The sequence below is a fragment of the Anomalospiza imberbis genome, chromosome 1 (assembly GCF_031753505.1).
Source record: "Anomalospiza imberbis isolate Cuckoo-Finch-1a 21T00152 chromosome 1, ASM3175350v1, whole genome shotgun sequence".
Lineage (NCBI taxonomy): Eukaryota > Metazoa > Chordata > Aves > Passeriformes > Viduidae > Anomalospiza > Anomalospiza imberbis.
The window spans coordinates 125,965,349-126,037,437 of record NC_089681.1 but is presented as its reverse complement, the minus strand read 5'-3'; positions in this window follow the sequence as shown (position 1 = coordinate 126,037,437).

Below are 72,089 nucleotides of genomic sequence, written 5' to 3'. Positions count from 1 at the left end.
TTTTATTATACATTTGTTTCAACATTTTTATTATACTTTGGTATCAATGTTCTATATGAATACATGACAAGTTTGTTGTTGTTTTTTTTTTCAATTTAAACCAAATAAATGATGTAATGTGTGTTTGTGATCATAAGATCATAAGCAGGTTAAATAAAAAATGCTTATAGCTAGGGTATATAAATTCATTCCCAAATCTAGACAAGTTAAAGAGCAGTTATAGAAGAAAAGCAACAAAGAAATATAAGCCTGAAAATTTCATTGTTAGTCTTGCAGGTTCTGTATTAATTCTGTTCCACTTCATTTAGTGTATGACATCTGCAATGGAAAATTTCCCTAAAGGATGTCTCTGACAAAGGCAAGCATTGATCAAGCATCATGTACTCGCTTGATGCTGTCAGCTCACTTGCAGCTTCCTCTTTATTCTTTTCCCTTTGCCTAAGAGAGCTATCATCCTTCAAAACACCCTTCTCTGCAGGTAGAGACTGGGATTTGCTACTTGCTTTAATCTTTAGGGGAAAAGGGAGTTGTGGAAGGAGAATTATTTTGGGAATAGGTATTACAGCAGTGATTATGTTAGACTGGTTTGATGGAAACACATACTGCTATTAGACTACAGGCAATTTCTGAAATGTATTGACTTTAATGAAAGTGATGTTTAAAAACAAGTCACAATGTGTGTTTCAGAGTGCACCCAAATTATTAAATACCTATTTACTGTTTTTTTGGTATAGTCTCCATTTTGAAACAAACCTTACTCTCTGTGAGCATTGCAAATTCAGTTATCCTCTTCACCCTGCTAAACCAGAGTAGTGTTATGAAAAGATGATATGGCATGTGCTTGGAAATTCCAGTACAGCATATTTTGTATGTAAGTTGTTTCCTCATGTGTAAATACATTAAGAGTGTCAGAATGACAGGCCCTCAGTTATTTTTGGTTAATACCCATATTTTTTCTACTTCTGTGTTACTTTTGCTTCTATGGCATCATGAAAATGTCCATCCAACTAACAGCACTATCCCTTACTAATCTCTTCCTGCTTTCATTGAAACATATTTTTCTTCCATGCGTAAAACCTAACTGTTCAGATCAACTTTTCCCTATAGCCTTGAGCATGTAACAGATTTCCTTCACTTTTAGTTTCAAGATTCAACACAACTCTTGTCTCTCTAGTTTTATACTGGTGGAATTTTCCTTTGCATAAATTTTCCTTGGCATGCCTTCCTTGAACAAAGGGACATTCTTATTTTCTTGTGAAGGTTTTTTTTTTCCAATTCCCATAGAAAATCAGCCAAATATCAATATTGGCTGAATCAAGCAGAATGTGGGCTTTTATGGTGCCTTAAAACTCATTCCTTTGCAATACATCAATGTTTTGAATCCACATACGCATTATTTTTACATGCATATGATACCAGTTTTATCCTTGTAGACCTTCCATCACTGATGTCTTGGTTTTGGTTGATTCACTCTTATATATATAAAACCATCACTCATATAAAATTCTTGAAGTCTGTAGCATCTCTCTCTCCATGAGGGGGGTGGCAGAGCACTGGAATGGGCTGCCCAGGCTCTCTCTCTGGGGACATTCAAAATCCACCTGGATGCATTCCTGTGTCACCTGCTCTAGGTGACTGAATTGGCAGAGGGCTTGGACTGGATGATCTCCAGAGGTCCTTTCCAACACTAAGAATTCTGTGATCCTGTGGTTACTGCTCTTTGATAGCAGGGGTCTTACACACCTAGGGTTTTAGAAACAGTTATCGCTGTGATTATTAACATACCCCAAAATAAAACATGGACTGCAATATAACCTAAATGTATACAATATGTTGTCTGTAAATTTAAGGGGAAATAAAATGCTTTCAGTTTTTCTTTATTACACTTGTTCTGACTTCCAGAAATGCTCATGCCTGTGAAAGGTACATCCCTTCACTGAAATCATGCCAGCAATTGGGTGGGAAAGTTGCATGTGGTTTGGGTTGTGTTTTTGGATTGGACACTGTGAACTGAATGGAGACAATAAATTCATTTTGTAGAGATGATCAAAACTTTGTATAGTTATAACTTCAGTTTCTTCTGATTTGATCATGAGATGAATTGCTAGTTTTGAGGTGACATGCTACAAATGTCCCATTACTACTACCTTCTTTGACTTGAACTCTAGCAAAGGACCTACTTTTTTGCAAACCTTTGAAAATTAGGATCTGTAACAAGTATAAACGGTTAGATTGCAGAAAAATCGTGCATAAACTAAGTTAGAAATAAATTATGATTTATCAAGATGTCAGATGTTGTGTGATGATAGATGAACCACAAAGATATAATAGTACAGTTTGCATGCTCATTTAAGTGCTGCATCTTCCTCAGCAATATATTCCTACAGGTTTTGAAAATTAGCCAAAAACCTTAGAAGAAACAACCACCACTTTGCATGCTCCACAGTGTCATAATGCTGAAACTTTCTGATGCAGCTTCTCTCTTGCAAGTTTTCTGAAATGTCATGCAGTGGTGGTTTTATCTCCAGTGCTGACTGCAGTGAAATCTGGAAAAAGTTGTATGAACTTTTTTAGGTGTCCATGCACAAACAGCATAAGAGATTCATCATCACTGCAGCCTTTATGTACTTTTACAGCTTAAGATTTAATAATGAACATAATAGTGATTTTTATAAATTTGAAAGTGAATCTTTCTCCTAATATCCTGATATGGCTTCTTTTACAGCATATTTTCACAGTGGTCAGATTACAAGTGCTACATGAGACATGGACATTCCATCTCAGGACAGTGGAAGACTGTATTGAAATAGTATAAAATTACACTTAGGAAAAAAAAAAAGCATCACTGGCCTCAACACTGGTAAAAACAGCTATATAAATTCTCTGCAGATTGAATTTCCTCTGTTTAACTACAAAACCTCTTCACCTAAGACAAAAGCAATTGTTTTCATAAAATTGATCAGTCCCACAAGTGATGGTCCTGAAAGACAGAGTACAAATTATTTTGCATTACAATTTAATTCTATATATGATTTTATGAATCAAGCCAGAAAAGTTTACAGTGTTATGCAAGCAATGATCCGTGAGGAGTGGAAGAACTAATCAGAATATCAGAATATGATCACATAAGATTTCACAATCAGCACACGATAACATCTCAAGACTGCTGACTTCAAAGGAGGAAAAATTATTTCAAATGACAATGCTAAACTTCCCTGAAATATGCCTAGTTTTTGAGATTACACTTCAGCTTTTTTTTCCTCTCCTTCTCTATCATTGTTAGTCTTACTTTTAAAATATATTTTATATATAGAATTAAAGATAGTTTCTGAGCCTGTGGTTCCATGAGAAAAATATTTTTAACATCATTTATAACAAATGTCCTCCTACTATATAATCTCCAACTTATTTTTGGGGAGAGAAATTTGTGGCCAACATTTTCAAAAAAATGATGAATCATAAATGTATTTTACTAATTAAATGTAACTCTAAATAAATTAAGTTCATTTAGCTTTGGTGGATGTTGAGAATTAGTTTTGTAAGAGTAGGATACCCCAGTACAATAGAAACCCTTATTATATGATCCATTTTCAGTGTTATTTGATACACTTTTTAAGGTTTACAATACAGCTCCCTACATATACACAGCTCCATAAAATGCCAAGTGTAGAGAAAAGAAAACAAAACTGAACCAAACCATTGAAACTGAACCAAACTTTTTCAGAAACTTCACCACACTTACTAAATTTCCAGGACTTTATACTATTGAATCTGTGCACTAAGTCTAGACAAGTAGTGCTATCATAGCACCTCATGTCTGGTTCATGTTAAATCTTTAGTAAGATCTAAACAATATTTTCAACTGATTTCCAGGCAACTGCAAAGACTACAAAAGGCTTGAATCTCTTACCAGAAGATGTCAGGTTATGTGGTATAACCCTCTTCTCTTTCTGACCCAGTTTGATTAGGCTAATTAATGCCAGGATTTGCTCCCAGCAGTTTTCACAGTCTTAATAACTGCTCAGTATGGCAATGCTGCTGCAAGGCAAGTGCAGAGAGGCATGACTTTTTGTGTCCTTTTCCTTTCCTTACACACAAGCACAGAGCTAGTCTCAATAAATCTGTGTGATATATTTTATCATCCTTGACACAAGAACTGGGGGAGCAAGAGTTTCCCTGGAAAACACTATTTAGTTCCTAGTGGAAATGCATGTTTTTTTATTCTGGGAGGTCTGGTCTGCACATTTTAGTCCTCATGGCTGGTAATGTGTTTTATTTCAGGGGGTGTGAGTAAAGTTTTCCTAATTTTCTGCTGCAGTGCATCATCTTCTTTCCATGACTGTTGAAACTTAAAGACTGCCTGCTAGGCTTGTTCAGCTCTGGTGTATTGAAGCTTGAACAGACAAGTGTGCTGGAAAAGAAGGCATAAGGATAAAAAAGGTCAGGAAAGATGCATAAACCAATCAGAACCTAGTACTCTAGTCATCAAAGGAAGAAACCTTCTAGTTATTCTACTCAGGAAAGAGATCAGTACTTCGCTGTTTTTGTTTGTCAACAATTATGAGGTCTTATTATCTTATAATCTTTAATACTGTAGCTCTTAGATAAGTGTTCCAGGTCAAGTAAATAAATATTTTTTCTGTAAACCACTGTGTTTCAACTTTTGTATCTTTGAGACAAAACCAAATATTTATACCAGTTTTTGTGGTATTACAGGGCTTTCCACTGGTTTTAGGGGCTTTGAATCAGGCCTCCAATGAATGATGTCATTTTAAAGGAATTATTTTCTCATTCCTTTTCCTCTATTCTTCTCTATTTCTATACCTATTTTCTTTAAAGTGATCACATTATATTACATTGTCATGCTTTCTGGTTCACTGAAATCCAACACTGGAATTACAATACAGAGTTGACAGAAATGCTTCATTGATTGTAGTGGAACCTACACATGGGTCTGTTTTAATGATCACATTTTTTAATTGAATTAGTTCTATATACTTCATTAGAAAGAATTCAGCAAGAAAAATCTACTAGGGTGAAACTAGACTACAGATCTGTTGAACTTTATTCACACGAAAAATGAGGAATTTTCTAGCAAAGGATTAAAACATATCTTATGTCAACAAGTAAAATATACTGATGAAATTATCATCAGCACTAATCAAAAATGAAAGAACATGATCCTCATTGTTACAAACTGACACAAAGAATTTTCAGGTCACTAAATTTTCTGTAGCTAATCTTGTTGTTATTCAAAGAAGTCTAAAAAAATTTTGTCAGTATGATGTTATTTTGCACCCAGTTTTGAATGGGACCAGAAGTGACAAAATGAGTTAAAAAGCAGCTGAGCTTCCAAGGTGCAAAAATATTTCAGATGTTTTCAAAATTGCTCTTGATTTATATTATCGGAAAAGAAGAAAAATATTCTCAGTGATCAATTCCATAAATTGAATTCTTCAGACAATATATAAAAGTTTAAAGAAAGACTGCCAGATTAAGTTAATTTTAAATTTAGAAAACATGTATACAAAAATAAAGAAATAGAATTCCATATCCACAGAGAGGTCTCATATTTCAATACATTACACCCTAGATATCCTTGATTCAGACAGCAGCTTAGACAACATTCAAATACATCAGTGAGAATTTAGATCTTGCTGCTGAAGAGCAGTTTGAAATAACAAGAATTTTATTCACTAAATATTTCACAGAATGGAACAGAAAAAGAAAATCTTCTGTCAAAAGACAGGGATAATAAAAGAATGCTTGAAACACAAAATAAAAGAATGTGCACTAAAACTAGCATGTTATTTGTATCATCTGATACAGACCGAATATCATTCAAATTCCTGTAGGCTCTAATCAGAATTTGAGGGTATGAATATTAAGGAAAAAAAGGTGAAAGTTCCTTATCTGACTTAAATAACCTACAGATTATCATCAGTGAAAAAAAAAAGAGTGCACCCTCCCTCCAGTGAACCGCCTCAGGCCCCCTCAAGCCCCAAAACACACAAACGCACAGACACAGACACACAGACACACATGCCCCAGAAGCTGTTTAGGAATAAGGTGAGATATATTTCCTCAGCTATGGGAACAGATTGTGTTATACATTACAAGTTATTTGACTTATCTTGACAGTCAAATGTCCTTCCTTTAACTGTGACCCTTTCTCATTTGCCTACTGGGATTTCCATTTTCATTTTAAATTGAAAATTACCCCCCCTTCTATCAGTGAGAGTTTTGCAATTAGTAGTAGATGTAAAAATGGGTTTTCAGTTGGCGTCTCTATTTCTCCCAATTCATGCCCACTGATCCACAAGCAATTCCCTTACGAGGTAATTAAATGAGGTCAATGAGAGCTTATTTTGTTCTAATCTCTGGCTGAAATCATCAGAGTGATGATTTTACATCACACATTACACAGACAGCTATCACTCCTGGCTGCAGGTATTTTCATACACAGTCACATGAAGGCTCTTACAGTTTGCCTTGGGGGCTCGACAGTGAATTTACGATGTGTGAACTACAGGGCACACTGGGTCTCTAGGTGCAGAAAGAAGTGGCTGGAGTGGATGGGAAGGCTGGATCATCCCAAAGTTTAGCTCTGCTGCAGCCATCCCTCCCTGCAGGTTTGTAAGCTGGCTGGGGAACTGGTGCTGTGTATCCACTTACACACAATCCCCAGAGCTCTTCATCCACTCAACTGTGTGCAGTGTCTAGTACTCTTTCAGCCATTTGAAGACTGAGTGCCATACTGGGAAAGTTATGCACCCTTTTGCATTAAATGATACTGCTAGAATCTCCTTCAAATACCTTGCATTTATTCTTAGGGGAGTATTGTGTGTAGTAAAGCATTCAGCCGTGCTAGGCATTTGGCATTTTTTTTCCAATGTACACACGGTTATTTTTTTTATGTTAGAGTTTACAAGGTTGAAGAAGTGCATGTTGACCTGGTCATTTCCTTGCAGACAACAGAAGAAAAGTGGTTTTTTTTCAGGAAACAATTACAGAAGGAAAGGGCAATGGCTTTCCTGACCCATTCTGGTAGGGCACTTCATTCATATAGATAATGGGAAGAAAGGCATGCAGCATTTGTATGTTGGTATTGAATCGTTGGAGAAGAGGTGGTGTGATGTGATAAGAGAGTGGATGAAATTGATTCAAAAGAAAAATCATCAAAACACATTTTCAAGTAGAGCTCTTAACAGAGTGCTATTCCTGTATTCCCTTTTATAATTAACATCCAGTTTTTATCAGGCTTCTTTCTGAAGTCTAAATAAATGCCCCTATTGTGTGGCTTCTGGCTTATATCTTGCAGAAGACACAGGTTCTAGTTCATCATTAAAAACACATCCTAGTTTTATGAGTCATATAAAGAATAAGGCTGCCCATGGCTATAATTGAGTTGCTGGGTTTTATCTCACTACAGTCTGTTGGGTGTCTCTCTAGCTATAAAACAAGCAATTTTACAAAGATCCTGCAGCGCACAGAGCAGGACTTTTGGCTTTCTAGTTATTTAGTTCCTTGTTTTTTCTGCTTTTTTTTTTCCAGAGGTATCAGATGCAAATTAGGTTTCTAGTTTCTCTTATCTCTTTGTTCCTTCCAAAGCTGAGATTGATAGCTTTAAGGAGATCAAAGTCAAATTTCAAATGTATCCCAAATTGATAATCTCCAGACTATCATACACCTTGTACTCAGAACAAAAAACCTAAAATCCATAATGACATGAGCATGGTAAATATGGTTCTTCTGTTTGACTAAGTAAAAGTAGATTATACATGTTTTTTAAGCTTCAAAGGCCTGTCCTGTTAGTCAGGTTTCTTTAGGGTCTCAAAGGCACTGCGCACTCCCTTTTGTGTAAGAAAAATAAAAGACACTGCAGCAAGAACTTGAGAGGATCTTTTTCCTGCTAACATTGCAGTTTCAAAGATAAATGGACAAAACATTTTAAGAAAAGAAACGTAGGGGCATTTCTAGTTTATGTAAAGCGAATACAGAAATATAATGTGCATCAAAGCAGGTTTTTGCTTCACACCTGATTGTAATAGATATTAGTCTATTGTTTTAGATATTCTGGCCAAACAGGTCACTAAATAAAAGAGACAAAAATGATAGGTCCTTATTTTATTTCCTATGTCAAGAAAAATGAAGGAGAGAAATACTCATTTCCAATAGACTGCAAAATCTGCTGGTCTAATCCAAAGCCAGTTCCCACTGACATAAATGAGCAATGACAATGTTTCCTAATGTCAATATTTGGGACTGAGCTGCCTGGTGCAAATGAGACTGCAGCTGAGTCCCAGAGAAAGTTGCATGACCAGGGACATGTCAAAACCATTGGTGCAGGTCATGTGTGCCTGCACAGCATCCCCACAGAGCTGCTCTCTGACAGTGGCCAGGCAGCTGGCAGGTGGCCACAGTGCTACCTGGCTGGCAGCCAGTGGCTCTTATCTGTGCCCTGGTGAGCAGGCTGTTATAACTAATCCCAAGTTAAAGGAGAGCTTTTAGTATGAATTTCATAGGAAAAAGTGTCAGGAATAGCTACATCCTCCCTGCCAGGAGTGTCTCTGATTTTTCTTTCACACAACTTTTTTTGGAGTGCTCAAAGAAGGATGTTTGGTGAAAAATTTTTGATCCTTCAAACAGTCCTCTTCCAAATTGTTCTCTTCCAAAATAAAAGAATGTTTTTGTGTATGTGGAGGTGAATGGGAGAAAATAATCCTTTTATTCAACATAGATAAATACTTCTGTGATTTGCACATAAAAGCATTTGCTTGGGATAGTGCATGGTAATCTGTTTGTGGGCTAAGAAATACATTCTTTCCAACAACATGTCTTCTGGTATAGCACTGGGTGACAATTTGATCCTGTATATGCTTACAAAATATATGTTTTGTTATTCTCTGTGCAGTGCTGGAAGCACCTGTGTATTTCCCCTATGGGAAGTCTATTGTGATGTGACAGATCTTCTCAGACAGCACTTCTGGGAAATATCAAAAACTCTACACAGCACTAGAGATAGAAGAAATAGAGGGGTTTGAGTGCTTTTTTACTTCAAAAACTCTTAGAGAAATATATTCTGAAAACACTAGACTGTCAAAAGAATTCCATTCATTGACTGGTAAAAAGCAGCAGCTAGCTATCCTCCTATTGCTAACTGCTATGTCCCAATTCCCACATCTAAGGATAAGGAAATGCAGTGGTCTCTCTTGTGTAGTCACTCAGCTGAGGCTGACAGTAAAGGTGCAAACTGTTGTCAGCTGTCATTACCTGATTATGTATTATAACATACCATGAAAGAATAAACTCCTTATTGAAAAGTACCTGAGAATTAGTGACTTCTTCATATACACTGAAACTGATTCACGATCACAACTGCATTTGAAAAAAGCTGTATCTGTGCCAGTCTAAAGTGAAGAATATAATCCAAATAAATTAGTAAACCTGATTACCTCTGGAATGCAACTAGACTCTAAATAAAAGTTGAAAAATGAAGAGCCAATATTTTTATTTTCAGTCCACAAGTGCATTTAATTAATAGAAGATAGAAAAGAAAAGGAATAAAACCTAGAGGAAAATAAAGACTAAGGACTAATTTACTCACTAGCCACCACTATGACAAGAATTAGATTCTGCTTCCCATGAAGTCCTGTAGTATAAGCCACTCCTGTCACACTTCAGAGCTCTGCAGAACTGGAAAGAATGAATAAGGTGGGAAGAAGTGGGGAACTGAGCTCTCATTTTCTTACCCCAGGTCTGCTGACATCTGTCTGCAGTTACACAGGTGGGAAGAAGGGATTTTATTTGGACATTGCCAAAATGGCTCTTGAACATCATTGGTGGGTTTGCTCTGCTGGTTCCGTCTGTCTGTGCGTCAGTGCACATGCAAGGTATTTTTAAGCCACCTGCTGTTGATACAGTGGCTTATTTCTTTTTTTTTTTTCCTTTTTCTTTTTTTCAGAGTGGCATTCAGACTTGCAAGATCAAAGTATTGATCAAAATTCAGTGAAAGGCTTAGTATTATCCCTAAACCTTAACTTGCCTATCTAGATTCCCATTACACTAACCCCTGATGGGCTGGGACATTTGCTGAAGTATTCATTTCTCACCATGGTGACACTGTTATTATAACTACGGATGCTGCCTTTGATCATAACAAAATTATACTGACAATATGGACTTGTTTTTTCTATACTCACTCTCACTCAAGACTTGGACTCAGGTGGGCTAAAGAAGGTTGAACTAAATAACATTTTGTTCCTTCTTTCTTTTATGACAGGGAAAAAAAAAGTAACAGCATGTAAAATCATCCACAACAGGAACTGTGATGTGTGTCATCAAACACTAGAATGTGCCCAGTAAAAAGGGCAGAGGAACACAACTGTAAAAGCTCTATTTCATGTCTTCCAACTACTGCAGTACCTGTTGAGCAAACTGAGAATTTACTCAAATAGTGGCTTTTTTCACTGAAAATTAAATTTTTTGGATTTTTTAAAAGGACGGGTAAGAAAGAACTCAGTGTCAGAGGAAGCGCTTCAAACAGTAACTGTAAAGTTCTAATAATTTCTATATTTTTTTATTTCTTTGAGGAATCATTAATCACTTTAGTCAATATATTGAGAATGATTTCTACCAAAACAAGGTCTAGATTTTACTGTACAGGGATTCTCTGTTCCATCAAGTATTTTCAACATCGAAGAACTAAATTTGAAATGTCACCTTGTATGGTAAGTTTGCAATAATGGATGTGAAACAGAGAGGTTTTTTTCACTAGTAGTGTTCCTTCTTTCAAATATCTTATTCAAAATTAGGAAAAAGATAGGAAATTTCAGGAGATATTTTGAGTAATTCCAAGGGAAAGAAGATGCCAGGATAGTTCATTCTCACCCCCAAAATATTTTTACAGTAAACAAAAGCAAAATAAAACTTTGTGAATTTTCTGCTTGTGTAATAGATACAAAAGTCTAGGAAGATATGTTTGTGTGCGCATAGATATATATGTCTACATAAACGAACTAAAAAAGAAAATGTAAATATTCAATTGTTATAATTTCAATATTTTAAAAAAGTAATTATTTCAATGAAATAATAATAACAACAATAAATTAATTATCACAAAATCAGCATAATAAAATTAATTAATTCAAAATATTATTAATTAATTTTCTATCAAGAAGTGAGCAAAAAAGAAACTTTGGAAGATTGATAATACAATCACGTATGTATGTATGAAAATACAACTATAAATATGAAAAGCTACTCTGAAATGAGCCATACGTAACTCCTGGGAGAAAAAAATAAACCATGATTAATACAACAAGCTTCCTAATATGATTTCTACACTTGGGGACACCTTCTATGGAAGGTTACCATTGCTTATCCCAGAACTCTCCATGACATGGCAAGACATTGTCTGCAATTTAACAGCTTTTCAGCAAAGGAAGCGTCTGGCAGTAATGTTACCAAGTGTGTTCTGAATTTATGATATATATTAGCTTACTGGTCTCCCTGTGATTGTAACTGCTTGGAAATCAGGAGCCAGGGAGAGCTGCTTCCTAGATTCTCCAGTCAGGTACAGCCATGCTTTATCACTCCACTGTAGACCCTGTGGTACAAAATCTAGTTCTGATACCTATGAGGACACCAACATACAACAAATGACCAAAGAATTAGTAAGAACTGTGTCTCAGGCCTGGCCCACTGGATTTATGGCAGATAATTCACCAAATTTTTAAACTAAAGAGGTCACAGAACATCAGACATAGTCAAACTTGAGGTCAGCTAGTCTTCTTGGTCATAATAGATTATTTATGTCTTTGGATGTCCCACAGTACTCTGTCAGTATGTGATATTGTTAGGTAGGTTACAGTAGTGAGATTCCAGAGCAAACTGGAAAAACTGGTCCTGTGGTAAGCATTAGAGTACCAGCATTGCTAATTATTTATTTCCTACTGTTAAGCAGAAAACAGGCTTGACTGCCCTGACAACAGCTGCAGCATTACAATGTGTGAAACACTGTGAACTTTATGTGCTAGTTGTCCTGAAGAGCTCTGGGGGCAATGGGTATTACAAGCAGGTAGACTAGTTGTCAGAAGAGCTTTCTGAGGAATCCTAGTGCATCAGCAGCAATTAATGCAGGTGGTATTTTAGACAAGGGAGCTAATGAGCTTTAATATGCATGCAGGTGAGGGAGTGCTGAATCAGTAGAGCCATTAATGAACCTATGACAGCCTAATTAGCTACAATTTAAAATCTATGGAATCTAATCAGAAGAGCTGAACACTGCTGCAAATCTGTGTATGAATGAGTCTTTCTAAATACTCCAATCTGTTGCTTAGTCACTGATTGATAGTAATTGCTTTTTTTCCTCCATTGTGTATAGGAAAATGCCCAATTTTGTTCTGATAGAGGAGGACACAACATTGAAGTTAAATGCCTGAGATATTTGACTGCTTAAGTTTTAATCAGGAGATGCTTAAAAAAAATCAAAGTAAAATTAATTTCCAGCCCTGAATATAGATGATTAAAAATACACCACCAACTTTTCATGTATTTGGCAGGCAGAGATTATATAGTAGTTAATCAACTCCAAATAGCTTATATGAAATTAAAGATAGAACTACAGCTGAAGTGGTATAAAATACACATATTAATATAAGAACTTCTTTATATAGGAGTGTTATTAAACTCCTTAGATGAACGACTTTTAATACAACAACAAAAAAAAGAATTTTCCTATAAAAGGAGAACAGTAATTTCACTTGAATGCTGTTATTAAAAAAATAAAAAATAGTAAGAACCTATTATAACCTTATTACTAAACATTAGATTTTCTTTTTCCAAAACCATTATGGGAAAAAGAGTATTTGGTAGTGCACAGCCAATGTACACAACACAACTAAAGGGTATGTCCAATATTGTCACTGAGATGTGAACTATTCTAAATGAAAGCTTTTATACATGAAACTCTATGAAATTTTCCTTATGTTGATGGCTCAGATCTTACTATTTTATGAAGGTGGAATCCCATGAGAATTTTCCTTTACTAGCCAGCTAGAAGTCTCCTGCAACAGTACAATAGCAGATAAAAGACTGGTGAGTAGGAAGTTAAAGAAGAAATGATAGCCCCTTTTTTTGCATCAATTGACCAATCCCTGGCATCCGTAGTGTTTACACATTTAAACTGGGTGTTAAAATGAATCTACAAAGATTTGCTCATTTGAAGTGTTGGCTATTTTTGCTTTTTTTGCTATTAATTGAGGTCATAGAGTTCTGTGTCACTACTGACATTTTCACGTAGATACAAATTATTTGAAAACAGGAAAAGTGTAAGATAGCGTTTTAAGTCACCTCTAATGGCTATGAACTTGAAATTGCTATTTCCTGAATATTACTATTGAACATTTATTGAATATTACTATTTATACACAGCAGGCTGATGAAGAAGGAAAAGGAGAAGGAAAGATGCTGGAAAGGAAGACTTGGGAGACAGTTAACACTGTTTCTGTTGAGCAGGATGGGAACAGAAATTACTCCAAGTCAAAGGCAAGAGAATGAACTCCCATTTATTTCAAATGCACCGCTCTATTTATAGGGAACATCGTGCAGAGTAATTTCATTGGTCTTAGAGTAAAAACATCTCACAGTATTGGTGTGCTGTGAATGACGCACAGTGGCAGAACATATCTACAAACAGTGTGAACAACAAGAGAGATTAGAGAATTATTTACATTCTTTCCCAACTGTCTCCCAGGCTCTTACCTTGTTAGAAAACCCTCTCTTCTTCTCTCTGACTGAACTGAGAATATCCACATAACACCTTAAAGATTGCTCCTTTTTTTCATGGTATTTGAGATCACCTCATGTTCTCAACATCTCAGCTTTCCTTTCTTGCCACCATATAGGTGAATTAGGAAATACCAGGAGGAAAGTACTGTTAAGAATGTTCTAGGAGGAGGTATCAGTTGTGTTACTTGCTTTCTTCATGGCCTCCAAGTGATTGAATTTCAAGCAGAAATTGGTCAAGAAAACAACATTGTTCAATAGTTTAAGCTTTCTCCCTTAACTTATGTTAAGCCTCTCTTTTCCAGAGCTGGAAATGCATTTTCAGCGAGGCATTTTTTTTTTTTTTTAAATGAGCTCACATACTTTTTCTCTAAGATGTTCTACAAAGATTAGTAGGAAGTCAGTGAGAAAAGTCTCAGTTGAGACACCTACTACCTGAGAAACTCCTGAAAACCATCACAGGCTTCAGGCCAGTTTGTAACCTGAATAGCTGTTTGTGAATGTCTTTCAGATCACAATGCACTCATTGATGACATCCCAAACAATTCTAAATTAAGAATAACATTGGGAGAATTACTGTCTGATCTCAGACAAATCATGGACAGAAAAAATGGTGAAATTCACAGAATAAATAATTTTTAGGAATTATTTTTTTGGCTATAATCATCACTTCCACTCACAAATATTTTCCTGAGCAGCAACACCAGCTTTACTGCAGAGGAACTTTATTTCTGGTGCTGCTTTTTAAAATCATAAAGAGATTGAAGTTTGATTTAACATAATCCAACAGCACAATCCTCTTCTTTTGATAAAGTAATCAGCCACATCTCAATAGATTAAATTTTATACACATTTTTACCTTGCAGTTTTAGTTATAGAATTATACAACAGGCTAAGAAATAAATGAGGACTATGCCTGATCCTGAAGCCTTTATTCATGCAAATAGTAACTTTGCTTGACTTGTATGCAGAATGAATTCTTAAAAGGCTCCCTGCATCTATTTTAGCTTTCCCTAAAAGTAGAGAAATGTTTTAATGTCATGGACATATATTTTATAATAACCACATTTTTACACAGTAGGCTTTGGTTCATGTTCTTAATTTTATCTCCTTTGCTCTCTATGTTTATACACAAACACACACATCTATTTACATTTATGGAGGTATTTACTCTGTATATCGTGTGAGTTTATCTTCCCTGGTTTTATAGTAATGCCACTTAGAAGGCTCAGTTCTCAACTCATCATTATTGCTAAGACCATACATATTTTTCATGTCCTTTTGTTCCTGTCATTTTGTCTTCATACAAACAATCAGAGCTTTTTATTAGTGTGATTATTTCACACACATCAAGAAGGAGAATCCAGGACCTGACTTCTCCTGGCCTCAGTGGGGAAGGGCAGGGATACATAGAATAAACATTATAGTAACATGTCTGAGAGTCACATGGCTTCCTATTACTACCACAGAAAGTCTGGCATGTTGCAATGGAGGTGACTGCTGCAGGGAGGAGTCATGGAATCTGATTTTTCTCTTTACATAACATCAGTAGGCATGGTGGCTTTCCAAGGCTTGGAAAATGCATGGATAAAGCATGTAGCCAATCTAGGTCTGCTGAAACACAGAAGAATCACTGCATCCACATCTACAACAGCATTCTTTTTGGCCCCAAGCCCGTTCCTAAACACAGGGGGAGTTTTGGGCTATCCAGATATTAAAGAAGTTCTCTAGGTTGACAAACTTAGCTCACACGGGTGCAACAAAAATCCTAGTGAGATATATAGAGCATATGTATTTATGAGGTTCAGTTTACTTGCATTTGGGGCTATGGCCTGGAATAAAGATCCTGAATGCTCCACCTTCGTGCAGCAATGCTGGTTGATCATTGTTGAGTTGCAAAAATGAGTGACTATGATCTTTGGGGCTAACAAGTATATCTGAGCTTACACAGCAGATGGCAAAATCAAGGTGATAACAGAATGACTGTGTTACCACTCCCACCACAGTATATCAGAACCAGCACCACTGGGCCCAGTGGAATGAGATAACATTGTAGTAGAATGAGACACTGTCATGCTTCTGCTTGGTAGTTAGGCAATCCTTGGCTTCTTTAAAGATACTTTGCTTCCATGGATACCATCCTCACACAAATACAACTGAGACATGCCATGAAGGATGACAGATTCACAGTAAAAATTGTGACATGGCTGGAAAAGAAATTTTAGAACATCTGTATCACCCTCTACAAAACAGGCTTGCAAGAAATTATATTTAAGTTACAACTTAAAGAGATCAGCTATTAAAGATGGTGAGCTTATCAACGTTTAAATTTGAGGTAGCAGGGGCCTCTCACATGCTTCTGTTTAAATGTATATTGGACATACCTGTTGAATGGGGCCAGGGAATGTAACATCATGAAGAGTGAAGGCTCTGGCAAATAGAGCTGTCTTTATGCTCAACTAATGCAAAGCAAGCTACATAAAATTATTTTTAAAGGACTTTTTCTTCCCCTTTGTTTGAAAATAATTTTATTTATTTATTTCACACAGTGGAAATTTTAGTTTTTATAGTATATCCTGCTGGTCCATAGTTGAATAAATTTATTTTAAGCTGTTTGGTAAACTGTTTTCTTTCTGTACATCTTTGGTGATGCATTTTTTATTAAATTATTTTCAGGTGGCTGTTCCAGTATTTTTCTTATTTCCTGCTGTGGAGATGAGTGCTCTAATAAACAATTTTTTGAAGTGGCTAGTTTTGCATTTTTTTTTCTCCTGTCTCCTGCTGTTAAAGTGCTGTAAGCCTGTTACATGTTCATTTGTTTTAAATAGCTGCTGTTCCTGGTTTTTTTAGAAATTTTTCTTGTACATTAGCCTTCATTTTGAGAATTTCCTTCTCCCTTCTAAGTAAAACTAAATGGGAAAAGGCAGTGGAACTGACTTTTTAAAAAGTGCTGGTATTGCAATTCACAAGAATAACTAACCTGAGGACTTGGTTAAAATAGTATGTGACTCTTCCATACCATGTTACAGCACTGACCACTCATAGGTTCAGGCTTGCCATTTTCCCACTTTAAATGCATTCTAATTACCTTGGTGGAATTAACCACAGATGCTGAGCTCATGTGGAACTGTGACAGCTCATCTGACCCATGGTAATGCTTCAGGATGTTCTTACTCAGCTGTGGGTTTGAATGCTGACCTCCTTGTAGCAAGTAGTAGATGCCGCCATGTTGAAACTACTCCTAAATTTGAGTTCCATTGATGACTCTCTTGCCAATATGACACGATTTCTAGAAATATTGCCATGTTTTGTATTGATTTTTACAACTTTTTTGAAAACCTGACCAGTTTAAATTTTCACTTTTTAGTGAAAGCTCTAATTTTCATCCCTCCAAAAAAGGACTTAAAATGGCTGAATAATTGAGAATAGAATTCAGTATTTCATGTGAGGTTGGCAGTTGATATATATTTTGGCTTGCATTAACAGTGATAAAAAAAGACAAGTTGTTCCAAATGAAAAAAAAAAAGTTTCATGATTTATCAAAAAAAGAAGTTAAATGAGAATTCCAGTATTCATTCAGTCCCCCTAGTGGACTACTCTAGGATTTTCTTAGCAGACCAGCGCTGTCAAACCTAGAATCAATAGCAGAATCAAAGGATTAGCACTGTGAGTTCAAAATGCTGATGTGAGTAAAAAGAGAGGACTAAAGATACAAAATTATGAAAATAAGAAAAAGCCTTGTAGATTTTGAAAATTTTCATATCAGTCAACATAATTATCTAGAGGGTCGATACACAGTTGAAGCTAAACCTTTTGGTTCTTAATAATCTCTGAGTCTTAAAAACCCAAAATGAACTACAAAAGAATCTCAGAGGTATGAAGTAGCCTAACTATTTCAGATACCTACTTACTCTCCAAAGGCATTATTTGCTAAAGAGAACACCTGGATACTTAAATTTTTGAGCAAGTGAATAAATGTGAGACAAATCCTACTTTTTAATGGAATTGTGTGAACCTGGGTGCATTACATGAGAAAGAAAAGCAGTCAAAGTGAGTAGTGTCTACAGCCACTTCTTAGGTTAAGTCCATCTTCTATGTTGTGATTATACTGGTTCACTGAATTTGAATGAAGTTCTAGCAGCGCTAAACTGAAGAGAAGATTCAGTGTAGTTAAGTGTTAATAGTTGTTTAGATAACCTCAGTGCTGGTTTCGAAAGGACAGCTTAATTTAACTGACTTCTGCTTCTCTGATGAGCAGTGGCTCATGATGGACCAGAGTTTGCCTATTGAGGATGCACAGTCTGGGTTTATCTCCCCCATAAACAGTTACTGTGTAATATATAAACCAGTCCTTGGATAGAAGTGGCCATAAACAGCACAGGGATCTGTTCTCACAAGTTTTCAATCAGTTAGTCTGCCCAGAGAAGATTAAGACAGAAAGGAAACTCCCTCATGCCAGATTCTAGACAAAGATGTTGAATCAGAACATAAAAATTGATACTTTGTCTCAGGGGTACACTTTTGCAGGCCAAGAACCTGAACAACTAGAGCTTGATTTATTGAACCCCTACCCTAGTTTTGCATTGTGTTTTATCTCTCTAAAATATATTTACTGACAGATTAAACCATACAGTGCACTGAAGGGAAGATAGCTGTTCAAATACTCTTGTATTCAACCATTCATACTTCACTACAGTGGGGATTCAAGTTCTTTATACAGGGCAGAGAGCTGAAAAGTAATTTTTCTCTTAAGAAAAGGGCATATTGCATAAAAATCTGATTGCAAAACTTGCTTGAACACAGACAAAGCTTTGTCTTTTATATACAAAGCAGTCTTCATAATTGCTAGTTTGTATTTGCAGAGATTTTGAAAAGTCGGAAAATAAAGTACTTTTGAAGGCATTTATTTGCCTTACTTTCTATTTGAATCCCTGTCCTCTTAAAATTAACTCCTGAAACTCATTTTAATGCAGCATGGTCTGCAGGTAAACAAAAGACATTTGTGTGTGTATCTGGTCTTTTTCATAAGCACAAAAATCCCATTATTAATTCAGATTATGTGTACATTCTGGCATCAAATTAATGCAGATTGAAAAGTGCTTTTATTTGTGGAACAGGTTCTGAGGTCATTTAAGTAAAATTCCAATTGTAGTTTGCAACAGTTTGTTTTCATCACACAAAACACAAAACTTTTTTTCCCAATCAAAGATGAACATTTCTACTGACATCTGAGAAGCAGAAGAGATGGAAGTGTAAGGGGAGTTAGAAAGAGGTAGTGATGAAGTTTTTCCACCAGAAGACCTTCATCTTCAAAAAAAATAAGTGGAAAGAGATGCTTGGAACATCAAATCATCTGTCAGGAAATTATTTAAATAAAATTTAAAAATCAACAAAGTTTAAATAATTATTCAAAGATAAACATACTTTTCAGGATGAACTGTTCTTGATGAAGTCTTCTCAGCTTGGATGGAAGCACTGTAATTTCTTATCTGGGCCTCAGTACCACTCTAATTCTCATCTTTTGGACTACCAAATTTCTTGCTGCTTCATAAAATCATGTTTTCACTTATTTCCTGATGAATGTGTTGGCAGAATCACAATTTGTTTTCTGTCAGCCTATCTGCTTATACTTCTTGTGAAAGGAAGTTTTAGTATACTAATTATAATTAGAGGGCTTTACAAATTATTTTGTTTGGCTATGCTATCAATAGCTAGACATATATAGGGCATGTATGCATATACTTGGATTCTATAGGAAATTAAGAAAAAAACCCACCTTGTTGGGGAAAACGGAAAAAAAAAAAAAACAGTTGCTTGAATATCAGGGTGATAAGCTGTGGTACAAATGGGAGATTACTGGAGATCAGAGTATATGCCAAATTAATTTACCCCGACACTTGAAAAATTTGCTTTGTTTTTATGCAGTCTGAGCATCTTACATATTTAGGACAAGATATTTTGATATAATTTTTGACTAGAAGGAAACTTTTAGGCTAGACTATGTAGGAAAACTTACCAATGTATGAAAGAAACATTTTATAGACTTACTGAAATATTAAACCTGTGACTACTGCCAGAGATATGATTAAAAATATAAAAATTTTTCAAAGACTGTAGCTATCATTGCAAAGCAAATTAATTTGAGTCACTAATAATACCATGCTTTACCTTGTGCTACCTCTATCTTTCTTTTTTATTTTTTTCTCACTTGAATATGAAGATATCCTGTGTGATTGAACTATCAAGTACTGAAGAGTCAGCATTCCTGCTGCATTTGAAAGAGCTAGGATGAGAACTTTATTATGCACAACTGAAAAGCAAAATCAGTAATTACAAACAACTTACAGGACAGCTGAATGTAGTTAAATCATTTACTTGCAATATACCCACAATCTTAAAATGCTTTAATATATAAAAACATATTCAGCAGCTGCAGTGCTTTTATCTGGCATATATTCTCTCCTAAGCTTATGGAAACTCTGCTTTTTAGGAAGGTGTATGTGCTCCTTTGTAAGCAAAAGGTAAGCACAGGGGTAAGGACATCTGTATGCTGGATAGTTTTTTGAAGCTACTCTGGTCCTGGTCAATAGAGCAGAGCTGTGGAACACAATGCAGACAATGTTCCTTTCATCACCTTACAGATCGTCTATGTGATCTTAAGTGTAGGGAACAATAAGGATTTTATATCAAAATGAACTGCTGAAATAAGATTAAAACATACTACTATTAGTGGATAAGACAAATCTGAAGATACAGAGATAATCAGAGATGCATAGACATCTCTACATATCTCTTATCGTGTCTGCCAATGGCTCACTGTATTTCCAGTCTCTCTTTAGTTATCAGGGTTTGGAATTTTATTAAAAGCCATAAGAAGCAAGAGACACATACCTTTCACATGGGAAATGTCTGGTTAGACAAAAGTTTGGAATATTTTTCTATGAACAGATATTGATTCTTGTAATATTGAAATTTCTTGAATATGATGTACTGGTGGTTTCTCTGAGGGATACTTATTTCTGTTTTAAAGTCAAGCCTCTGAGCTCTTTGAAATGTGTGGTTATGAAGGAAGTAATCTGCTGGAGGCTTTGAGACTTACAACCTATAACCTTGGGAGATCTCATGTCTGCCTCTCAGCCAACAGTATGCTCTGAAGTACAGCTGCATTAGCAGCTGTAAATTCAATCTCACCGTAGTTTAGCTACTCTATTCTTCTTCAGTGGTAATTACACCATGGGAAATAACTATTTCAATGGCATCTCGTGCTACAATTCCATTTTTCAAAAACTGATTACAACATACAAGACAATTTTCAATTTGAACTTCCAAGTTTTAATTTAAAACAACTTTATAGTAACAAATTAGACCTGAGATGTACAAACATTAAAGAGAGGGAACTTACATTGCAGTTATTTGTGCTGCATCTACAAAAAATATATCTAGCATTTCTGAAGATTAAATTCTACCAACCAATGACTAACCTCAGAGTTGGGTAAATATTTCATAATGAGCAACTAATTAGAGAAAACTCAGCCTTTTTAGTGAACTACACACATGCACATTTGAAATTTCTTAAACTAGATCCCTATTAGATACCTGTATTCAGTTTTACTTTAATTTACAAGTAAATCTACCTGGCCATACCAAAACTCTGGTATGGTGTACTGGAAGGTAGCCCCTTATAATTGTCTACTGAGGTGACTTATGTTCCTGACCTACATGACACATGATAAAGAGCAAAATTATTACCCTTAGCTAAGAGACAAAAAATCCTTACTGCATACCCCAGGCACTTGCCAAAACTCAGAGGGCAATTCACAGAGGTACTTACCAAAATTTCCAGTGATTCTAGCATTCTCCTCTATAAGAGATTAGCCTAGGCTAGTGGTTGGGATCACGTGGTGATATTTGCCTCAATTACTGCTGCTAGATCACTGACGTCTGCAGCCAGGCATCCAGACTGACAGAGTCTTAACACAGAATGGGATGTTATTTTACAATCCAACTGTTGTGGCTTGGCTGTCCTGATACACTCAGTTAAAATGTTAAACCTGAGTACATTTCCTTAATTTCTGGTTTCTAAAAAGAGGGATGTAACACAAAATATCATGGCAATGAATTGTAGTATTCTGTAATGTTGAGATTCAAGAAATCATTTTACAAGAGTGACTTTCACTATGAAGGATTCCTTATAAAGTCACATTTATTTTCTTACTTCATGGTAAAAAAATAAATATTTCTCTAGATACCATAGACAGAAATATATTTCGGTTTGCTTACATATGATTATAAAGATTATCTTTGCAAGATGATTTCAATAAAGAAAAAGAGACAATTAGAAGAATGAAGCACATATAATATGTGCATGTATAATATGATCAATAAAAACTACCTTCTGATAACTCCTGAAATTTTTTGAGTTTAGTAATTTACCACATTGCTACATAGATAAGGTCTATGGTGGCATAGCAACTTTATTCTCATTTCATTTGAATCAGATTACTGACTTCAGTGAAATATTTCTAAATGCATATTGTTTTAAGTGGAGAAATGGCTTGGTGTACCAGTTTTTACCATCTCATTACATGGTGATTTATGAATTGCTGCTCTGTAACATTTTGCCACACTTTGGTAGGAATAATAATTATTTTACATCCAATCATCATAAAATGATTTTTAAGGATTGGCTATAATAATATTCATACTGACTAGTCAATTGTTAATAAAAAGTGGCATTTGTCCAAAAAAACAAAAGGAAAAATATGTGGTTTGTATTTATATTTGGCCTAGAAGAATAATGTATTATCTTCAGCTTCCATAGACTGATCTGTGATCATACGGAGTGTCAGGTAAAAAAACCCAAAGTAGTAAAAATTAAATAGAAGTGCAATATAAACTCAAAAAGTGAACAGCTGTTCTGTGAAAAATATGACATACAATACCATTATCAACAAAAAAGGTCATGAGCTTGATTCCTTACCCTTAAACAGACTAATCTGACCAGACCCATGTGTGTCAAGTCCTTCAGGCAAGAATATTTTATTGTTGAATTGCATTTGTCCAGTCAGCAGTGAAATGGGTACCAGCAAGAGCCAAATAAAGCAACAGGATATCACTCATCAGATATCCTGGAGACCTTCTGGCTTAGGGCCATTCCTCAGTAGGAGATTTGCACCACTTGCCTGTTACAACACAGCATGCATGGACCCATTTGTAAAATAAACACGTTCACTGCAAAACCTACTCTGAGTGTGGCTGCTATTCCATGTTGTAGTAGAGAATCATCATAATCATCTGCCCTGTTCAAGCAATTTCAGGGGAATCGGGCTTTACAGATCACAGGTAAAAATCATAAAATATTATCTTTTTATGATAAAGAAAGTGTCTTTCTTGATGTTAAAAGGAACAGTTAGCAAGGTTCTAGGCAGGAGTTCTCCAGTAAGACACAGAGAGGCTATGATCATCATAGTATATTTTAATATTCAAGATATTTTGTGTTCAGTGCTGGGAAAAAAGTGAATATCTGTGATTGTTTTAGAAAGGAACATGGCATGTTATTACAATCCATTTCTTTCCTTATTTATATAAGAATAAAGGCCATGAACAAACAAACTTGCCAAAAGTAGGCCAAGAAAAACATTTTCTTTCTCAAACTAACCTTCCTGTTATCTTAACCACACAATATAAGGAAGAAGTGTGAAACTGAAAGAAAAACTGAACACGCTGATGTAAACAGAACAATTCAAAAGCACATACACTACAGGCTTTTTCTGTGAAACAGGTGTTGGTCTTCTATCAGCAAGAAAACTGTGTGTTAATTGTGCTATGGGGCAACAAAGATGTTAACTAAAACTTTGTTCCCACTACAGCTGATTACATAGCATCCAGTATCCTAAGAATAGTCCACTCTGAAAGAAATCTAAAAAATATTAAATTACCTAATTTATCCTCAAAGAAATTTACCTCTTTGAATACAAACATAACAGTAGAAGTAGTTACTAATTAAGAAAAAGAAATCAGATAAAGCTACCAATTTTAATGAATCTCAGTAGTACACTATAAGCTGTGCCCACATTTCCCACTCCCCACCACTGTTTCATGTTATGACTAATTTGTTTTGTTTTCTTCCACACAGGAGCTAGATATCTCAATATGACTACAAGAAGGTCTTTTAAAAGACAAATGTCCCAGCTACAGATTTCTTCCCTCTGTTCCTCCTACTAAGTATAGAGACAATATCACCTTTACCACGGGAAAGGTAGTCTCCTATCCTGCTTCGCAAATATTTGTGTTTAAATGGGGACGGTAGTCATTCTTTAGGATGACTGCAAAGGCACAAAGTACTGTTAAAGTTTGGTACTTTTTGCTAGGATTCATATAATCCTTTCCACAGACATAGAAAAGGCATTTGGGTTGAGTGACTTCATTTATTTTATAACAGTTTATGTATGGCACATGCCTTGTCTCCGCTGGTAGAAAATCAAATCAGTTTTCTTGCTTATCCCCTTGTCAGTTCAGGAGAAGTCTTAGCCACTCTGGACTACAGTTCCTAAAGAATTGCCATCTAGTTTCAGTACCGGCAAGAGACATCAGAAAGAGACCCAGGAATCTGCAGGTAGTACATCAGCTTCAATAACAGTATGCAGGGAAGTTTTGGCATCTTCAGAGGCACAGGCCCTCAGTAGAAAGGGCCAGTTCACATCAGTTTAGCCTGCAGTTGGCTAAAACTAGCAAACAAGGAGAGTGGGACTGTATTTTCATCACAACCACTGCCTGTAAGTAAACTTGATCTTCTCCTTATCAACCTTTTTCAACTTTTCTGAGAGTCAGGTGTCAAAAAACCTAACATGTAAAGACTCATAAACTCATGCTTCTAAAACAAATCAAAATATATTTTTGGGCAGCATGTATCAACTATTTATACAAAATAATTTGGTATGGAACACATTCATTCAAAACCTGAGCTCCTGATGGGGCTCTTCCAGTGGACAGTAGAATATGAAGGAATACATCACTTTCTACTCATAGTTGAAGTTACCTAACAAGGAGACAGAAGTGGAAAATGAGGACTGCATCAGAGAGTGAATACAAGGCAGTTCTAATATTTTTTTTTTTTTTTTTTTTACCTTATGGGTGGTGAAGCCCTGAAGCATATTACCTGGAGAATTAATGAAACCTCGATGTTTGAAAGTAATCAGTTCTTAATTGGACATGGCCTCATGCGACGTGCTCTAATTGGACCCAATCCAATTCTGTCAGGATTAGGGGTGGGACTTGGACCTACAGCAGTCCCTTCCAAGCCCAATGTTTTTGCAATTCTAAGACTATATATGACTCTATATTCCATTATTCAATAATTTAGCTAGGAAAGAGCAATCTTGGGTTCTAATTACTGCTTCCTAATTATTATTTAATTTACATATTTAAATAAAAAATATCCATTCAGTATAAAACCAGAGAAGTAAACAGGACAGAAGTCTTTTCTTCAGCATCTTCATTAATTACTTGGATGCAGAACTCAAGATTTACTAAGTGTACTGATAATATTAAATTGGTAGGAACCATTGACTTCCCCAAAGACAGAGATGCCCTGCAGAGAGACCTTGACAAATGAGAGGACTGGGCAATCACCACCTGTACTGAGTTTAAAAAGGGCAAGGGCCATATTCTGCACCTGGGGTTGTTATGCCGCATGGGATGAAGCAATCCTGGATGTACAGACAGACTGGGGAATGAGAAGCTGGAGAACAGTGCCACAGAAAGGGACCTGGGGGTCCTGGTCAATGGCAAGTTGAACACGACTCAGCAGTGCCCTGGTAGCCAGGAGGGCCAAGCTTGTCCTGGGGAGCAACAGGCACAGCACAGCCAGCCAGCAAATGGAGGGGACTGTCTCCTCTGCTCTGCACTGGGGTAGCCTCATCCTGAGTGCTAGGGGCAGTTTTTGGGTGTGTAATAAAAACAAAGCTATTAGGGAGTGTCCAAAGGAGAACCTTAAGGAGAAGCCATGTGAGGAGCAGCTGTGATCACTTGGTCTGTTCAGCCTGGAGAAGGATGAGGGGAAACCTCATTGCAGTTGCAACTTCCTTGAGGAAGAGGAGGGGCAGACACTGATCTCTTCAGTCTTGTGGTCAGTGACCGGTCCTGTGGCAGGGGAGCTTTAGGTTGGATGTTAGAGAAAGGTTCTTTACCCATCAGCTGGTTTTACCCTGGAACGGGCTCTCCAGGTAAATGGTCACAGCACCAAGCCTGAGAGAGTTCAAGAAGTGTTTGGACCATGCTGTCAGGCACATGATGTGATTATTGGGGTTGTCTTGTGCATGTTCAGGGATTGAACTTCAGTGATACTTGTGGGTTGATTCCAACTCATTATATTCTATGATTTTTTAATATGGGCGGATTCAGCTAAAGTCTTTGTCTTAATCTCTTTCATATAGTCATTTAAGAAAGATCAAAAGTGATATCCTAAAATAATCTAAAATGGGAGAAATGGATTCTCCAATAGGAGATGAAGAACTAAAGTTCAAATCTCCTTCAAAAGACCTTGCTATTAATACATTTGTTAATTGTGATAGCCATTAGGTTTGCAGTGAAAGGGGAAAAAAACCCTCTCCATCACTGGGCATGGTCTCATCTGTGTATAATTAAAAAATAAAGTTGTAGTTGGTATTGGTGTTACCAATATCAAGGACAGGACGTGTCTTGGCTTGTCTGGTCCCTGCTGCTGAACCAAATAGTGGCCACTGTGGTGTTTCACCCCAGAGACACTTTTGGCTAGCTGGATGCTGCAGCTGGGCACATGGAGACAAGTCCAGGCATGCCGGAGCTCCGGTGACAGCGGGATGGATCTTCCTCTCACTGAGGGTCTGCTCCTCAGGTTTCCAGCTGCTGGAGAAGTCTTTAAGGCTATGGTGAAGGAAAGGAGTCAATTCTGATGGAGGTTTTAATCCAGAGCTTTTATTCTGGCCCACAGGCCTCTGAATGTAGTAACCGCTCCAAGAGAACTCCTGGACCATGTGGTTGCTCACCCTTTTTTACATGGGGGAGGGAAAGGGGGAAGGGATAGGGAGCCCACCAACCAGGTACGGGAGAGGAGGTCTCAGGGGATAAAAGACACCTGGATGGCCCAATGCCCCCTCGGGGGTGCAGGGCATCTTTTGAATCTGCCCAATCACTCAACGCACTTCTGGAATGCCCGGAGTGACAGACAGTGCTGGCACGGGTCAGGGTGGGGAAAGGAGGAGTGATTGACACACCTGGGAGGACATCTTCAGGGAAGGAACCAGAGTTCGGGGGTAAACCAAGAAATCACACTGCAACAAGTTGGGAATGCAAGAAAACAACTTAGGACAATATATATTCTTAGAATTTTCTTAGAATCTAGACATGACTTTTGGTACTTACTTGATGCTTTAATATTTGAGGATTAGGCCAGCTGAATTCTAGTGAAGGAAAACTCAAACCTTGTTCCTTTGACTATGTTCATCAAGGCCACTCAGGTTTTCCTGAGTATTTCATTTTTATGTACTGAAAATACTCCAGATTATTTACCATTTAAAGTTCAATAGTTTAATTATTTTTTTTTAGCCTCACAGCTCTTCATTTAACTGGTTGCTTGTTCAGCTTATTATTTTTGGTATAACCAGCATTTCTGGCTTCCTAATTGTTTCCCATATAGCCACCAGTATCAAATGATAAACTCAAGTTATCTGCAGCTAACATAAATTTTCTCTCTGTAGAAAGCTAGTAACTTGCTCAGAGAAATCTACCCAGTTATTCTGTCATTAATTCACTCTTGTAAATCAGCATTTTATTCTTCTATTTATCATCATTCTATACAAACCTTTACTGTGTGACACATACTAATATCTTGTATGTTATAGGTATCATATAAGTCATAATTATTTTCCTAAATGCAGGTACTATTTTGTCATTCCATTGTTGTAGAACAGTGTCGCTGACCTGACTTAATTTTAAACTCTTTTTACTGAATCTTTGATTTCATGTTGCAGTTATTTCAGAAACCTAGTATGGTCAACACTTTGTGTCCATGCTTGAGTATATTAAGAATTTTGAATTTTCTTTCACCTGATTATGAAAATTTATATTTCTTAAACTTATTCCTCTTAGCCATCTCATGAGATCTTGATAAAAAACACCCAAAAAACCCCAAAACAACCACCTAAACTAAATTATATTTAATATCAATGAAATAATATTCTCTTTATATGCCTCACTTCCTCTTTTCATTCCTCACAATTCATATGTCTAATTTTCTTTTTGGTTTAATATACTTTATAAGTGATAACTCCGATTACTTTTTTAGCAATTCTTCACCCCATGGACTTCATGAAACAGCTTTTTTTACTAATGGTCTATTTCCTATTTATGAGGGACAAGAAAATTCTCAAGGAATTTAAGTATATACAAGTTCTTTGGGGTTTAAAATAAGTATCAAGTGTTATAATCCAGTAACTCTGATTAGAATAAATTTTAGAACCATAATCTGATTAGTATGTAACCTTTCAAAACAGAGGAAAAAGCTCTATATATTTTCTGCTAAAATTAAGAGCCAGTGTTCAAGATTTATATAACTGGAGTTTTATCCTATTTGTACATATTTCTAGGGGATTTCATAATGCTACATACTTTTTTTCTTAGTTAAAAACACATTGTAATGAGTATTGAAATGAATAAGACAATTCTATTCCAAAGCAAAACTAAAGGCACCAAAAAGTGTTTTATTTTTCCTGAGAACCAAGCCAGATATTTGAAGGAGTGAGAAAACAGAATTATCTTAAAGCAAAACCACACTGAAAGTGTATTGGAAATGGTCCTGAGCAAGTATATGCTACATGCAGGAAACTTTTGTGCTTAGTCTCTTTCCCATTACAATTTGTCAGGCCAGGTTTCTCCAAATAAGACTGAGGAGAAGCTTGAATCTAAGTTTTCTTTAGTCCAGGCAAAGGTATGCACACAAGAGGTTTAGCAGACTTGTAATGTGGTATGAGAATGCTCATTGTTCTTTTAACTGGGGATATCCCAGTTTAGCTTGGGACATACAAATCTTTAAGTTGAGGAGTCTATACATAGCAGAGCCTATTACTTTTAAAGAAATGTGATTGGGACTCTTTAGGTCTTTCAGCAATGAAAAATATTAAAATTATATATATAATATATTGAAAATTCAATGCTTAATTTTGTTTTCAGATGTAAATTAACTTTTTCCTCAAAACCAATTTTATAGAAAAGTTAAGTTCAGCAAAAAATACATTTTCTCTGAGAAAATCATTCATGTAGTCTTTTTCTCATGAGCTCTAGCATTAATTAGCTACTAAAGTATTTTTTCATTGTGATCAATAAGAAAATTATTGACAACAGAATTGCTATAATTTCTCAAGTTATTTTTTCGATTACTACATCTGTGGAACTTTGAACACATCTGTATTTTTTGTAACCTAATATTATTAGTTTGTAATATAGTGGGATGTACGTGTTTCAAAATTAAACTGGGTTGGCACTGTGTTGAACATTTTACTTCTGTACAAAAGAAATAGTGGGTTTGGAAAGTTACTATTTATGTGGCAATTGTAAAAGATGGCCATGAAAGTAGGCAGAGAAGTCTGGCTATTCACCTGCAGAATGTCTGGCACCAAAGAGCAGAGAAACCAGGTTGGGAAACCAGTTGTATTCAATAGAATACACTTACACTTATTTCTAATGCTATTTCTTGGCCCATAAAATGCATACTACCACTGTTCCTAGCTGCTAATTATTTACTTTTCTAGTGCTGGATTGCCCAATTTTTATTGAATCCATTCTTTCCAATTCTGTTTCCCTCATAGAAAATTTTTGCCCTTTTTTTTTTGAAAGAACTTCAATTGGAAGGAAAGGCAAATAATAAATATAAAAAAAATCCATTCAACCAGAATCAGAGGTAAGGCTCATAATGGCATGAATAGACACAGTTGGGTCAACACTCAGTGATTTTAAAAAATCTCACTTTTCCAATGGTGTGTGAACAAATAAAAGTTTTATTTCTAAACTGTTAAGTAGTGAATCACAACAAAAATGAAAGAAAAGAAGACAAGAAAAATCTAATTTAAAATAAAAGGCATTTCATAAATAAAATTTAGTAGATCTGTTTAAAACAAAGTTTATAATTTCAGTAATTGTGCTCTGGAACATGTATTTATTTCTGTTGATGCAGAAATATGTGCAGCTGAGTGTCACTGTGCTGAATTATGCTGAGAGGATGTTAAGGAAGCACGTGATACAAAAACACTTCAGGTTTTTGTTATCCTTCCTTCCTACAAAACTCCAAAAGGAAAACCTCTGAAGCTTTCAAATGCAGTAACTAAATTGGAAACAGAGCCCTGTGAAAATGTGTTCTCATGGCCTGTCTCTTCTTGGTAGCCTGTAAAAAATTAATATATAGTTTACCAAGGCACCTGAGCAGGAAAAATCTCCAGAACTTGCACCTTTATCACTTTAGCCTCTTTGTCTCTCTTAGCTCTTGCTAGAGTAGTTCTTCTTGGTAGGCACTGTTAGCTCCTACGTATTTACTTTTTTGCATCCTCCTCTCATCACTCTGTAAGCAAAGTATATAGAATCATAGATTCATAAAATGGATTGGGTTGGAATGGACCTTAAAGATCATTTAGTTCCAGTCCCACTGCGATGGGCAGGGACACTTTTCACTAGACCAGGTTGCTCAAAGGTTGCATCCAACCTAGTCTTGAACACTTACAAGGATGAGGCATTCACAGCTTGTCTGGGCAACCTGTCCAAGTTCCTCATCACCCTCAGAGCAAAGAATTTCTTCCTAACAGTTAATCTAAACGCACCGTCTTTCAGTTTAAAGCCATCAGCTACATGTACTTGCAAAAAGTCTCTCTCCTGGTTTTTACAGGCCCCTTTTAGCCACTGGAAACTACCATAAGGTCTCCCCAGAGCCTTTTCTTTTTCAGGCTAAACTACCCCAGCTCTCTCAGCCTTTTCTTTTAGGAGAGATGCTCCAGCCCTCCAATTATCTTTGTGGCCTCCTCTGGGCTTACTCTGCAACTTGCACTTACATCATGCAACATTATGTTGCAGGCCCCAGAGCTGGGCACAGTATGCCATGTGCAGTCTCACTGGAGCACAGCAGGGGTAGAATCACCTTCCTTGACCTTTTGATACTCTTGCCTTTCTGGGCTGCAAGTGTGCACTGCCAGCTTGTCACCTACCAACCACCCTAGGTCTTCTCCACATGGCTGTGTTCAATCTCTTCTCTGCCAAGCCTGTATTTGTGCTTGGGATTGTCGCAGTGCAGGACCTTGCATTTGACCTCGTTGAACTTCATGAGTTTTACCAAGAGGTCCGCCTCTCAGGCCTGCCAAGGTCACTCTGGATGGCACCCTTTCCCTCCATATAGAGATTTAGTGTCTATGTGTTTGGTTATGACCTACTGTGTTCCACACATTAGCATGTAAGAAATGCAAGTCTTGCACACTATTTTTTCTAAGAGTTGTTCGTGCCTCCCTGTACTACAGTGCATTCTGCAACATGGCTTTTTCAAAACCTAGAATTTATCTAGTTAGGTCAACTACTGATAGCCTGAGCATGATGAGCTTTGCTGAGGTCGTTGTAAGTCTAACCTGCCTCCTGGAAACAAGTTCTTTGGTTGAGAACTGTCTCGATATTGACTTATAACTTAATCTTGCTACCACTTTGTATAAGATTGAGTACTGAGGGTACCTGAACCTCCATAAGAGTATTGTGTTAGAGGGCATGGTTAACAGGTAACTGCACTATCTTCTACTGTCTTTTCACCTGATGTAGCAGAATAGATATGCACACAACTATCTCCATTTTATTATCATGGAAAGAAAAAGATAAAAGAGAACAAGATAAGTAATTGAACATTTATGGTTTGATCTTTATTAAAACTAATTTATGGAACTTGACTGTCTTCTTACTTTAGAAGCTTATTGTTTTATGTGTAAACAAAGATTTGCAAAGAGAAATGAAGTGATGGAATTATACTAGGTCATTCAGTTAATCAAGCCATGAACAATGCTAGTTCATGTAGAAATCAGTGTTCTCTGATCTTTAGGTTTTTTGATTGTCACAAATGTATTTTTGTCTTCTTTTCTGCAGATGAGACAATAATTTTTAATTAAATTTGACTATGGTTATTTTCATAATTATTCACGAGCATCTCACAATACACTGACATACATATGATCATACATATGGTCTGTATGTAGAAATTCTTTAAAAATTTATTTTCTATATTTTCAAATTAAGGACAAATATATAAAACAGCTGGTTCAAAATCAGTCCATTGGGACTTGACCCCAAACAAATGGGATTATGTTTGTAATCAAATCCTGGTGTCAAAATAAGCAGGTGGAATTGTAGCATAACATCATCAACTTATGTTTCAGTTCAAAGTGGCCAAATTATTAGTTCAAACATTTAATAGAATTTGCATAAGTAAAATAGAACCGCACAGTCAAATTTCTGTAAGATCCTATACAGTTCCTGAAATATTCAAGATCACTGCAAAATTTGGCTAAATTATTTAGTATGTTTGAAAAATCATTAGCTGGGGATAAAACCTTTTGTTCCCTAAGAAGAGCAACTTAATAAGTGCTATCTGATCTTAAGCGTATTCAGGATTTTATGTCTCTGTTTAGAGTACTTCAGTGAAGCAAGAGGACAATTAAAAGCAAGTCCAGTAGCAGGAACAACAAAATATAAAAGTTAGGCTTTTTAGGTATGCAGCTCTACAGTTTTTAGTGTAAGGTTCTGATCTGTTAAGGGTTAATTTTTCTGTTCACAGTTGAAACTAGGAACTTACATTTATGACACCAAGCTGTTCAAATCTTTGTTGTTATTGCAGTAGGCTTTAAAAGTGAACCATTTTACATGCCCTATGTATTAAATAAAAAAAACTAATGCAATATTAGGATTTTTATTTTTCTTTTTAATTCTTAAAAGTGGTATGTTTGCATCTACATTTCCTACATAATAGGCAAAATATGTGTCTTTTTCTTTTGCAAAGAGAGTCAAGTATGTCACAATAGGGAAAAGCAGATTTTTTTAAATGCTAGAAGATTTTTCAATAAATTTGACTTGATAGATAAACTTGGTGTATGAATATAGACTTCTTGCATATGGGTGGAATTTCATTCATTTAACAGTAACGAGAATTTCCTCTGACTGTAATTTTAAATAGCAACATATCTGTGGACAGGAAAGACACAAACCTTATTTAGATGCTGAAATGATTTTTCTTTGTGGAAGACAAAAAGCACCTTTGCACAGGACTAAAAGAATCCTTTATGAATAACAGTGTTCATTGTTTTGTTTTATTTATTGTGCTAGTAGTGCATGAGATGTGTCAACTGATTACAGAGGTTATTCTTTTCTTCTTATTTTGTTCTAAATTTTTCTTTCTTGTTCTTTTATAGGAAACAGAGAAAAATGTATTCTGAAAGTTAAAATGATCAGCTATCATGAAAATTAGGTGTAGAAAGAATGACACAGACTAGAACTATAGCTCCTTGTGCAAACTAAATATGTTACCAGTGTGCATGTGAGCTAAGACAGGCATTACTTTTTCATGAGACTTTCAGAGATAAATTTTGGAAAGAGACATTTGAAGTCAAAACCTGTTATTTGAAAATGTCGAAACAAAAACTTTTAGCTACATGAATTGAGAAATATTATCCAAATACAAAGCAAAAAAAAAAAAAAAAAGTTGAGTTGCTCAAAACAAGATACACAATATCTCTCACAGCTTTCAGAAAGATCTCTGCACCATGACTCAGATAATGAAAACCTATTTTGTCACCAAGACAGTGTTTTCAGTCCTTCCTCAAATGTCAGGTTTTGTCATGGTTTATACCTTACCTCTAAAAATGACAGTTTGAGTTAAAGAAATCAAAGAGTTTCTTCTGATGATTTTTTTTTGAATGAACAATCTATATTTATGTGTGTAATAAATATGGGAAGTAAGTTGAAAGCTGAACACTATCATAATTTGGCTGTGTTATGAGACTGTATGCATTAGAACTTATATCAATTTAGTATGTTCCATACTTCTATTCGTCAAGGTTTCTCTCTTTAGGAGAGATTGCAGTCTTTGTATATTTTACATGGTGATTGAAGTAAAAAAAGTACATATCCAGTGAGCTCCAGATTGTTCCTAGTACACTTTACAAAGACATTTGTTTGTTATTTTATGAGCTGATAAATAATTTTGGTAAATTTTATTCCCTTCACAGAATAACTATTTTTGCAATTTTCACACAGTACCTTTTACTGACTTAAGGGAGGTAGTCTAGATAACTTTAATGATTGCTTCCAGATATTGTGAACCATCTTAAAAAAATACCAAGGTTTCTTTGTTAGAGGTTATTAACAGGAATACAGGGAAATGTATAGAGGCTTGACCACAGGGGGGTTCAAAGATGCTAAATTCATTCTTTCTTTGCATTCAGAAAAACAGTGAATTGGGAATAAATTTTGAATAATGGGAAAGGTTTCTGATCTTTCCAGTGAAATTACTTCTTTTCCATATTACACTTTCTGCTACCTCTGCTTTGCAGAAAGTAATGGCAACTTGTGAGCTGTGAGTCACTGAGGAAGAATAACATATATGGAGGAAAGGAAAAAAATTACCCTTCAAAGCTACTGGAAAGGGTATTGCTGAGACACATCAAAAGAAGGCCCAAAGGGTTAAGCTTTTCACTTCATTAATTTTAAGCTGTTCCCTGCCTGAAACCTTGCAAATTTCTGATAAGAGTTGTAAAAACCAGGTGTTTGTCCTAAAACTACCCTACCATAGCAGTGAATATTTCCCAGATAAAAATTAATGGAGGGAAAACTCATAAATGTGTCAGAAGAAGATAATTATTATTTCAGATACATGCCAGATGCTCTCCATTGCAAATCAAGTAGGAGTAGGAGTCTCAGTTTACAAAAGGCCTCGCCAATCATAAAAAGGAAGAATCTTCACTGGTGGACTCTAGGTAGCATAACTCTGACCAAGAAAGTTCACATTCAATTCTAGGATGTTACACTGTGAAAAGAAAGAACCTATTGGTATTTTATTGATGGTATTGGTATTGATGTTGTCATCTTGGCATATGGATTCTTGAGTGGCTATGTACATAGAGATATATTAGCCAGTTTAGACCACTCCAATAGCTCATTAATCTAGACATGCTGGATAAATTTTATTGCCATCAAGAAAAACCTGCAAAGTTAAGTTTTGTGCAGACAGTTTTGATCTAATTGCAATGTGCATTTGATTATTTACACACATTTGCTACACCAATCACAGTCCTTAGACCATGTGCAGAGCAGACATGGGTCCTTTTCACATTCATTGGCAGTGAGTGATGTCTCTTTTGACTGTAAATAAAAGTATAGCTCTCATCTGCTTCCTAGTGCTGTTCACATTGTCAGTATTACCTTCTGCCTTCTAAGGAGCTGTGGTCTACCTAAATTTCACATCAAACTGACAAAGAAAGTAGCACTGGCACTAACAGTGTTGAAGTTCTTTCTGCCTTAGAGATGTGAATTTCAACACAGGGGAGTTTCTGCCACTTTTCCCATGAACATTAGAGTCAATTAAGCATAGTAAAAAAGCACGTCAGGCAATGGAAACAGAGCAGGAGTGGCATAACTACAGTTTCTTCAACTTTCAATGGGCTGTCAGTAAGGATTTCCAGAGTATCTCAGCTCAAAATAATATTTTTAAATCGTTTATGATAGGATTTATTCTCTGTTCATTATACTTCACTCCATTATACTTTATTCATTGTATGCCCATTGACACTAAAGGGAATTTGTATAGGTATAAGGGAATAAAAGAAGGTCTTGTATTCTGCTCTCTTTTTCAGTACAAAATTTCCACTCTAAGGAAGTAGATTTCATTTTTAAGAAGAAATATTTCTTTTCAGGACAAAGCCATATGTTGCATTTGAAATTTCTGTTCTTTATGTTGTTTATCAGTGAACTGTATGTATTGGTGTGACAGAAGTGCTTCTAGATTGTTGTTGACCTTAAAATAATTATTCTTTAAGCTTGCTGATGCTATGATGCTATGAATTAAGTTTATGCATGACCACACCTGACAAAAAATCACCACATTTAGCTCCCAGTGGACAACATTATTCTACAACTTTTGAAGGGTGATACAGCTTGTATAGAACCAAAGCATTCAGGCCATTGTTAAAAAAGCCACAAAAATAAAGCATGGACATAAATTTATCTTATTAAGTAATAAATACTGCTTTTAGAGAGATTTTTTTAGATGCCTGTCTTTGACTTCGAGGTAATTAATACATTACATTTCTGTCTGACCCTCCCGCTTTCTGTTTACAACAATTTTATCAACACATACTTTGTCATTGTGTGCAACATTAAGTACTTCCAGAGCATTGTCAATGTCCATTGTAGGTCTCATCGCAGCCATTAATCAATACCTTTTTCTATGCACTTCCATCCATTATACAATCCTGCAAACACTCATATTACATTAAAGATTTATGGCATATTGTCTAGATGAAGGTAGCCCAAGTTCTGACTCAGGTTTTATTCAAACTCAGTAAGCAAAAGAGGACAGAAGGACTACGCTTACTTACCAAGTTAATCAATGCTTTCCTTGATGCTTGATTAGTTTATTCTTATTTAATTTGATTTACAACCTGGCCACAAGCTGTCAGAGCACAGTAGACCAAGCACTCAAGCATATCAGACTTCCTGCTCATGTACTACCTTGCTGATCTGAAATGAGCAGTAAGTTCAACATGCTGGGTCTAGGCAAGTCCTCTGTACAAGTTCATCATGTCTGGTAAGTCAGAATTCCTCCTTGACAGCACAACAATTGTCACTTTACAAACTTTTAAAAATTGGCCAAACCTAACTTCATGTAGGCGGCAACATATTTGAGATTTTTTTCACTGAGGGATGGATGTGCCTTGGGGCAGCAAGATTAATTTTACTTTTCTCTGACTGATTGTCTTTTCTACCTCTTTGTTGTAAGGATTGTTTTAATTTATATTTAAACTCCTCTTTAACATTATTTTAAATATCCCAAAGGAGAGTAATCTTTTGTTTTGAGTCCAGATCTCACAGAAAGAATAAAAAGAAATTTTCTTCACATACTTGTGTATTGGGTATTGGTGGCAAGGGGTTTGTGGCAGGGGTGTCTGGCTGTAGGGGTGGCCTTGTGGTAAGAGGCTGTCCTGTGTGAGACACAGCTGGTTCCAGCTGATTCCAGCAGTGCTCACAACTCACAGTCCATCTGCCAATCTAGCGGCAACTCTGGGAAAATGTACGCCATTATTTTAAAGAATTATTGAAAAAAGTGGGTAAAAGAGGAGCCCCCACATTCTGGATCTATTCAGTCAACAATGTTGTGCAGAAAATATAACAGCCTATAAATGTGATTAGTCTGGAATTTAGATTCACAGCTAGAGGAAAAATCTGCACCAAAATTTACCATACTGATATTGAGAGCTTAGGAGAGATTTCACTGATTCATCTTCTAAGGCAGAAAAGAAAATGGGTACATTAAAACTCCCAGAAGTTATGTGAAAGCTACATTAACTAATACTGTATAAGGTTGTGGTTGGCATAATGTATTATCTGGGCAATATTACCAGCTTGGTTTTACTGTCTTTTTATTCATCTGCTCTCAAATAGACTGACACAAGTTATTGCTGCTTTCTATTTCTCTCAAGGTCTGTCACTAATTTTTTTCCCTTTTTCTTGGATGAGTATAGCAATAAAAAATGCCTTTCCTTGAAGCGGTCAATTGATAGGTGTAGAAAATGAGAACAGAAAAGGACCATTTTGAAAAATGCCACAAGTAATTCACAAGGACAATATTTTAAGCAGCTCACAGAATTTCCTGCCAAATGGCTGTATGAGACATTGATAGTCTTGCTTTGTTTTATGACCTCTTTGTACATGTTTAAGAACAAATAAAGGATTTTAACCTTCTCCATTCTCTTAATATTTTACTTATTTTGGCTTGATTAACTGCTCTTAACAAACTTTGTACAGAAAAGAATGATATTGCAATGTACACTATTTTTTTGATGATGGGTTTTGGTGACATGATGGAGCTGAAATTTGAACTATGTTAATGAGATCTCTTTCTTTTCTGTCAGCTGAAAGAAGCAATCATAAATACATACCAAGAGACTAATCAGAATGGATTAATGTGAATTCTTATTGCTACTTTGCCACAGAGAGTTGTTCTACATAGTGAAGTATTACAGAAAATTAGTACATGAAATAAGGCTAAGAGACCTGGATTTCTTGGTGGGTGGCCTACATGCTCAGAATGTCACCAATGAACATAGAGACTGATGGATGCATAAACACTGCCCTATAAGATGCTGTCAGATTGTTTATTGTTCCATAAGGTCTATATTACTAAGGCTAAAATAGTCAGTGATAGAAAACTAGGAGGTGCTCTGATACAAGAAGGTAAAATTTTTAAAGGAACTTAATTTTTTTTCTGGACTGTAAGTGTTTGGCTGTAGTACAGTGAACTCAGATTTATGTCAGGATTAGAGCTTAATGGTAGTCTGTGTCATGCTACTATCTCAGCATCTACCATATAGGACTGTCAGATATGAAGCTTGTGAGAGGGTTGTACAGGTCAGATGAAGCATCCACGGGCTGTTCCTTACCAAAACAAAGCCACACAAAGCTCAGACAGAGCCACACTGTGGCTCAGACTGTGATTTTGCGTGAATTGTTGTGGTCAAAGAACTTACCATTACTGACTGCATCAAAATTCTCTGTTTTCACCCTTTGCTATTAGAAGTAAATTTATGAATTAAACAGGACTAAGTAAAATGGATAAAGAATTGTGCACAGGGTTCTTATTTCAGTGATTTGGTTACTATACTGTATTAGACCATATATATGCTAAAAATTAGTCTGGATGACACTGGTACATGCCTTCACTGCTCAAGGATCAGGCATGACTGAAAATTTACACCCTGTGATATTTTGCATGTTTGGTTCTTATGGAAATTGAATGACCTATTATCAGTTTTTACTCCACAATTAATGAAGTCTTATTTAACTCTTAGTTTGACAAAGTAGCCAGTAAAACTGGCTAACTACTCTAACAAGATCTTTGTGATGTGTTCCTCTGTTTTCATGAAGGCAGGTTATTTTTTTATAAATTTTCTTAACAGAATAAATCTGACACTCATTACTGATGTTGCTGCATAACTTTCATTAAAACTTATCTTAAAGATATTGCAATTATGTCAAAACCATACAAATATTGAGGTTATTATTTGAGCATTTACTGATAGTCTGAAAAATAAAATGTGGTTTCATACTGAACTAGATTAACACTGTGTAGAACATTTGTTCAAAAATGCATGAATTTAAACATTGTGTTTTTTAATTGTTTTTACCTTAAGATTGATAAGCTATCTGTTGTATTAAAATTTAGCTCCTAGTAGAGTCACCAGATGAGTTCAGACTGTCACTGCTCTTACAGAGAACACGGATACAAAGGTTTCTGTTCATGTCAGCTTTGTCAGTCAAAGGACTGAAAGGTTTATTTCCAGTTTCATATCTGCTTTCTTTTATTTAAGTTCTTATTGTATTTTTCAGTCAGAAGAACTTCCTCTTGTACATTTCTTGCTCATTAAAAAAATTTTGAGGATCAGAGAATGAAGGTGTTTTGGAAAGTTGTCAATCTTTTCCTTGAAAGTGCATCAATGACCTTTTATTTTGGTATAAATGAGCAGCCATGGTTTTGATTAAGAGCTACACATTGCTGGAGATGTAAGTTCCGTATCGATCCACAGGTCAAAGCTTCATAGCTTTGTTCTTTTTAACCCTTAGAAATAATTCAATTTGTATGATGCATGAGTCCTGGGTGTTAACAGAGACTGTTTTTATCACTGGGTAACGATCCACTATGTGCATGAATGCTTCAACATCAGTTATTTCTAATGGAGAGATGATAGCGAATCCTTCAAGCTTATTACAGTTAGAGTTAAGAACTGAATGATTTTCAAAGAGGAGACCTCTGTGGTGAAATTACAATGATGTGGCTTGGGGATGTTCCACCCCAGAGAGACATCTGTGATAGTTGTAGGTCTGCCTAACTTTTCTGTGAAGAAATCACTGGTTGCAATAAGGATAAAACATTAAAAGGCCATTACTAAAACAGTGGCTTGAGCTGTTATCCTGTGCTGGTTTTGACTGGGAGAGAGTTAATTTTCCTCAGTGTAGCTAATATGGAGCTATGTTTTGCATTTGTGCTGGAAACAGTGCTGATAATTTAGGCATATTTTAGCTATTACTGGGCAGAGCAAAAGGTCTTTTCTGCTTCTCATACTGCCCCACCAGTGAGCAGGATTGGGGCGTGGCAGGGGCACAAGAAGCTCGGAGAGAGCACATTCTGGACAGGTGATCCCAAATGAACACAGGGATATCCCACATCATATGACATCATGCCTAGTAAATAAAGCAGGGGAAGAAGGAAGTTGGAACATTCAGAGTCATGGCATTTGTCTTCCCAAGACACAGTTACACATGATGGAGTCCTACTCTCCTGGGGATGCCTGAACACCTGCCTGCCCATGGGAAGTGATGAATGAATTTAAATGAGGAAAAGAAAAAAAACAACAGTATAGATTGACAGAATGCTTCCCTTTTTACATTATTTTTTTCACTATTAAGTGCATGACATGGCTAGGATGGCTAGTTTCTTTCTCTTCTACTCACAGTTCAGGACTGTCAGGTCTTCCTGTGCTGTGGCTTGCTTCCTCTCTAATAGCTTCTCCTTCTTCTGATTGCTCTTTGCTCTGCTCCAGGGCCATGACTAGCTTTTCTCCATGGATCTTTATTCTTCAAGCTACTCCTTGTTATGCCTCCTTTCTTTAGATGCTCCTGCTAGTCACTACCATCAGATACCCTTTCCACTGCCTGAGCCACAGCCTCTCTCAGGAGGCACTCTGGCCAGCTACTGCATTAACTGGCATTTTCCTTTATTTTGGCTCCAAGGCCGGGATATCACTGTGGACCAGCAAAATGTGGCAGTGCACCACATGCTTACACAGGTAACTTTCTGACTTCGCTTTACAGCTAACAAGAGACTTTTAAACTCTATTTTCTACTCTTATTTCTCCTTCCCAGGCTGGATATTTTTCATGTCAATACTATGATGTTATGTGCTATACCTTTAAGCATAATTACCTGCTCTAGACTTCTGTGTACTAATAAAATCAGAAACCTTACTTCATTTGATGATATGCCTTATCTTTGTTTAAATCATAAATGGCTTACTGATACAGTAAAACATCTATGAATATATGTGTAATCATCTGGGCTTGCACACCCATCCTTTTCATTTCTCTCCTCTTCTCTATGTCAACAAATTGTTTCTCTATCTTTGTTCCCTTGCTGTCCCTGAAATCTTTTCATCTGTGAGGACAGACACCTTTTGCTTTAGACTTTAGGCTGCAATATAGTGGGTACAATGTACTTCTCTACTGTGTCTGCAGCATAAAATGGAGTTTTGGTATTCTACTGAATAAAACCAAATTATATCTTCTAAGTCTTGTGATTTCATTAAGTGATTCTTTCAAAGTCACAGTGACTTCTCTTTGGCTGGAGGTCTAAAGAAGATCTCTGGTCACCTTTGGATAGTTAGCAAAGGCTTCACCTACAGAATACTGTGGAAACACACCTTGAAAAGAGGCTGAAAGCATTTATAAGAGAAAAATCTATCAGAGACTGCTAAATACCAGATGTGATTCTTTATTCAGGAAGACCTTAATTCACAAAACTTTTGAAACTAAGAGATCTTAGAACCAGGAGATATCTATGGAGTTCACCTTCTATTGCTGGAAACAAGGTAAGAATGGACCTTGACTTGAACCCAAAATTCAGTTCTTTATTTCTCATGTTTTGTCATGTATAATGAAGAAAAGCTGTACATGCATAGGCTTATATAAATTTTAATGAATTTATAGTTTTTATCAGTTACATTTTCTACTTGAAATGCAAAACCTCATGAGCTTATTCCTGCTATTGAGCTGATACCTATGAGCTGACTATATAAGAAACAGGTACAATGCACAGAAGGAGGGACCAAGGTTTGATTTGATGTGATTACTTACAGTTCAGAACTATATTTACAATGTTTTTACCAGTGAGGAATTTGCCTGGCTGAAGCTGCCTGTCCTAGACACACACACCATACATGTGTGACATGTGTGCAGAGAGCACTGGTTGTCTGAGGATCTTGTGTCTGCACTGCACAAAGGGTGCTCACAGGGTGCCCTGGTTTATACCATATCTGTTTCATCATAAAAGAAAAACTTCAGGCGTATTGGCATTACACTCAAATCTGTAGTGTATCACTTCAAGTACAGACACTCTGTAAACACTAGAAATACCTCTGCAGAGTTGCCCCTGTAGACATGTTCTATGCCACTTGTGACAGGTTCATGGCAAGAAAAAAGGAAAGCATTGGAAAAATAGGAAAATAGGAGAGGAAATTCAAATCAGTATTAACCACCATTAATCAAAGGATATTATAGGAAATAGGGAAACAATGTGTGAAGTGATGAAAGCATTTTGACAACAAAGTGCCTTCAGAGCTCCACTCAGGGGAAGTGGTTAGTCACAGCAGCAAATAGGGTAAAGCAGCAGCTGGGAAGAGAATCTTGGAAGCTTCTCAATGTGTGAAGCAGTATAAAAAAAGGAAAGGTAGATTTATGTAAGGAGAGATTTATGTGTCTAATGAAAAAAAGTAAATAAGTAAATGCTGGGCAATAACTACATAGAAGAACTGGTAGGTTTGATAGGATGAACTATATAGGTAGAACCTATACAGGCAGTTTACAGAATGAATTGCAGTGAGAAGCAATGTGAGAATGTGTACACCTGTAAATTAAATGTGTCTGTGACTGAGCTTGTGCAACGAGTCCAACAAACCGTGTCCATACCAATAAATGTTCTTACTTTGTACAAGAGAGGAGTCTCATCCAAATTAACAAGTGGATTTAATAATATGTTCACAGCTCATCTTGACTTGAGGGCAGTGCTCTGATATTTGCTAATATAGTCCTACTTGGCCTGGATGGAATCTGAGCAAGAATTATTTTAAAAATATATATATAAGCAAAAGAGAGTTTCAGTGCTCAAGAATGTCCCCGTGTCTAGGTCTGTACCGCAGTAGCCTTTAATTTACTAGCAAACATAAAGCTGGAGGGTAGGAAGATAGACTAATGGGTAATGGTTGTGATGTGACCAACAAGACTACATTTTTAGTGGAAAAAATTGCTGCAAGTGGAAATGCGTAACACATATTTAGAGCATAAAAACCTGAGAAAAAATAAATAGGAAATTAAATATCAGCACAAGATTAAATGTATATGATTCTGAAAGATTTTATTTCTGTTTTTTATAACTCATGCTGAAAAAGTGAAAAGGATGCATCTTAAACATTTGAGACTTAGGTATATGGACAGACATCTAGAAGAATATGGAAGAAGAGGATGATAGCAATATGGATGAAAGTATTTAAATTAAAACCTATTTAGGACAGATATGTGATGCAAGTGAATTATATATTAAAGAAAATCAGAAAAAACAGGGAGGTTGAACTCTGATTTTTCTAAACGTGGCAAGATTATCTGTCAAATTAGAGTTGGAATAAAAGAGTGATTTGCCTAGAAATGCATGTATAAGACCATGAATTATACAGGAGACAACAGACGTGAGAAGTAAAAAAAGAGGAGACTAGAGATGACTGGATCTTGCTTGAAATGTAGCCTTTATACAGAGGGCATCAGGATAACTGCATTTTTCAATTCTTAGCCTCTCACACTTGAAAGGGTTTTTCCTCAAATAGGAAATTCATGTGTACTTGAAATCAAGAGTTACTTGTACAGCTGGGGATACAGTCAAATGCTGAACTGTGCTTTCTCTTTTAATAAGGATGGAGGTGAAATTACCACTTGAAAGTTCATGTATTTGCACTGTTATTCCTATAACTCCTCACTGGTTCTTCCACAGTTGAGAAAACAAAATGGACAATATCTTTGCCATATTTAGATACACTGTTGGCCATACACAGACAAATGCAAAGAGAGAAACAGGTGAATGCTCACTCAGAAGCTGGTACAGCTGTATAATTCATGTCTGCAACAGAGTCACTAAAATTTTCAATCTTCCTGTGAAATATTAATTAAAATAATTGTAAAAAGCAGTACACTGAAGGACTGTACTTTTAGAATGCTTTTGGAAAACAAATGTAATGACCTCCTTTTATTTCAATTACTCCTTTTATTTGAATTAGAAATGTTTTTCTCTATTTTGTTAAATTGATGAATTCATATTATTTACAATTATCAGATCAAACTCAGGAGGAGGTTCTACTGCTCCAAGTGTTGTGGTCATTCAAGGAGACTGGCTCTGAATATTGGCTCTGGACTCTACTCAGACAGGCTGTAGCTTTCATCCAAGACGTGTAGAAAGTAAAAATCTGCACAGTCATTCATTTCAATAGTGTTCTTTTACAGTTTTATTGTACTGCTTCTATGCCTATAACAATAAATATTTCTAAATGACTTGACAATTTGCAGCTTTTCAAAGGGGTTAGTCAAAAGCAGCTGAATTCCAAGTTCAATTAACATGCTATGAACCCGGCAAAGAGCACACAAAGGAATAAGGGTAGGAATTTTTAAATTATTTGCTTTACAGTTATTCCCTCTGGATAGTCTTAATTAAGCACAGCAGCCACCAGGCAAAGTACCCCAGGATTTTCTGTAACCACTTGATTCACCTGCTGTTTCATCAAAAGTTGGAGATTTCCCAACCGCCCTGTTAAGGTAGCTCATCACTATGTGGGCAGCCTTGGGATCCACATGCTTAGCTATAATTTGAATCTATAGCACGAAAAGGGAAAAAGAAAAGAAAAAGAAAAACCAAAAATATAATAGATGCTTAGAAACTAAATATTGGAATTTAAATGCCACAATTCTCATTTAATGGTCAAAGAACATTTTACAGGATTAAAGAAAAAGAGCTTTTAAACTTCCTTGAGGTTGCTTTATATATTTCACAAACGTAGAGTTTACACTGAGAAACAAACAACTATATTACTGGTGAAATAATTCAATAAATAGTACCATCCAGTGAGAGTTGAAAATGAATCCTAGGAGGATATGTAGACTCATATTAAAACAGGGTATATCCCTGACTTTCTGGATTGCTAATAAAGCCAGGTTTTTAAGAGCCTTTTTTCTCAGGTTCCATGACAAGGTAATTGTAGTGATAGATTGCTGACAACATAGAAGTACTATACCCCATTTCCATTTAAACACTGGCATTTAAAATGCTATCAGAAAAGATGCATGAAATAAAAGAATAGCTGTCTATGTTTTTTCCTAAAGCTCATACTTATGAGTCTATAAAAATAATCACTAATACTTTTAAATTATTTTATAGAGTTGATTCCTGACAGTTTCTCACTTTCACAGCATATAGAAACAGGGTATTCAAGACGTTTGCAAGAGCAACTGAAGGGTGAAGTCATCAAAATAAAGCTGTAACAAACATCTGAATCAAACCACTGTAGTTTAAAGGAACTTCCAGACTAAAGGCTGATATCACTACCTAGAAATAATTTCTAGAAGTAGTTGCTGGCTTCAACAAGAAGTATGTGAAATATGACTACTGATTAGTCCAAAAAACAACAGTACAACAGTATTAAAGCATGTGACAAATTTCAAGATCTATACCATGTCACACATATTTACTGACATGAACTGATGATTGATAGAACAAATTATATTCTTCTTGCAATTTGAAATGCCCTTTGGCACTTTGTTCACATTAATCTTCATTAGGGTGAGGTATAGCATCAAATCTTTAAGCAACTGCCAAAATCTTGCTATATTTTCCTATTAAAAAATCACCTTGCTAGCTTGAATGCTAAAAATGAAGATACCAAAGATACAAAAGCTTTGGGGAAAATAATGTTTCCCTTGATAGGAGAATTATAAGCAACTGCCAAAATCTTGCTATATTTTCCTATTAAAAAAAAATCACCTTGCTAGCTTGAATGCTAAAAATGAAGATACCAAAGATACAAAAGCTTCGGGGAAAAAAAAATGTCTCCCTTGATAGTAGAATTAGGATTTTTCAGTGTTTTTTGGGGGTTTCTGATTTTCTTTTATTAATTCTCATAATCTCTTGAACACAGTCATGAGATTTACTTTTCCTTTAACTCTATGTAAAGAGTAACCCCTATTTCTTCTGAATGTCAATGGAAACATATAAACCTTCTCTAAAATACCTCAAAATTAAAGAATGTGTGAGATGGAAACAAAAGATGGGAAATTGTTTCACATTTATTTACATCAGATATAGCAGAACAAGTATCAGTGTCTGCCCTACCAGTTTTTTTTTTATCTCTCCTAAGTTACATGGATTAAGAGTCTGCAATTATTTTGCTCTCAGATCCTTCCTCATTTTTCACATACAAATAATAAAAGCAAAGATGAGGGAAATAAACAAATAAAAGCCCCAAATCATAAAAAAAAATCCAGGCGCCAATCTAAAAATTAAAGTATGAATTTCATTACCTTGGAAATACATAATGGAAAATTGGAAAAGGGTAACAATTAACATTAGTCAGAAAAGTGAGGACTAGAATTAGGGTTAGGGTCAAGGGAGCCACAAAGCCTACAGCTCCAGGGACACTGGAGATGCAAAAGGTGTGCCAAAGGGACCATGGCACTGCAATAGCACTGCTCCCCCTCCGACATCTGGGCTATCCCTGATGCTGTGCCAGTCAGCCTCACACCTGCCTTTATGACTATCATTTTGAGGCTCCTGAGAAAATTGTTGAGTAGATACATGTTATATTTATATGTACATGTATTTATATAGTAGAGTATATGATTCTTTTTTTACTGATTGCTGATTTTTTGCTTACTCTAAGCAAAAATTGTTGTATCTTTCATACAAAGGAAATCCTCTCTTTTTTTTCCAGTAACTGTTATTGTTCAGTGTGGGCTGGCACATACAACTAAGCCTTGTCCTACTTTTATGTTCTCTATTTCTTTCCTGTGTTTTAACAGACACATTTTTTAATTTTTTGCAGTTATCTACCTGTCTTAACAGAACTAATTTTTAGTATTACTGTAATTTTTGTTCAGCCAAGGAATGTTTGTATTTTACCTAGGCTGCATTATATTCTATTTACTGTGGTTCAGAGACCAAGTTCCTGGCTTACCAGTCAAACAACACAGTCATATCATGTTTAAGCAGCCCTGCACTGCTCATTCTTTTTCATAACGCCAATAAATTTTAACTTCTTCATCTAGTTTTTCTTTCTCAACATGGATGTACACACCAGTCCCTTTTGTTCTTCCCTGTGTTAGGTTTTCCTTATGATAGGCAATGGCTTTTGCTTACTACAGGTGAATACATAAGAGTAATAGCATGTGTGTTGGCACGACTCTTACCCCCAGTCTTTACATATCCTTAACTCTATATTGAGCAATACGCTTACAGAGACATATATGACATATTGTACAATATTTTCATGGACAAAAACACAATGCAATGGTAATGCCTATTAAGTCACTAGGAAATAAATCAAGGAATAAACTGAGGAAAATATTTTCAACAAGGATGCAGTAAATTTTATCGGTAAAATCAATAACTGTAACTGCATTCCAAGTTAGGCTTTTACTTGACTCTTTTTCTGCACTACTCTTTCTTTGTACTCTTTGCTCCTCCCCTAATATTCCTGTTCTGAATAGATGAATTTTTGCTTTCTTAGCTCTAGAATTTATGATAAAAATTATTTTAAAGACAGTGAAACCAGATAATAATTTTAACCATTGTGGTACTTAAAAAGTAAAAGCTCATGCACAATCATGCCTTTTTTTACATCAAATCCTAAATGACGGTTACAGTTTGATGCACCTGTGAAATCACTGGTTTACTTGCAAGTGTTAAACTCTGTCCCCAGAGGAAAAAAGCTTAAAATAGTGGAAAGAGTAAGGTTAGAAAAATGTACTTGGGCAGTGCCAAACATATAGAAAATGTCTCTGAATCCCAGGTTACTTTAGGAATCAAATGCTGCTATTTGCCAAATGATTACTGCTGTCCAGATAATAAAATTTCAGTTTGTTCTCCAGACTCCCTTTTGACTAGGGAATACTCTGACTTTGGTGAGATACCTGTCATTTAAGAAAGCTTTTAGCTTTTAGCTACTGCTCATATTTTCAGATTCATGTACAGCGCTAGAGGTTATCTTGAAGTATTTGGTATTTTCCAGAGGAGTATTTTGCATATGTTTGCATTTTTTTTATCATTCCTTCTAATCCATTTTGTAGGTGTAAAATCTGGGTTTCCAGAGGCTTCTATATTCACTATAAATCTTACTAGTGACAGATTTTCTGTTCTGATGACATTTCTTTCATCTATGTGTTTCTATGAGTATTAACCAAACCATTCAAATGGGGATCTAAGTGACAATCAAGTTACATGATCAAGTACATTGCAAGTCTTAATACTAAATTTACTTGAAGATGTAGAGGCTGAAACACTCCTCCATAAGACAGACCCTCTCATTAATTTTAGTGGTTATTACTTTCTATATCAAGCTTTCAACAATTTCAGTTGCTAAAAGCTGCAGGAGTATTATACAGGAAGAGTTAACTATCCAATTTGACATCTTTTAGGCTTGTATAAAATTTAGGACAATAAAATTCAAATCCTTGTCTAGATCTTCTACGCAGCAGTGACAGTAGATACAATAACTGAAAATTATATACAAGTATGGATTTTAGAAATAAAACCAATTATAAATACTATATCAGACATTAGATCCAGAGCTCATTCAAATGTTATATGAAATGCGGATCCAATTATTACATCCTGTGTACATTTAAAGTCAGAAGTTATAAATATAGGAAATTCTGAGTGTTCATCAGCCATGGTGGTTCGCTAATGTAAGCTCTCACATCATTTCCACCTACAACCTGCCAGTTAATAGCTTTTTGATGCTACTGACACATGAAGGAAATTTTAAATCAGAACTTTCAACTAAATGCTATTCCAATTTTAAAAAGCCATGCAAGGCTTTGTGTGCACTAAATGGTAACAGTTCACACAAGATGCGATGTTGTTTCCTTCCCTTAAGTATTCCACTTCAGAATGTCTCCCCACAGAAAAAGAAAAAGGAAGACATTTTTGCTTCAGCCCAGTCTTTCCTCCTAATAGTCTTCTGGAAAAGAAACAATGGAGACAGCAGGACGTCACTTTTGCCCACTCAGTTTGAAAAATATTCTTATAAACCAAGGGAAGACACAATTCCCAGCCAGCAGTATCTATGCCAACATGCCATCCAAGAAGAAGTATATTCAAAATTTTGAAGGTCTACAGAGTAAGTTAAAAACCAGAAACAAATGTAAGCAACGATTGAACACAGTTAGCAACAAATCAACAAGAATAACAAAATTTAAAAAATGGACAAGTAAGAGGCCTGGAATCTCCCTCTAGATTCATATGGATTTAAATTTTTTAAAAGATGTCTCTTGAGACCGTTATCACTTCTGATTTACTTTGTAGTTATCTGTTGTTGCAGTCATAAAAGTTGTATAATAAAATATTTCTTATAGGATGCAATGAGCAAACAGGATCTGCCAGGAAACAAGCACATCTATCCAAAATTAAAATGTAAAAAAAATATTTTAAATACAGAGAATATAATGTAAAATAGATATTCCAGCCTAATTTATTTGGACAAAAAGAAAATAAAAACTTTTCTAATGCTGCTGATAACAGATGACAAGATTAATATCCATTCTAGAGAGGTGTGCACCACAAGAGTATATATACATATATTTGTACTATTAGAATCTTATCTTAACCTTCTTCCAAACTCTATGACTTTGAATTTAAAAAAATAAAATAAAGAAAACGAAAAAAAAATTAATCTCTTGGCTTGATGGCACTAAAAGGTGAAATTTTGACTTTGCCAGTTTAACTTGCAGCTGAGTAACATAAAATGTCATAGCAAATTTCTTGAACAAATACTCTGAACTGAAAAGTCACAACGTTTCATCAAAGAAAACATTTCAGTTTCATCAGTTAAGAAACATTTTGACTTCACTGAAATTATTTCAGCTTTTTTAAAGAAGTGTTATTGAAATCTAGCTGCTTTAATTTTAATGAGGTGATGTTCTTCAATGAAAACAGTATTATCTCAGAACTTATTTTATAAGATTTCAATTTTTATTTTCACATCAGATGCAAATGTGCATTTGAAATTAACAACTTACAGTGGGAGCCAGAAAAGTGTTTCACATTGGCATAAAGCTTTGCCTCCATGGAAGGTGTCATGTTTTAAGCTCAGCTGGAAATTGAGCACCACACAGCCTCTTACTCAACCTCTTTTTCCCTTCCCTCCAACCCGGTGGAATGGGGAGGAGAATCAAAGTAAAGGTTTGAGATAAGAGTTTAATAAGGAAGCAAAAGCTGCACACACAAGCAAAGAAAAACAAAGAATTAATTCACATTTTCCCGTGGGCAGGCAGGTGTTCAGCCATGGCCAGGACAGCAGAGCCCCATCACATGTAATGGTTACTTGGGAAGATAAATGCCATTGCGTTAAATGTCCCCCCAGGTGCTCTTCCTTCCCCATTGCTTTATACACCATGCATGATGTCCCAAGTTCTGGAACGTCCCTTTGGTCAATTTTGCTCACCTGTCCCAGCTCTGTCTCATCTCAACCTCCCACGGAACCCAACTTCCTTGCCAGTGTGGCAATATGAAGAGAAGAAAAGGCTTTGGCTCTGTGTAAACCCTGCACAGCAATAACAAAGACATCTTTATATTATTTGGCACAAATCCAAAACACAACCTATACTAGCCACTGAGAAGAAAATTAGCTCTACCCCAGCTGAAACCATCACCGAAGGAAAGGAGGTGGGGAGGTTAACCTACTAGACATTTCACAAGATGCATACATGACTGCTGCAGCAAGAAATTTGTTTCAAGCAGAGTCACATAAGAGTGATGGTGATTTTAACCCTAATTGAGACCATATCCTACTATAGCCAATTTTATATTATTTTTCCCAACTCCAAAATGTAAAACAAATGTAAAATGAGAAGAATAAGGGCATCTACTATGAGACCCTGCTTATCACTCTATTGTCTGTATAAATTATACTCAGAAGAGTTTTCAAATTCCTCTTGCCTTTTAAGAACATCCCACCACAAAAATATTTTGCAACTAGCACTGAATTAAATCCATTGTGCTTTCCTGTGACACTGATGAAGGAATTGTGTGCTATGTTTTCATGACAAACGCATCATTAGTGTACATACATTTAAGCTGATTATTTCATTCAGCAAGAAGGGACATTAGGGTTAGAATGATACAAAAGCACAAATCACACTTGATGTTTCCCAAATACCAAGCTTTGTGTGATCCAATCAAGATTTCATCAAATGTTTTATTAAACTCAGTCACGCGAGCCTTGCTGAAGCCAGATGATCTCTTATTATCAACTAGGAGTAAATGATATTCATTTTTTAACTGAATTTCAATGAAACTCTTCCTAAAATACTTGGAAGCTAGAAGGGGGTTAACTTATAAAACCACAAAATTGCAACTGTGTTTTTCCCTAGAAATGAAACGGTAAGCAGAGAAAATCAGCATTGTAAATATTAGAGATCTCAAAAAAATTGAAGAGTATGATACTAGCAAGATATGGTATGATCACTAATCACTAAAATAAATTCATTTTGATTTGCTCCTAATTTGTATTACAAAAATTATCATTTTAATTTGAAACAAACAATAAGAAAATGATTCCTGACTAGGGAGATAAATTGCATGTTACTAAACAGCATAAAAAATGCTGCAAGTTTCCTCCACATAAAAGTTACATTTTCCATCTTTTATATGTAAGATTAACAGGGGAAATACCTAAATATACATATTCAAAAGCATGAATGACCCTCCCATTTAGAGGGTGAGAAAGAAAAAGCTGAAAAGAGGAGTTTCTGCAGCAGGCCTTTTTGAAATAGACCGCATGTTAACATGTGCTAGACAAGGCGTATCACAGGCAGAAAGAGACTTGCCTGTCCATTGAACCCCTAGTTCTACACCCAAGGTATGCTGAGTGGAGGAATGGCTCTCATAACCTCAGGATAAAATAATTTCTAATCAAGGGAGAAAGGGTATTTCTAAGCTCTGTAAGCTCTGTGCACTCCAGAACTGAAATCATGACATTATTTTAGCTGAAAGTGCAATTTTAAGAATCCTACTTTAGAAACTACCTTAGAAATTACAGAACAATGCACAATGGGGTAGGGATCCAGCTCTCTGAGGTATGTACGAGGGCAGACCTGGTTCTTTCCCATCATTATCCGCTCAGGTCTGCGAGTAGACAGCCTGGTTTTCATCACTCCAGTCACACCCAATAAACCTTTTAGCAGGCACTGGTAATGCACAACTGCACACTCAAGCCAAGTGTCAGGCAGGTAAAATAATGTGCTTGCATTATTTCCAAAACAATTATATTTAGCTTGGCATACTACACTAGGAACACCTGACAGGATGGGAATAGCAGGGTCGCCTGCTTGGGAGGAGGCCATGAACCACAGTGTACTGGTATCAGGAGGAAAAGGAGGGCCAGAGATGTGAGGAGACACCAAGAAGCCACTCTTGGAGAAGACCCATGGGGGAAAAGAATTTGGGGGCCCATAACAGGAGACGTGCTCTTGGGAGGAGGCACTTCATGCAGAAGAGGAATACCCTGATGGACCGTGGCCTGCACAGGACCCATGGGGAAACAAGGAAACCCCAGGGGACTGCAGCCCATGAAGGGCAGGTGGTGGAGGCTGTACACTGAGAAGCACAGAGGAGGGGGAATGCCCAGGACAGACCTAGTAGCAACAGTAAGAAACACCACTCCGACTTCCTGCATAGCACATTCAAAGAATGGTCTGAGTTTAATCCACAGTGAAAACAAAGAAATTGATAGAAGAAAGGGGTCAGGAGAGGTGCTCAGCTTAAGCTGAGCCTAGGAAGTGGGGGAATAAAGGTGTTTAATTGTTTATGTCTCTTTTTTTAGCTCAATTACAGATCAATTATTAGAAATTTATATTATCTGGGAATAAATTAAACTAAATGTAAGTTCCCTGATGGAAGTCTAGTTTTTCTGCAACACATCCATAAGTTCTTATATTTTTTATGGGAGTTTACTGTCATTGAGTTGATGAGATTCATCAGACAGAGGATATAAAACTGCATTATCAGCTTAATTATTACCATTAATCTTCGCCTGGAAGAGGTCTGATGTATGATTAATTTTAAATATATACTCAAGTGAAACTTATGGCCCTGGAAACCACAGCAGATGTTCAGGACTGTTTGCTCTTCTTTTTGTTTACATTATATTGCAACAGTTCTACATTTTTACAACGGATACAAACCTGAAAGTATGTCTTGCTTCTCAAGTATCAGAATGTATACAGCATCCCATACTTCCAGCACTGTGTTCAAATTCTTAACTGCAAATTGGAAATTTAAACTGGGCACTTATTTGGAAATTGAGTGTAAAGAATGAAAAAGAAGGAGATGTCTGACTTGAAATAGTGTTATTAATGAGTAGCTGATAGGCCACAAAACATTTTCTATCCAAGTACACTGAATCATCCAAGTAGTGAAAAATAAAGCAGTCATTCTGACTCTTACTGCAGTATAACCCCTCTTAGATACGACTTTCTAAAGCATAGATCATTCCAAGACTGACACCTCAGTATGTTGAGACCACAGCTTCTCTAATAATCTAATACGGCAGATACAGCAAGTTGACGGAAAAATGGCAAGGAAATAATAATTGATAAAAAGAGAGGTCAGGACAGTGCAGTTTCTCTCAATGCTAATTAAAACAAACAAACCAAATATTACATGGCATTTAGGAACCAAAATTCTTTCCCTTTCAAAATGCAAAGAGCCTAATTAGACAACCATATGAAGAAACAGATGCATAATTTACTGTTGGATAGACATTACATAACAGTAGACTCACATTGGGAATTTCTAGTGTCAAAATTTTGCCAGCATATCTTATTATTATATCTTCCTCAGGGAAGATTGAGGACTCCTAAAACATCATTCACCAAACTGTCCAAATATCTCCTTTTATGACCAAGTGACCCTCCTGGTGACAGAGGGAAAAGCTGTGGATGACTGGAGTGGATACCTGGACTTCAGCAAAGCCTTTGACACAGTATACTCCTGGAAAAGGCAATGGCTTGAACATTTTCATTCTTCACTGGGTTAAGAACTGACTGGACAGCCAAGCCCAGACTGGTGATGAATGGTGTTGCATCCAGCTGGGGGCCATTCACTGATGATGACCCCCAGGGATCAGTGTTGGGCCCCATCCTGTTTAATATCTTTATTGATGATCTGGATGAGGGGATTAAGTCCTCCATCAGTAAATTTGCAGATGACACCAAGTCCTGGAGTGCAGGAGGGCTCTGCAGAGGGACCTGGACCAGCTGTATAGATGGCCTAAATCCAACAATGTGAGGTTTAGTGAAACCATGTGCCAGCTCTTGCACTTTGGTCACAGTAACCCAGTGCAGCCCTACAGGCTGGGCATGGAGTGGATGGACAGTGGCCAGGAAGAAAGGGACCTAGAGGTACTGACTGACAATAGACAGCCAGCAATATGCCCATGTCACCAAGGAGGCCAGTGGCATCCTGGCCTGTATCAGGAATAGTGTGTCCAGCAGTACCAGGGAGGTCATTTTTCCTCTGCACTCAGCACTGGTGAGGCTGCACCTTGAGGGCTGTGTCCAGTTCTGGGCCCCCAAGGAAGGACATTAAGATGCTTGAACACATTCAGAGAAGGGCAACAAGGCTGGTGAAGGGTCTGGGATAGAAGGCATATAAGGAGTGGCTGGGAACTGGGCTTATTTAGCCTGGAGAAAGGAGGCTTAGGGGTGACCTTATCACTCTCCACAACTGCCTGAAGGGAGGCCATAGCCAGGTGGAGGTCAATCTTTTCTCCTAGGCAACCAGTGACAGGACAAGAGGACACAGTCTTAAGCTGCATCAGGGAAAGTTTAGGCAAGGGATTAGAAAAATATTTTTCACAGAAAGAGTGATTGGGCCCTGAAATGGGTTGCCCAGGAAGGTGGTGGAGTCACTGTCCCTGGAGGTATTTAAAAAAAGACTGGATGATCCCAAATTTCTTTTCCAAACTAGTTAATTCTGTGATTCTGTGAAATAAGTGGGTAGACCTGGAAGTTCTGATCAGGCATGTGATTTTTTTACTGTCTGGAAGTTCTCAAAATCTTAGATGAGAATGTCTTCATAGATATCCAGTATCAGTCTATTATTTTTCTTAAAATGGGCTATTGAGTAGAAGACGCTCTCATTTGTCTTTTTAAGGTTTTCTCACTATTTTGTATTAAAATATTAGAAAACTAAACATAGCATAACCTCAAATTGGAATACTGTTATGAAAAGAGTCTGTTTCTTCATGACAAAACAATTCCAATTCTATATACACCCAATGATAAGAATGATTTGAGATGAAAGGGACTTTCTAAAGATCATACTGTCCAACTCTGCTGGCAAGGGGTCAGAGACATCTCTCACTGCACCAGGTTGATCAAAGCCCCCATCCAACCCTACCATGAATGTTTCCAGGGATGGGGTATGGGCCATGGGGCATCCACAACTGTTCTGGAAGGCTTCTTCCAAGGTCTTGTCACCTTTATTGTACAGAATTTCTTCCTTATACCTAATCCAAATCTATCCTCTTCTGTTTAAAACCATTACCCCTTGTCCTGTCTCTACAGACTCTGGTATAAACTCTTTTCCCATCATTCCTATAAGCCCTTTTTAAGTACTGAAAGACTTCAGTAAGGTCTTCCCAATCCTTCTCTTTTCCAGGCTGGACCTAGAAGGAATCTAAAAAAATCTGCCCTGTGCAATAGACTGGTTTGAATGATGTTTGTTTTTTTTTTTTTTTTTTTTTTTTTTTGCTGCTTTGTTTTCGTTGGTTTTTTTTTTGTTTTTTTTTTTTGTTAATTTGTTTAAATGTTGCTAACAGTTTGACAAAATACTGTGAACATCCCCACTCTGTTATTCCTTCAGGGATTAAATGTAGTAGTCAAAAAGTAATCAGTAAATATAAGTGAGTTTATTATTCTTCCCTGATGGTTAGCATACCTCTAGGTATTATGATAAAGGTTTTATGATAAATATTGACTGAAAACTTGTAGTGACTGTGTGAGTCCTTTGATGGCCACTGAACTGATGTGAAAAAGATAATTTTTTTGGGATATATGATTCTCAGAAAGTCAAATCTGGGTAGTGGTAGCACTCCACAGAAATAAGGTGAAGGGTAGGCAGCAGGGTGGAAAGGAAAGAAAGTAGGCCATTCAGGGGACCTGATACTGAAGCAGATGGTGTAGGGTCATACTCTGTGCAGTCACTCAAAATACTGGGTACAAATTTCCTGAATGTTGGTGAAGTAATATACCCGCTCTCTATAAAGAATTGGAAATTCTTAGATTTCCTGTGTTCAGTGGTAGGCAAGTTCAGTTTGCTTTCTCATCACAGGCAAAGGTCTACACTAAGTGCCACCTCATGGTTGAGACTCATGCTACTAGATGCAAATTCCATACTATGGCACTTCCTTTTGTTTGTTTTAAGCAGCAAATCTGAGCAAAAGGTAAAGATAACACATCACTTCTGGCAAAGAAAGGTAGCTGCGTGTCTCAGATGTAACCTGCTATTTGTGACTAAATACATGAAACTGAATTAATTTTGTTTGCCTGACAATGTGATATGGTCCACGTGTTATGTATTTCTGAATTCCACACTTTGAATTTGTCAGGCATACAAAATAAAAGTAAATGTCTTTTTCTAAGGCACTGCTATAAAGGTGTGTATATATATATATATATATATATATGTATATGTATATATATATATATATAAAACCCATCAAAATTCTCTAATCTAAGAAACCGTTTCAGTTCAGTTCAGCCTAAAACAAAAGTAATGATAAAATATGGTTGAAAGTTATGTGGAGAAATGATTACTGTTTTGAAGAATTAAACACTTGAAGGGAATTGTTGTTCCCTTCTTTCAAATGTATACTTAAGTATTCAAAAGGCACAAGCTTTACATTTAATAGTTTAAATATTTTTTTGGTTTTTATTAGCTTTAATAAAAAGAAAATAAAATTCAGGACAGAATTTAACAAGAAATTTTTCTGCAAAATTTTCCTAAAACTAAGACACTATGGAAAGCATTTGTTCTAGAGCTGTCATTTCTGAAGAGAAGCCTCATTTATGTGAAGTTTGGAACCTATCTGAAGTGATTTTGGTATGACCTAAAGTGCTACAGATGCTGTACGTGCTTCAGTAAATAATATGCAAAACACTGATTAAGATAGTTTCAGTTATTTAAATTCTTTTTCTATGTTGATTGTCAATGTGTTATAATCCCTTTTGTAATTTATGATGAGACATTTTAAATCATCTCCTTTTTTGAGGTCAGAGAAAATTTGGCAAGGGAATGTCTAGATTTTTAGTTTCTGTTAACAGAAAAATCTACTTTGAAGGGGTCACATAAATCCATGAGGTGTAGGAGATCACTGACTTATTTTATTTCATGTAATGAAAACACATCTGTGGAAACAGCAAATTAAGTCGTGATGAGGCCAAGCACCCTGAGGAGTCAGAGAGAAGGATGGTTATTAAGCAAGGAGCAGTTAGGAAGCAATCATGCTGCCCTCTCTTTCTGCCCATATGAAGCATTTCAGTCTGGCTCTGGAGGGACCACCTCATCCCAGTGGCTGAAATAACCACCAGCACACTGATGCTATTCTGTTTAAAAACCAAAACCAGGTGAATCTTTTCAGTGCAGATTGGTACACTTAAATGGAGTCTTAAATTTACATCTTTTCATGTGTTGCTCTTGAACATCCACTGACAAAATAGCTTTTTGCTTCTAAACCAAACATTTTAAGAATGACAAAATAATCGGGTTTTTGATCCCAACGTATGATCCTACCCACCTCAGGCAGCCAAGCTTACAGTTTTATTTCCAAATATGATCCAAGAAAAAAAATAATAAATTAATTCTGAGATATGTTTATGTTCCCTGGCATACACTGTCTGTCTAATCATCTTCCAACAGAGGCAAACAGTTCATAACTCTGGTTTACCTGGATACCTAAGTGCAGAAAGAACTGTTTTGCCAAAGCTTTGCAGTGTAGATAGGCTATACCGGAAATATGGCTAAGGCATTCTTAGAAAAAGACCCAGTTAGCTCACAAAAGGAGAAATTTATATCTCCAAAATAAGTAGAAAGTATATTACTTAGTTTTTCAGGTTTTTCAAATATATTTATTGGAAAGCAGCACTAGCCTCGATATTTTTGAGCATTTAATTGCTAAATTTAGCTCTGCGAAAGTTAATCTTACAATATGTATTTTGTTGCATCTCCCTTTTTAAATTTAAAATGCAGCAGAAAGCTCCACAGTGGACCTTATTTTTTCTCTCACTCCCAGACATCAAATTCCTGAAGCACATAAACACTGGTTTATTTTTAATATGACACTTGACGCTTTTTCTCATCTCACAGATACATGCTGATACATAGGACTTTAAAGCCAAAAGATTATATTTGTCTGAGCTGGATCCTCATTAGTTTCAAAGAAACTTGCTTTAGGCCAGGAAAATTGTACTGAATTCACCAGCTGATCATCTGGTCTATAACTCGAGAGTGTTGGATTTATAAATAATAAAAATCATTCAAAAGAGACCATACAGACTTGATCTTTCTATAACATTTTAAAGTAGGATAAATAAGGCCAAAGTTAATGGGATGAGCACTGCTGTACAACTGATGGCAGAAGATTACAGGAACATGAGCTGTTATTTCCCTTCATTTGACCCATCTTCTTCCATTTCATCAGGCACTACAGGAAGGACACAGAGGAGCTGGTAACACTGATGTGTCATGCCAACAATCTGGAGTGCTGCCTAAGCTGGCTAAGGTTTAATGTCATCTGCAGCTTTTAAGGATGCCCTTCCACAGCAGGAAGATAGGGCATTGCTATTTGAGAGTGAAGAAATTAGCAACACAATTGCTAAGATTGGAGTTATTGTGACAGGAAATGTGTGTGTAGGCACTAAAACCAAAATATAAAACAAGGGTTAAAGGGGTGACAAGGTTAAAACCCCTGTATTGAAAACATAGGACATTATTTCTAAAACACTATTTCCAGCACTAAAATTAAGAAATGCATTATGTCAAGGCTTAAAGTCTTGAAGTTGGAAAAATCGAAGCCCAGCTGACTGTCAGCAAAGATCCTTTGTTGTAATACAATGAAGATGGCAGCAAGATTGCATTTTATCACATATACCAGCTCTTTTTCTATTAGTTGCTCAGAAGAACAAATTGCAAACATATATTTTAAGGACACATGTAATAACACACAAACACCCCCAACCACCCAGAAAAAAAAAAAAAACCAAAACCAAACCAAACAAAACAAAACAAATAAAAAAAGCAAACCAAACAAAAAGCAAACAAAAAACAACTAACCAAAAAATTTTGACCTAAATTGCAATCCTGACATCTGATAACTACTACAGGTCGTAGAGTTTGTCACTGCCAGTCAAGAGGACCCAGAGCTGTTGCGAGGAGTCCACTGTCTCCTCGTGTACAGGACAGAAATGATCCTGGCCAGGCCAGCTAGATACACATCTTGTTGTCAGAAATCTTAACATAATCAATGCTATTTAGTATGCTTTTACCATTGTCCTAATGGTAGATCACTGAAGTCAATAGAAAGTTAATATTTTTTTTCTTTAGTTAAAGAAAAAAAAAAAAGAAGAAATTAAGACATTGATTTTATACTTCAATTTTGCCCTAGAAAGGGAACACCCACATTAATGTTTCAGGGCAGATCAGGAAAATACTTTTGAAGCTAATCCTCTGACATATCCATATATTTCTTTCATATCGCAAAGTACTGTCAGAATACACAAACTTGGTGGAGAAGTTGAACCAGACGCTGATCTCAGAGCTTACTGTTACTCCCCGTTTTCCACCTGCTAATGGGCACTTCTTATGACCACAAACTACACCTAGTTCCAAGTAAAAATCGTTTCTACTACAGTCATTGGCACCCCAGAAGGAGCTGCAACTAGGCCTATAGTTAACATTGCTACTTAAGTAGCCTCTCCCTTCTCTGATGGGGCAGAGAGCATCAAGATGCATTCTGGTTTCTCCACTATGATTCCTTTGCCCTCAGATTGTAGGCAAGTCAGAATTTACACCTGTTTTCTCCATACTGAGTTCTGTAATGATCCTTGTCTGTCAGGTTTTTTGGCATTTTAATTTTTTTTTTTTCTTTTTTTTTTTGTCCCTCTCAATCTTTCCTACAGTAAAAACCCTGCTGCACTAACAGCCTGGTTCTAGAAATCCTTACTCTACCAGAATCTTCCCGGCTTTCCGATGGGGATGGGAGGTGAGCGAGGACCACCCTAGTGAGAGAGCCCCTGCAAAACCCATTTGCAGAGGCTCAGCCAAGCTCCCCCTGCTCAAAGCTGGCTCTGGGCCTAGGCTCAAGAACAGCCCTTAACTCACCTGAACAGGCTTTTAAACTTATGCCACACCGGCTTAAAACCTCACAGTGTTTTCCTGCATTAAGACCAGGTTCCATGATTACAAACTAAAGGGTTTGGCGCTTTTTTTTTTTTTTTTTTTGGGTTTTTTTGGTTTTGGTTTTGTTTTTTGGATTTCTTGGGCGGGGGGTTTGAAAGTGTAATTACGTTTGACCTAGAATTCATTTTCATCCGTCACAGCCCCTATCTCTGCCTGGCGGCACTTTATTCCCCAGGGAGACAGAACTAACCAGTGCCGCTAGAAGAAGCCACCTCTGACAGAAGCCCCGGGCCCGCCAAGGGCTGCACCGGCCCCTGGCAGCAGGCTGAACCGAAGGGACGCGGCGCCCCGTGCCCGCTGCCCGGGAGAGGCGCTGAGCCGCCCTGCGCTGGTTCCAGCCCTGCAGGTTCCTATCCCCGTCAGGGGCTGCCTCCGTCAGAGGCAGGGCAGCGGGTACACAGCGAGGAGAACGCGAGGAGCTGGGACAGGGGTGCCTTAGGCACGGGCAGGCACGGCTGGACCGAGCCAGGCAGAGGAGCGGGGAGATGCGGGACTGCAGAGGGGGGACAGAGCGAGGGGCACAGACTCCGCGCACCGACACCTTTTGCGGCACCTCCCGCCCTCTCCCCACCGATGGGTTGGAGGCACGGAGGGAGGACAGGGAGACGATTGAAATGGAGCCTCAGGAAGGCGGAGGAAAGGTGTTTCCCACTGTTTGTTTTTCTCAGTTCCAGAGTCGCGAATAAAACGTTTATGCTACTCGGCAGTAGGTTAAAGCGGTGAAAGCTCTGGACCCGAGGGAGTTTGCCCGCGGCAGTATCCGTGGGCCGTGCCCGTCGTGGGAAGGGCTGACTGCCAAGCTCGGAAGCAGCAGCCCGGGGGCTGAGATCCCGCGGGGCCGCGGCTGGGGCCGGGGAGCACCGTGTGCCCCCGCCGCCATCCGCCCTGGACACCCCGCAGCTGCAGGGCAGCCGGCACCTCGGGGGCAGGAGCTGAGGGCTGATGGCCACCGGTGTCTGACGAGCCTTGTAAACTTCTGGGCTTGGCATTTTACGGACACTAAAGGGGAAGGTTGTGAGGCAAGCTTACTCAAATTGCGGTAATCTTAACCAAAACTGTGTCATGTGGAGGTGTGCTCTGTCACCCAGGGGTGACATGTGGAGGTGTGCTCTGAGTGCCTGCACACTGAAAAAAATCTATCCCTGTCGTCTGAGAGGAAAGCTTGAGTTTACAGTTCAAGGATATTAAAGTTGTGATCATGCTTAGTTTATAAAAGGGTGTGTATTCGAACAGGAATATTTCAAGAGAAAGTGGATGAGAAAGCTGAGGAGATCTGGAAAGAGCCATGGCTGGAGATGCTGCTGGAGAAGTGCTCTCTGCCAGAGGAGATTTGGCTCTGAGGACTGTGGCCTGTGAGTGGGTTGCCCAAATTGGGGCAGACACAGACAACCCTACAAATCTGTCACCCACAGACAGCTCATTCTCACGATTTTATTATTTATTTTTAAACTGATTTTGCGCATTTTTTCTCACTAGTATTTTGGCAGCTTTAAAAAAAAATTTCTTTTACTGAAAATAAATCTAGTGTGTGATGAAAACTTTCTTGTATTTAGCAAAATTCTGTTTTCCCTGTTCTATTTGGGGGAACCAGTAGGAGAGTTGCCAAAGTGTGAATACAAAATACTCACTGGCCTACTTTAGGAAAAGCATATTCTCACCTGCTAATCATAACTCTTGAGGAAGAAACCTTTCCTGTAAATGTAGTCAGAAAAATCAACTTTATATACTTGTATTTATGTCCTGAAGAGATCTTATTCTTATGTGTCTTCTGAGCACCCTGTCTAGCTTAGTGACAGAAACACATTTATCTTGTCAGTACTGCCGATCAATATAGTTGCAAATGGACGAGCTGTGTTCTGTTTTATCTTGTCTATCATCAGCAGAATTTCCAGATTAATTCCCACACAAGAGTCTTTTCTCTCAGAGTTGATATCTCAAACAGAAGCAGGGAAGAAAAAAAAAGTTTGAATTTGAGATCTTGGCTCTTGATCTGGAAACTTTGAAAAATCATTCCTGGGCTAGGAAAATGAATGAATGATCTGTGTTTGTAGCTAAAGAATCAAAAGGGACTGCACAAGGAAGAACAGAGGCTGTATCTCATTCAGTTCTGTGTACCGTGAGAGTACATGAAGCTGTACAGTTAATTTTTCAGTGTCTTGATTCAACTGAATAAAATAGGTGACAGCAGGGGTTGTATGTTGAGAAGTTTGTTTTTCATAGGAATAAATGAATGTTTTCCAAATATTGTTTAGGTCATAGTTAATTAGGGCATAGTTAATTAACTAACTTAAATACCTTTGGTACTCAGTGATCTTGGCCATATCCTTCTGTCTGAATTTTGTTAGATTTCTACTAAGTCCAGCTTCCCTGTTGTCACCAGAAAAACAGGGATTAGCAGTGCATGTGATCTACTGTATCTGCAGCTCCATTAACTATCAGTGGTGTAACCTAGTTTGCTTCTTTACAGGAAAAGGTTTAGAATTGTTGGTTTTTGGTCCGTTGGGGTTTTTTGGCTCTATTACAATACAATGTCAAAGCAATAAATACACCATGAAGAACAGTGCTTGATGTCCTAAAAATAAAGAAAAAAAAAAGGAATCTTAATATGTTAGGCATCTCAATATATGGTTTTATGGCTAGCCAGAAATTTCTGTATTAAATAAGCTGCAATCATTAGACAGAAAAAAAAAAGTTATATACTCATTAAAAATGGAAATGATGCATCAGGTTCAGGTATTTCTAACAGAATTCAAGGGTGGAATTTTCCAAATGATTATTCCTTAGATTTACTTAGAACCTGCCTTAATCTGTAAGTAGCTGCTGATTTTTCATGATGTCCTTTACACTTACCATTGCCAACATGGTCTACTGTCAAGTTCAAAGTATTCTTTGACTCATTGATATTGTAATCTTGAAAGACAGCAGAAGTAATGTTGTAGCTATCTTGACTTTAGAGAGCCAAAAGTGTGTAATAGGGGTGTGCCCAGTGAATGAGTTGTGAAATAGCTAAACTCTTGAAGAGACAATAATCCTTTCTGATTTATATACATTCCACTTAACACACTACTGAAGACTTAACTGTGACCATTTTTTTTTTAAAGTTACTTGAGCAAATGGATTACTTTCTGCAGAAAAAGGAAGGAATGATTTGGTTATCTAAATTAAAATTTTTGCTCAAAGATTGATTCTTGCATCCTGGGTCTAGGTTTGGATTAGAGGTTCTGATATATGTTAGTTAGCCAGTTCTGTGTACCCCTGTGTACCCCCATGTTCCCCCCTGTCCACTCCTGAGAGTTCTGTGTCTGTTACCCCGCCCCTGCATTCCCATTCGTCCCAGAACCCAGCACACACCCCTGTCGTGTTCCCATCAGTTACCGTGTTCCACATCACTCTCCCGTTGTCTGTCCCCATTGGGCGAGGGGGGCTTCCGCCCCCATCAGCCCGCCCCCTATAAGATCCCACATGTCCCTTTGTTCGGGGCCACTCCTGCCCATGCTGGTTTGGGAGCAGCTGCGTTATCCACCGCTGCAGCCATGCAGGAATAAAGAGTTTTCAATCACGTGAGCAGGATGTGCCATTCTCTCACCCTTTGTCTCACCTCAGCGTCTGGCTTACGGCACGGCAGACCCACACGGAGGCTCAGCCCTAGAGCTCCGTACCCACGCTGCGGCCCTGGTCTGGCCGAGAAGCCGCGCGCTAGCTGGACACCCCTGCTGCCCAGGACTGGGGGAAGAAAAGCGCAACGCTGCAATTGATTATAAGGGAGTGAAGTCAAAAAGATGCAGAAGAAAGGGTTGATAAAGGCTTACTAGTTTATAATTGAAAAAGGCTGGAGGGAGGTCTTCATGTAGTAAGTCAGGTGTTAATTTGCAGATCAAAAGAATTTGTGTCTTCCTACTCTAATTTGTTAACGTGGTGAAGTGAAAGTTAACATCTTACAGTCTGTTGCTTACCAGGTTCTGAATGGACTCTGCTGCCATGCTGTGTCTTTTGAAAAGGAGATGTACACAATATAGAGCCTGTTTATGTAACAATAAGAGAGTTATCAGCGAAGTGCTTGGATTTGTAATAATGTATCTTGTAGGTTTCTCTAGCCAGACATTGCTTATGGATTGACTTCCCATGTGTGTTCTGCAAAACACTTTCTTTTTTCTGTTTTGTAGTAAGAATGAAAAGGGGGTGATTAACTGTACTGGTTCAGCTGTCTTCTTTATCATGAGATGGTGAAAAGGGCAGTATGGAGGAGAAGATGTTTAATTCTGTTTTTCAGTAAAATATTAATATTTATATAAAAGTCATAGACTGCTTTTAAAAACCCAAATGAACAAATGAGAGACAAAAAATTAAGAGAGTAAGTTAAAACCTGAAGAAAATGAAATCTTGATGAAAATTAGTAGATGAAATTGTAGATGAGAATGCAACATGCTTGAGACTTCCTAAACTCTCACCTGAGTCAGATAGCTTGTCTCAACAGAGCTGAGGATTTGTGAATGAACAGAGCCAATATAAAACAAGTCAACATTTTTCAGCTCAACAAATTAAGTCTTAAATGAAGTAAGCTTAAATACTTTAACTTCAGATGGCAATATACAAATGTCAAAAAGTATTTTCTGTTCGGGATCTGGATAGAGTCTGTGGAGTTCCAAGAATTGCATTGTGTCTGCAGGCAGAATTGTATCCCCACTTACCTGCATGACTGCCACACTATAACAGATGAACATGAAAAAATAGTATTTTGCATTTTTGAAAAAGCAGTAGCAGATTTCAATGCATTGTAAAAATGAGCCAACTCAAATACACCTCATCTTTCCTTACTCAGAATAAAAGCATGACAGTTATATTTACCTTGCAAAATACTGTCTGTTTCTCTTAGAAAGAGATATTCATTCTGGTTTAAATTCTGATACGTTATTTACATAATCCCCTTCCTGGCCCCAGATATATTTCTAACCAGAACAAAACCACAATTCAACTAAATTTGTCAGAATATAATTCAGGCTGTCAATATGTACTATAGTATTTTCTGCATCCTGGGTTCTGGCCTTTATGCTGAGTAGGCCAGAACTACATAAATATTTGAGTCTTTTCTTGACATCAAAGTATTTAATATAGCAAACTAAACTATATAATGTCCATTTTAATTCTTGTAAAACAAAATTTTATGTATGCAGTCAAGGGAAATTTAATATATTTAAAATCCTAATTCCACAGTTCTACCTGACTGCGAATTCAAGAATTTGGGTGTTCCTTTCAAAGTTCAAGGTGTTCAGCGTGCCTCTGTCATCTCTGGAGTTTAACTTATGAGCTTCCAGCAAACAAACCATGATGTGTAAAACGTTAGTGAAAATTCATGCCTACTCTAGGGATGTACTTGAACATTCTATTTAATCAAAATGTATTTCATAATATACTTTATTTTTTGTAAAATATTATTTTGAAAGGAGGAAATGAAAATATTAAAAACATTTAAAAATTTTCTAATCCAATGTTTAGGTTTTTGTTTTAAATTTATTTTCCATTTTGTAATATATATTTTTATCTAAAAATCCATGCAGAAGAATTCATTCAGGAAAAAAGTAAGTGTGCAACAGTAGAAGTTCAAGAAGACAGCTTTAGCTCAAACTGAACTACAGTAAAATGCTTTTTTTGGTTCATTTCCCTGAAATGCAAATTCCGTATAAAATTTGGTATTCATAAAAAATTGTTCTAGTGAGAAGTTTACCAAAAAAGATCAGGCTTTTTGCAAGGAAAATTATTTAATTTAAACAGAGTCCATTTTACCTGACGGTTTCCATCCAGAGGTGTGATACCTAGTGTTAGGTAGTTATTGGTATTGCCTCCAGAACCCACAAAAAGAGATGACATTCCTCAGATGATTAATCTCTATCCTTGGGTCTCCTTTTTGCACAATTTATCAAAATATTCATGTTCTTTGATGTATGACAAAAATCATAGGAACTGTTCAAAAGTAATCTGTGAATTTTAAATAAATAAACTGTTTGTAAATGCAAATTTATTGTCCAAATCAGTACCCTTATCCTAAAGTATATTAAAAAATCAAGCAACAGACCTGAGTAGCAATTATTATCAAGGTGTAGGATTAGCTTGCAATTTACTCTTGCATGATCTGTAGCTATCTATTGTAGTGACTTGTATTTGAACATCATTTGAAATTTTTCCATTATATAATAGTACAAGGAGAATTGGGTCTGAATTACACTCAAAATTAGCATTGGTTTTCTAATTGCTATACATACAAGGACTCAATTACTATGCTTCAGTCCACATGTGTAAAGGACTGAACCAGTATTTCAGGGTGAAACTCTAACAAGCCTACAGGGATATCAGTATTGTGGGGATTCCTCACCTGTTTGGGGGTTTCAAACTTTCTCTAATCAGTTTTAAACATACAAACAGGTACTGCTGAGTTATTCCTGCAAATAACCATAAGTGTCTCAGTCTGAAAACAGCACTTCTTAATGAATCTGTATTTCTAAATTGGCATTTATCAATTCTCTCTCTCCTACTTTTTTCATTTCCTTAGAGAAAAGGTTCGCAGTCATTAGAAAAGGGGACAAAATATCTTGCTGAATTTTAAGAAAGGCAATTATAAACCCAAACATTTTTATTCTCTCAGTTGTCTCATTTTCCTATTGGCTCAAAATGAATTCTAGAACTTCTACTACAGTCCATCTAAAGTATACTATTCATTTTTTTTTCAGGTCAGTATTCACACAGAGTAGGAACTCTGAAAGAGTACCAATGATTATGTAGCCAAACACTTAAATTTTTCCTCAAGTTATTTGTTTTGATACAAATGGTGATAGATATGGTGACATATATGGTAGTGTGGTGGATACTAAAACATTAGATGTATACTGTTGGATCAAAGTATTCCATCTCTGGCAATTTTGTACCCAAAACAATACTACAAGTAAATTGAACATAGTTTCTCAGCTAATTCTATCATATTGGGAATTTTTTATTATACTAAACAGTGATTATCGGTTGCAATACTTTCTATTCAACAAATAATATTCTGAGTTAAAGATGCTAGTAAGTCTGGTTAACAGCAAAAACAGAGCTAAATTGTGAGCATTAGAATTACAGATGCTCTCATTTGCACACAATTTTTGCAATACTAGCCACACTAAGTTTTGTAATAATGAACCACACTAAACCAGTCTTTCAGAAATTACTTTATAGACTGACAGCAAGGCAGTGTTTACCCTGGTGCAGATGAAGGTAAATGGACAGTGGTCTGAAAAACAGGGAGCCAAAGTGTTCCTGTTCATCATTGTAGGGGGAATGTTGTCTACCAAATAAAATAGTTTGTGGGACATATGGAACATTACAAAGAATTTGCAATAAGTGTATCATAAAGTAAATTCTTTGTTCAATATTTTTTTTTTGTTTGAAAACTGGATAGTCTTTAAATAATGTAATGGATCATAATGGATCAAAATGAAACTCAACAGCCTATATAGCTGAAATATATTCTGCTTGAACAATTGATAAAATTTAGATAATATTATTTTTCATCTTGATTTGGAACAAAAGCAAATGAAATCTTATGCAGTAGGAAAGTATTTCCTACTCACCTATACTGAAAAAAATATTTATGGTCTGGTAGAAAAAGTGCTACTTGAAACCTACAGCTTTAACAAGGACAGTACTAGTTCAATGTAAAATTGGGCAACTCTATCCTGACGTTACAGCTGCTGATAATGTGCAGAATGGAAGCCTTGGTCAGTAGTTGCTGCAAGAAAGATGTGAGAAGGGACGACAGTAGGCAAACTATTTCTTGACTGATAACTCCTATGGCACATACATTCCTGCTGCATAAAGAAGTTGTTCTCTACCTATGAACATGCAGTATTGTTTTCCTCTCTTTTGTCCAAAGGAAATTTTCAATTACCCATTCATGACAAGAGGGAAGTGAGCCCTAATCTGTATTTCCAAATTCTGCTGATCCTACAGCTAAAGTATCTGCAACAAATTTCTGCAGCTTGCAGTAATGCTGATAAAGTTAATGGTTACTTAGGCAAAACAGAGCATTGATTGCAGAAATGTAAGTGCTTCAGAGAAATGTGTCTTCATGAAATCAAGCCACATGTTAAGAAACTTGAAGTCAGATCACTTTGTAAACAAGTGTAATAACTATGCAAAGAGAACCAAGTATTCTGGTTTATATTCAGTTATTGACAAGGAGTGATTGCTAATGTGTGAGGTATTTCTGAGTCTTCCAGTTGTAATTTGAATTTGCTGGTCCTTTGAGAAAAAAAAAAACATTGGAGAAATGAAATAGTAATATGTTGCCTGATTAATGCATGTTGATCTTTTCTTAAAATGTGCTAAAAATTCAGAGTTCGTGCATTCAAGCCAGGAATTCAATAGCAAAAATTTTTCCATGGCATGTGTCCAGTTTGATTTGGAATCAACCAAATTGGAATCCACTAGGTTTATGAAAAGGAGAAAAAGCATTATTTCTCCAATTATAAGATATAGTGACTTTTAGTATTGGAAAAAAAATCTTGTAGTTCAGGAAAAATTAAATGAATGAGCGTCCTTTTATTCTACCTTCTGGGAACTTTTATTATCGTTGCCTTCTGTTTTCTCTCTCAAATTCCTTTTTTTTTCTTTCAACAAAATATCTACCTATCATGCTGTATATGTGATAAATAAATTTTAACTTTTCTCAGAGAAAAGATTAGAGAAGAAAAAGACAGTTATCAATTGGTTCTCAGTAATTTTACTCCACTTTCAAATTTACACTTTAATATACCATCTTTTCAAAAATTTTTCTTCATACAGTGCAGCCTCAGAAGATACAGCAGCATTGCAGGTGCATTCTGTCCGGCCAGTACTCTCTGCCTTTTCATTATTCATTGACTCTGTCTTGACATTATCTTTTGCTACTTCTGCTTAATACAGTTTTTAAATTATATTCTACTTGGGCTCTTTTTCATCCTCTTCCACCTTTGTTTGTTGATATTTATCTGATTGTCTTCCTTATATAATTTTTTTTTTTAATTTTGTGAATATTTCTGTTGTAACTTTTTAAAGATCTTTAGAAACCTTAGGTATTTCCTTCCACTTTCCCCCATTTTTTAATTCCAAGAATTTTTAGGTAAATTTGCTATCTACTCTTATTATTATTTATTCTGTTTTTTTCTGCTCTCTTCTTGATATGTTTACCAAACTACACATTGGCTTCTGCTGTTACTAGTTCTTCTATTAATTTATAAAACAAAATTATTGCATAAGATTTAAATGCACGTATTTAAAAAAAAAAAAAAAAAAAAACAGAACACAACTTTGCTCCTTATGAACTTTGTTTAAAGCAAAAAAGAGGTTTCTTTTTTTGGTAGTCACATAATGAAAAGAAATATAAACAAGGGAAACTTCTTCATTATTCTCCTTTATAACTATGTTGTGTACTGCATTTTATATTGCCCTTAATGTTACCCTCTGATAAAGAAGAAAAAGGAATACTGACACATAAAATAGAGTTATTTTCCTTTTGTCAAATCATAATGTGCTTCAAAGCACTTTTTTTTTTCCCTCTGGTATAGTTCGAGTTGTCTATTATCTGGAGTTCTGCCTCTTTTCTGGACATAAACAAATGCACCTACTGTTCCGAAGTCAAGTTTTGAAGTTCATCCTGCTGACTGATGTATAAAGCCTTTCATCCTGGTAGTCTCTGCTCTTGTCTGATGCTTATACTCCTTCATTATTTAAAAGCTGTTGCTTTTATATACCAACATTTTGGCTCTTTAATAAGATGAGGATTTCTGCAGTAGCAGAATGACTTTTGATGCTCCTTTGTGAATTCCTTTCAACTTATCTATACACTCCTAAAATCATGCCTACATTGTTTTAGGTGCAATTTGGTATTCAGACCTCAAAGAGTGACTTTTTATGTCCTTGTCATGCTACAGAATCATAGGACCATAAAGCCATAAAATCATTCAGGTTAGAAAAGACCTCCAAGATCGTCAAGTCCTACCTTTAACATCACCACCTTTTCAAGTAAACTACAGCACTGTGTCATGATCAATCATTCCTTGAGCGGGGATGGTGACACCACCACTACCCTGCTCAGGCCATGTCAATCTTCGAGAACTTTTTCTATGAAGAAATTTTTCCTGTTGCTCAAAGTGAACCTCCTCTGGACTAGCTTGAGGCCATTTCCTATTATCCTGTTGCTGGTTTCCTGGGAGAAGAGGGTGACCCTCAAATAGCTACAGCCTTCTTTCAGGTAGTTGTAGAGAGCAATAAGGTCTCCCCTGAGTCTCCATTCCTCCAGGCTGAGTACCAGCAGCTCCCTAAGCCACTCCTCAAAGGACTTACTCTCTAGACCCTTCACGTGCTCCATTGTCCTTCTCTGGGCTATCTCCAACACCTCAGTGTTTTTCTTGTAGTGAGGGGCTCAGAACTGGACACAGGACTTGAGGTGTGGCCTCAGCAGTGCTGGGTGACAATCTCTTCTCTAGTCCTGCTGGCCATGATATTGATACAAGCCAGGATGTCATTTGCCTTCTTGGCCACCTGGGCACATGCTGGCTTATGGTCAGCTGGCTGGTGGCCAACCAGCACCCCCAGGTCCTTTTCTGCTGGGCAGCTTTCCAACCTGTACTGCTGCATGGGGTGGCTGTGACACAAGTGCAGGATCCAGCACCTGGGCTTGCTGATCTTCTTACCATTGGTCTCAGCCCACTGATCCAGTCTGTCCCTCTGCAGAGCCTTCCTACCCCCCAGAAAATTAACACTCCTGCCCTACTTAATAAGGGTGCTCTTCATCTCTTCATCTGGACCATGGATAAAGGTATTAAACAGGACTGGATCCAATATTGAGCTCTGGGGAATGCCACCAGTGATTGGACACCAAATGGATGTAGTACCATTCACTACCACACTCTGGACCCAGCCATCCAGCCAGTTTTTAACCCATCTGTCCCTCCAAATATTTCCCAAATCATATTGACTTTTTCTTGTTGCAAATTTGCTTTAGAAACATATAACTAATTTACTGTTCATCATGACTTGAAGTTCTCTCATCAGTGTTTGTTTCTAGGTTGTTCTCTCATAGAATGTTATTACATACTGGTATTTTGGTTAATGCTACCTAAAACCAACATGCATATTTATGCAATGTGCTGCATTTCTTTAATCCACAAGTGCCATGACTGCAATCTTCTAAATGTTCACTTAGGGGTAAATTGTCATAGATGTGTTAGTTCCACGGAGGAACAAGAATATGAAAGGCTTGTAAGATGATATTTAACTTATTACTCTACTCAGCCTAGGGAAAGGTGGGATATTTGCTGGTGCTCCATTGTGACTGCACACTTTGAGGTGGAAAGTTTTGGGAAGACATATTCCCACATCCATCCTTTGTTATTCTACAGGCAGAGGACATAGGTGGATGAACACGGGGCAATGTGTGGATCTGCAGGAAAAGAAGAGGGATATTGAATGCTCATCACAAGAGACAAACCGTG